The sequence below is a fragment of the Pongo pygmaeus genome, chromosome 21, assembly GCF_028885625.2.
Source record: "Pongo pygmaeus isolate AG05252 chromosome 21, NHGRI_mPonPyg2-v2.0_pri, whole genome shotgun sequence".
Taxonomy (NCBI): Eukaryota; Metazoa; Chordata; class Mammalia; order Primates; family Hominidae; genus Pongo; species Pongo pygmaeus.
This window is the reverse complement of record NC_072394.2, coordinates 33,848,444-33,918,951: the sequence shown is the minus strand read 5'-3', so window position 1 is coordinate 33,918,951 and position 70,508 is coordinate 33,848,444. Positions and strand designations below refer to the sequence as shown.

The 70,508-nt window shown below is 45.5% G+C and overlaps 3 protein-coding genes across 5 annotated transcripts; 1 reads left to right on the top strand and 2 right to left on the bottom strand.

The window, feature by feature from the left end:
- Positions 1–23,284: 23,284 nt before the first annotated feature.
- Positions 23,285–32,853, bottom strand: REM1 (RRAD and GEM like GTPase 1). The gene is made up of 5 exons (XM_054466867.1): positions 32,756–32,853; positions 31,339–31,895; positions 30,206–30,288; positions 25,691–25,892; positions 23,285–24,019 (listed from the first exon to the last, which is right to left on the bottom strand). Exons 2-5 carry the CDS (start codon positions 31,676–31,678, stop codon positions 23,748–23,750), a joined length of 897 nt encoding a protein of 298 aa, XP_054322842.1. The 5' UTR covers positions 31,679–31,895; positions 32,756–32,853; the 3' UTR covers positions 23,285–23,747.
- DEFB124 (defensin beta 124) lies at positions 24,039–39,619 on the top strand. Of its 3 annotated transcripts, none has more exons than XM_054466870.2 (3): positions 24,039–24,077; positions 35,082–35,164; positions 39,427–39,591. In XM_054466870.2, exons 2-3 carry the CDS (start codon positions 35,107–35,109, stop codon positions 39,582–39,584), a joined length of 216 nt encoding a protein of 71 aa, XP_054322845.1. In that variant the 5' UTR covers positions 24,039–24,077; positions 35,082–35,106; the 3' UTR covers positions 39,585–39,591. The 3 variants fall into 3 exon arrangements, with proteins under 3 accessions (XP_054322845.1, XP_063515178.1, XP_054322846.1); XM_063659108.1 differs by lacking the exon at positions 24,039–24,077 and adding an exon at positions 32,379–32,439; XM_054466871.1 differs by lacking the exon at positions 24,039–24,077 and adding an exon at positions 32,995–33,494 and having other exon boundaries at positions 39,427–39,619.
- Positions 39,620–55,263: 15,644 nt separating this feature from the next.
- DEFB123 (defensin beta 123) lies at positions 55,264–65,351 on the bottom strand. The gene is made up of 2 exons (XM_054466872.2): positions 65,186–65,351; positions 55,264–56,223 (listed from the first exon to the last, which is right to left on the bottom strand). Exons 1-2 carry the CDS (start codon positions 65,241–65,243, stop codon positions 56,078–56,080), a joined length of 204 nt encoding a protein of 67 aa, XP_054322847.1. The 5' UTR covers positions 65,244–65,351; the 3' UTR covers positions 55,264–56,077.
- Positions 65,352–70,508: the final 5,157 nt, after the last annotated feature.

The following is a 70,508-nucleotide window of genomic DNA, read 5'->3' as shown; positions in this document are numbered from 1 at the left end:
AAATACAAAAATTAGCCATGCGTGGTGGCATGTGACTGTAGTCCCAACTACTCGGGAGGCTGAGACAGAATTGCTTGAACCCAGGAGTTGGAGGTTGCAGTGAGCCAAGATTGTGCCACTCTAGCCTGGGCGACAGAGCAAGACTCTGTCTAAAAAAAAATTCCAAGCTGCAGAGTGCAGGAGTATTCTTACAATGAAAGAGGAGGAGAATGGAAGTTAGAAGGCAACAGCAGTCTCTGCCATTGAAGGGCTCCCAGTGGAGTGGGCATTTGAACCAAATCTTGAAGGGTAAAGGAGATTTTATTTTCTATGTTTTACTTTTTTTAATAGCTAATGTATGGCCAGGTGCGGTGGCCTAGGCCTGTAATCCCAGCACTTTGGGAGGCCGAAGCGGGCAGATCACGAGGTCAGGAGTTTGAGAGCAGCCTGGCCAACAAGGTGAAACCCCATCTGTAATATAAAAATTAGCCAGGTGTGGTGGCGCATGCCTGTAATTCCAGCTACTCAGGAGGCTGAGGCACAAGAATCCGTTGAACCCGGGAGGCAGAGGTTGCAGGAGCTAAGATCGTGCCACTGCACTCCAGCCTGGATGACAGAGTAAGACTCTGTATCAAAAAAAAAAAAAACAACAAAAAAAACCAAAGGAATGAAAGAATGGTTACTCCATAGGCAGAACAGCAGCATGGGCTGCTTGACTGAGTATATTTATAGTTATTTCTGGATTATATATTAAACAAGGAGTGGATTATCCATGAGTGTTCTGGGAAAGGGGTGGGCAATTCTTGGAGCTGAGGGTTCCTCCCCATTTTAGACCATAAAGGGTAACTTCTGGACATTGCCACAGCATTTGTAAACTATCATGGCATGGGTGGGAGTGTCTTTTAGCATGTTAATGCATTATAATTAGCGTTTAATGAGCAGTGAGGACGACCAGAGGTCACTTTTGTTGCCATCTTGGTTTTGGTGGGTTTTGGCCGGCTTTTTTACTGCATCCTGTTTTATCAGCAAGGTTTTTGTGACCTGTATCTTGTGCTGACCTCCTATCTCATCCTGTGACTAAGAATGCCTAACTACCTGGGAATGCAGCCCAGTAAGTCTCAGCCTTACTTCACCCAGCCCCTATTCAAGATGGAGTTGCTCTGGTTCAAGCACCTCTGACAAAGATATATATCAGAAGGCTACATAGCAAATCTAACAAGGTCATTTACATATTAAAGAATGTACGTTAAGCACATTGGAATGGTTGACTACAGAGGGATGGGAATGAGAGTGGCAACTGGGATTAAAACAACAACAAAAAATAGGTACGGAAGTAAAATAAAGCAGGGCCTTTGTGGAAAATGGTGATGATAGGCTAGGAAGAAGGAATGAGTATAATGAACTTGTCACTCTGCTCCTTTCAAAATAGAAAACAAAAGGGAAAATTGAAGACTTTAAGATAAAATTGTCATTTCAGAGTTCCCTTTTTCTTTGTTGAGTTGGGGATGGAGGCTAGATTTGCAAAGGGAATAGAAAGTGTCAGAGAGAGAACCTCTGACAGAATCAGGGTTCTGTGATTTGCAAGGGCTGGAAGCACAGTTTGAAAGGCTTTAGGCAAAGGCTGGAATGCACTGGCCTCTTGAACTCCAAGGAAGAGATGAATAACCAAACCCCTGCAAAGACGGGCAGGGATGGAATTGGGCCTCACTAACCCCCGGAAGCCAGGATGTCCATGCTGCCAGGATCTTCTGTCTGCATCTCCTTTCTGTTTTTATCTGCTTTGTCTTCATTCTCTTTCACAGAAAACCAGGCTTGCTAAAAACAGCAGCCCTCAGGAACTGAGTTAACATGTTATGATTTGCTGCAGGAACCTAGAAGTTCCCAGATCTGTGAGCTTCCTTGGCTCAAGTTGGTCAGGGGAGTCTTGAAGGGTGTCTAGTTCTACTCTCAAAGGCCTCTGGGGTGGGTGGTGAGGCTTCTGTTACACAGGCTGAATCTGAGGTCAGTGAGGATTTCCATAATGTCAGACCAAGCCATAAGATGTTGAATGTCAGGCCGGGTGCAGTGGCTCACGCCTGTAATCCCAGCACTCTGGGAGGCCGAGGCAGATGGATCACCTGAGGTCAGGAGCTCGAGACCAGCCTGGCGAACCTGGTGAAACCCCATCTCTACTAAAAATGCAAAAAATTAGGCGGGTGTGGTGGCGCATGCCTGTAATCCCAGCTACTCGGGAGGCTGAGGCAAGAGAATCACTTGAACCCAGGAGGAGGAGGTTGCAGTGGGCCAAGATTGTGCCATTGCACTCCAGCCTGGGCAACAAGAGTGAAACTCTGTCTCAAAAAAAAAAAAAAAAAAAATCGACTGTCATGAGATGAACGTCAGAGTCATAGAATGAATGCTAGCCTCACAATATATCTGGGTGAAAATGCTATTGTCCTGATACTGGTATTTTTCCTAGGGAGGGGACTGTATATAATATGTACATTACAGGAAGATACCATGGCAACCTGCTTGAGGAAAATGTGAGCCCTAAGCACCCTGGCTGGCAGGGCTGAAATGGCAAACCTGCTTTGCGTTAGAGGTGAACAGGAATTTGTGTGAGGGAGAGAAGTAGCAGACAGAAATATAAGGGGGCGGCGGCTGGGTGCAGTTGCCCATACCTGTAATCTCAGCACTTTGGGAAGCTGATAAGGGAGGATCGCTTGAGGCCAGGACTTCAAGACCAGCCTGGGCAACACAGACTGTCTCTACCAAAAAAACAAAACCCAAAAAACCAAAAATTAACCAAGTGTGGTGGCACGTGTCTGTAGCTACTCAGGAGGCTGAGGTGGGAGGATCATTGAGCCCAGGAGGTTGAGGCTGCAGTAAGCTGTGATTGTATCACTGCACTCCCAGTCTGGACAGAGGGAGGCCTGGTCTCAAAAAAAAAAAAAAGAAGAAACGGAGCTGAGGATGTGGAAGGAGAGGAGCCAGTGAGATGGATGGCATGAGGCTGGGACACCAGTAGAGACAGGGGGAAACATTCTCAGTATCCCAGTAGGAGGGTGGCCAAGTGCCTTGTTTGTGGGGCTCTGATGTGAGCACCTCTGTTGTCTTGCATCTTCAGGACAGTTTTCTACATGGATAGGGTGCCCTGGTGGGTGGGGCTGTGTATTTCTCAAGGATTCCGCCATCTGGCTCAAACACTGAGGAGAAAGGATCTTGGAATCAGAGGACACCACAAGGACTCCGGCTGCTGAGTGGGAAACGGATTGGCCAGGACAACAGTAAAAGTGAGTAAATAGACTAAAGAAGTGATGTTTGTGGCTTTGACTGGGAGTGGGGGCAATGGAGACAAAGAGAGGTGGACAGGATTAAGATAGATCTAGGATATTTCCAATTTAGGATTGTGTTTAGGAAATAGGATGAAAAGGACTCCCTGATGGGACGTGAGGGAGGAGGAAGTGTGAAGACTGTGTCTTGGGTTTCTGAACTGACCTACTGCATGATGGACGTGCCAGGACCTGAGATGGGGAAGATGGGTGGGGTGGAGGCACCGTCACTGTCTCCACCTGGAGTTGTTTCTTTTTTTCTTTTTTTTTTTTGAGATAGTGTCTTGCTCTGTCACCCAGGCTGGAGTGCAGTGGTGCAATCTCGGCTCACTGCAACCTCCGCCTCCTGGGCTCAAGCGATTCTCCTGCCTCAGCCTCCGTAGCTGGGACTATAGGCACGCGCCACCACATCTGGCTAATTTTTTTTGTGTTTTTGGTAGAGACGAGGTTTCACCATATTGGCCAGGCTGGTCTCGAACTCCTGACCTCAAATGATCCACCCGCCTCAGCCTCCCAAAGTGCTGGGATTACAGATGTGAGCCACGGCGCAGTTGACCCACCGTGGTGGCTTTGGGAGGCTGCAGCTCCCCTTGCTCAGGTGCCCTCTCCTGCCAGCAGAGGGCAGCATAAGCCAGTTAACGGACAGCCCCTGCTACCTGGCTGGGTTCTGGCGGGGCCAGAACACTGGGATGGAGGGCCACCACCTGGACCTGGCTCATGGGGAGGCAGCAGGCCGCTCTGAGGCTCAAAAGCAGTCTTTGACTTTAAGGCCAATTCCAGCCACAGAAATTTGGGGCTGTTCATATCTAAGGCTGCTGGCCAATCCAAGCCAGCCCATCTCTCCTGGGCTCTTCAGCAGCTTCCTGTCTCCTGGAGTCCCCTGCACATCGCATCTCTTTGCTTGAAACCCTTCAATGACTCCCCTGTGCCCCTGCCCTCAAGATAACTTCACGCTCTTCAATATGGCCTAGTTGTCCAGCTCATTCATTCATTGCACATCTCCTTTTGCGATCCAAGCTCTTTTCTGCCTCAGACCCTTTGCATAGGTGTCCCCTGCCTGGTATAGGTGTCCCCTGCCTGGTCTTCTTTCTCCCTGCTTTTTAAAAAATTATTATTATTCTTTTTTAAAAAAATGATTTAAAAATTTAAATAATTTAATATAAATTTAAATAATTTAAATAATTTAAATTTAAATTAATATAAATTTAAATAATTTAAATAATTTAAATTTAAATCAATATAAATTTAAATAATTTAAATTTAAATTATTTAAATTTAAATAATTTAAATTTTAAATAATTTAAAATAATTTAAAAATTTTTCATTATTTTTTAATTTTTTAAATTTTTTTTAAAATTATTATTATTATATTATTATTTATTTAATTATTATTATTATTATTAAGGTATTATTATTATTAAGGTATTATTATTAGGGTATTATTAAGGTAGCTCCTTCTTATGGGTCCTAGCTTCAAACTCACCTTCCACCCAAGCTGGAGTGCAGTGGCACGATCTCGCTCATTGCAACCTCCGCCAGGTTGAACCTCCCAGGTTCAAGCGATTCTTCTGCTTCAGCCTTCCAAGTAGCTGGGACTACAGGCACCCACCCACCACACCCAGCTACTTTTTGTATTCTTAGTAGAGACAGGGTCTCACTATGTTGCCCAGGCTGGTCTCAAACTTCTGGGCTCAAGCGATCCTCCCGCCTCAGCCTCCCAACGTGCTGGGATTATAGGCATAAGCCACCGCACCCAGCCCCTGACAACTTTTCTATCTTTATCTGAGTTACTTAAAAGGCAAACAAACCCTCACAGCACATAGCATTTACGTAGCAGGGTGATTTGATGTATTATTAATACTTTGCATCTTTCTCTCTCTATTTGTCCCTCTCCTTTCTGTACCCTCTTGCCTAGGGGAGGTTTGGTTCTAGGGTCCAAAGCAAAAGCTGCTTCCAAGACTCTTCCCTTTCTGGACTCCACTTTCTATAAGCTTAAACATTGTAGAGCAGATATTGTAAATCGTCAGTTTTATAGGCCCAGTCCTGCTCACAGATGTGTTTTGTATGACTTTTGCCAAGGTTTAAAAACTGGCTTTGGTTGGGCATGGTGGTGTTTGCCTGTAGTTCCAGCTACTTAGGAGTCTGAGGTGAGAGGATTGCTTGAGCCCAGGAGTTTGAGATCAGCCTGGGCAACGTAGCAAGACCTCATTTCTCTAAAAAACATTAAAAAAAAATAGCCAGGCTTGGTGGCATGTACCTGTAGTCCCAGCTACTCAGGAGACTGAGGTGGGAGCATTGCTTGAGCCTGGGAGTTTGAGGCTGTGGTGAACTATGATTGTGCCACTAAATTCCAGCCTGTGCAACAGAATGAGATATTGTCTCTAAAAAACAAAACAAAACAAAACAAAAACAAAAATCTGGGTTTACTTAGTTACCAAGATTAAAAAATGGAGCAATTTCAGAATAAAAATTTGGATAGTTGCTTTCTTTTGAACATTTAGTAGGTCTGGCAGTCTTGGCCCTGTATTTTCCTGTGATGGGTGCTAATATTTACTGAGTAACTACTAAGGTCAGGCACTGTCCTAAGTGCTTTCTCATGTGAAACTGCTGTACCTACCGGTACAAGTTTGTTTTTTTTTTTTTTTTTTTTTTTTTGGGATGGAGTCTCACTCTGTCACCCAGGCTGGAGTGCAGTGGCATGATCTCGGCTCACTGGAACCTCTGCCTCCTGGGTTCAAGCGATTCTCCTGCCTCAGCCTCTGGGGTAGCTGGGATTACAGGCATGTGCCACCACGCCCGGCTAATTTTTTTTTTTTGAGATGGAGTCTTACCCTGTCATCCAGGTTGGAGTGCAGTGGCGCGATCTCAGCTCACTGCAAGCTCCGCCTCCTGGGTTCATGCCATTCTCCTGCCTCAGCCTCCCCAGCAGCTGGGACTGCAGGTGCACGCCGCCACACCTGGCTAATTTTTTTGTATTTTTAGTAGAGACGGGGTTTCACCATGTTAGCCAGGATGGTCTCGATCTCCTGACCTCGTGATCCACCTGCCTTGGCCTCCCAAAGTGCTAGGATTACAGGCGTGAGCCACCGCACCCAGCCTAATTTTGTATTTTTAGTAGAGACAGGGTTTCATTATGTTGGCCAGGCTGGTCTCAAACCCCTGACCTCAGGTGATCCGCCTGCCTCAGCCTTCCAAAGTGCTGGGATTACAGGCGTGAACCATTGCACCCGGCCGCAAGTATTATTCTTTTTCATAGTTTAGGAAACAGATACAGAGAGGTTAAGTGACTTGCCTAAGGACTCACAGACAGCAAAGAGTGGCACCAGAATTTGAACCTGGGCAGCATAGCTCTAGAATGCAGCCCCCTAACCACTAGGCTACATTACCTGATAAGTTTGGTAAGCTAAGTTGTGCTGACCTCTTTTTATTGGAAAAAAAAAAACTTTTTTGCGGGTAGAGATAATGTCTAACTATGTTGCCCAGGCTGGTCTTGAACTCCTGGCCTCAAGACATCTTTCGGCTCCAAAGCCCTGTGATTATAGATGTGAGCTATTGCACCTGGCCTATGCTGACCTTTTTAGGCAAGGCATGGGCTCTCAGGTCACCAAGTCTCATACTTTTTTTTGTTGCTATCTGTTTGGCCCCTGGAGACTTGGAGTTTGCAAATGCTTGGTGCTCATTGCTTTTGAGGGCAGGAACAGAAGGACAGAAAGGAGGTGTCAGAGGCCATGAAGGTTGGTGGAGTCCAGGATCAGGGAGATCTCCTACCCTAAGAGGTGGCTACATTGTGGGGATGGCCAGGTGGTGTGCTTGGGGAGGCTGGATTCAGGCCTGGTGATTCCAGCCTCCAGCAAGACTCCCAGGCCCCTCACTTGGCTTGGCTCGCAGGGGCTGCTGGACTTCAGGGGCTATTGAGGGCTTGGGCACTGTGGTCAGAGGCCTCACGTGGTCCAGTGCCAGGGGGAGTCCCTGTCTTCCCTTCTTGTTTCTTGTCATGGAGTGGCTTCAGTAAGGATGGAGACTGAATTTCCATGCAGCCCAGAAGGATGGGAGTAGAGGATAGGAGTAGAATTTGCTTTTTGAGAAAATTAAAAAATGAGTATTTCTTGCACACTTGAGTTTGGAGGTTAAGATTTAGATCTGATGCAATAATTTGTAATTCTTTTTATTATTATTATTGTTTTGAGACGGAGTCTTGCTCTGTTGCTCAGGCTGGAATGTAGTGGTGCGATCTTGGCTTACTACAACCTTTGTCTCCCAGGTTCAAGCGATTCTCCTGCCTCAGCTCCCTGAGTTGCTGGGATTACAGGTGTGCGCCACCATGCTCAGCTAATTTTTATATTTTTAGTAGAGATGGGGTTTCACCATGTTGGCCAGGCTGGTCTCGAACTCCTGACTTCAGGTGATCTGCTCGCCTCGGCCTCCCAAAGTGCTGGGATTACAGGTGTGAGCCACTGCGCCTGGCCTCTTTTTATTATTTTAATAAAGTTGTCTTTTTTGGTTTGTCTCTCCTATTAGACTGTGAACTCCTTGAGGGCAGAAATTATGCATGCTGTGTTCACACTGAACTTCACCCAGTACTTCTACTGTCTAGAGAGTGCCCAGTACATAGTAAATGTTCAGTAATCATTATAATTATAACACACATGCATGGGGTACTGATTTGCTTCCCATGCACTGCCCTAAACATTTTCAAACTCACTTGATCCTCACACCATCGTACGGGGCAGGCATCTCCGCTATCCTCATTATACACATGAGGACTCTGAGGTACAGACAGGCTGAATAACTTGCCCGAGGTCACACAGCTTGGGTTGCATTTAATAAATATTCATCAAATGAATGGATGAGTGGATGATTTCCTGCAGTGCTCCTTGCTCTCTTTTGCCCTTCAACCTATGCAGCTCCATCCCCTCCATCCCACAGTATCAGAATTGCACAGGTTAGACCCAGGCAGGGGAGTGCCTCAGCACCTTTGGTGAGTCCCTGAGGCCCTGAGACTTGGAGTTTGCAAATGCTTGGTGCTCATTGCTTTTGAGGGCAGGAACGGAAGGACAGAAAGGAGGCATCAGAAGCAACATCCTTAGCCCTGGGACTGATGACTGATCCCTTTTAATCTCCTCTGGCTTGTCCTGCTAGGCTACTTTCTCTGTGTTTATTTATTTATTTATTTATATTCTTTTAGATATGGGGTCTTACTATATTGCCCAGGCTGGTCTCGAACTCTTGAGCTCAATTGATCCTCCTGCCTTGGCCTCCCAAAGTGCTGGGATTATAGGCCCTACTTTCTCTTTATCCTTACACTTCAACACACTAAGTACTCACAGGTTCCCAAGATTCTTTTCAGCCTCCCTGCTTTTGCTCAAGATCTTCCCTGTGCCTGGGACATCCTTCCAATCCCGAGATTCCATTTTTCTAAAAGAAGATAGAAGGAAGGTAGGCCAGTTATTTAAACCATGGCCATTCCTTGTTTGGTTATACTGAAACACTAGATTGCGTCTGGTCTCCGGCAGTCTTCTGATGCCAGTGGTGGTGGTGGTGACTGTAGAACAGTATCCTCATCCCCTTGTCTTCGGTGGGGATACTGAGTCCCAGAGAGGAAAAGGGACTTGATAAAAACAAAACGGGGGATCAGACTTGGAGTGATTCTAGACTCAGAGCAGGGCAGCAACTTCTGCCTTACACAGTGGATGGGCCCGACCACCCAAAAAGAGCTACTCAGTTCTGAGCATAGAGCCTGAAATTCCACCATTGGAGATTATTTCCTTTGGAGGGCAAAGGATGTTGAAGGCTCTTTGGTCTTCAGGGAACCTCAGCCAATGTTGCAAACCCCTGCGATGAGTCCTACACAAAGCTCATGTCAGCCTGTTCCCAGGAGGATGGGCTGGCTGACAGGCAGCCAAGGGTGAGATGCCGTGGGAAGGAGATCCTGACTGAGGTCTGGAGGAATGTGGGAAGCACCAAAGCAGGCAGAAAAATGGGGATGGGTGGGGGAGGGGGCGGTGTCAGCCATAGAGAGGGTGGGGACGCTGTGAGAGCCTTGGGTGGGGGACTCAGGAAGCTTGGCTTCACTCCCAGCTTGCTGTGTGATGTTGGGCAAGTTTCTTTCCTACTCAGAGCTCTGATCTGGGTTAGTGCTATGGAACAGACTTGCTTCTGGTTTATCTTAAGGCTCTTGGGTGTCAGAAAGTTGGTGCCCTGGGGGGCAGTGGTTGCCATAGCAACTATCTCTAAGGAGATAGTGACCAAGGAGACTGTTGCCATGACTATGGTGACCAGGTAGAGCCAAATGATTGGCTCTCGGTTCTTGCTTGAGACAGGTTCCTCCCCATCACTTCCTTCCATTACCTGCTCAAGTTCAGTGTGTGGGGGGCCAGATAAACTGACACCTAAAGGAAGTGTCTGGAATCAGGGACCTGCGTTCTAATGCCTTGTTTTACGCTGCCAGGCAGTGTGACCTTGGGCAAGTCTCTGCTTCTCCCTGGGCGTTAGTTTCCTCATCTGAAAGATGAAGAGATTGCACAGGGCCTCTTCACCTCTAAATTTCTACCATTTGCCTTTAAACAGGAGACAAAGCTGTGATCCAAAGGGTTGTTTCCAGGAGTGATATGAAAAGTATTAATAATGGTTGTGACCATCACTTACTGATGATCCACACAGCCCTGGGTGGCCCTGCCGTGGCAGGGGTACTACCCCTTTAATGCCTGTTAAGGGGAGGGGCCCTGGAGGGTTCCAGAGGAAGGTCTGGAGGGTCTGTTATGCCTGGTACTTGGAGGACACTCAGGGCAGGGGTTATTACCAACTAGTAGGAATGCATTTATAAATTTTAACGATTAGTATGACCATACCTTTGCATACTGAACAAGAGCCTTGGTTGTATCCATAGTGGTGGAATTATGGGCATTGTGAGTAGCAAGAGGAGATTTACCAGGCAGAGGCACCACACTGATGTCATAGAGATCAGGATGCATTTGATGTCCTGATGGGTCTCAGATCTTAACCAGCCCTGGCGAAGATCTCTGAGAATAGGATCAATCCTTCTTCCTGGCCACCGCACCCTCCCTGAGTCAGCTGTGCACATCCCCAGAGAGTTGAGTTTGCCAGCATCTCCATTCCAGGAGTGGCTGATGCCCAGATACATGGGCAGGGCACAGCAGGAGTTGGCAGAGCCAGGGAGCCCAAGGAGGAAGCAGGGAGCTTGGGGAATGCCTGCCCCTCCTCTCCCAGGAGACCTGGCCCTGGACATATGCCAGATCCTCATCCTCCCAGATCTGCCCCTCCCGCTCCTTCACCCATCGTGGTCCCAGCAGTTCCCTCCCCCTGGCCTCTCCCGGCAGGACATCGCAGACAGTTTCTCCGGATGGATGCGGCTGCGCCTCCTCCCTGCACACTTTCCATTCCCAGCCCTGAGCCTCGGCCAGGGTTCCTCAGGAAAATTGGCTGAAAGAGACATTTTCCATGCTCTTGCCTCCTCTGCTGGGTGGCTGTCCCTGCCTCCACTCTCTCCAGTCTCTTCTCCAGCTGGTCACCCAGACCCAGAAGGAAGGGGGATATTTCTTCAAATGGCTGCTGCTCACTCACCACTTCATTCCATATGTCGTTTCATCTCCCTGCGCCTCAGTTTCCTGAGCTATCAAATAAGCCAGCTACCCTGGGAAGCAGGCTGAGTTAGAAGTTGGACATTTCTGATTTAATCCTTAGCTCTGTTCTTTACTAACTGTGTGACTTTGGACAAGCTACTTAACATCTTAGAGTCTTAGTTATCTTTTATCTGTAGAATAGTGTTATCTCTTACTGTTGTGAGGATTAATGAAATAACCTGGGAAAAGGGCTTAACTCAGTGCTCTGCATGTGTCAAATGCCCAATGAATGGCTATTAAAAAATTTAATTGTTATTAATGCCTGCTAGGTGCTAGGTGCTGTGAGAGGGGCTTTACACACGCAGTTTCTAATCTAAATAACACCTGTGCAAAGTGCTTGTCATCCTCCTTTGTAAAACTGACTGTCCAAAGGTTCAGAGAGGCCAAGTTACTTGCCCAAGATCACAGAGCTGGCAAATGACTGAGCCAGAGGGATTCAAATTCAGACCTGACTGATGCAAGATTTCCTGTTCTGGAATCAGGACTCTAGGCTGATACCAAGAGTATCAGGAACTGGATACCAAGGCTCTGGTAACTGGAATAAAGCACACTTCTCTACCCCAGGCAGAGAATAAAGAATGAAATAGTCTAGGCTCAGAATTTAATGCAGCCCTTAAAAGCTGTAATTTCAAAGCTTCACTGTGGTTTTGGGCAGCTAAAGGGCACAGTCATTGAGCAGAATACAGCTCAACTTTGTTATAATTAGGGAAATGCAAAATAAGCAGAGACACCTTCCTTCCTACTTTCTCTCATCTTGTCCCCAATAAAAGGTCAAATGAGAAGAGACTGGTAGTATCTAATGTGGGTCACAAAGTAGGGAATTTGGCACAATTCATCTGAATATAAACAAAACAGCCCCTTTGGAGGGCAATTTGGCAGGATCTGTCAAAAGGTAAAATGTATGTGCCCTTTGACTAGCAAATTTGAATTTGGTAATCTCTTCTATACATGTAAAAATATTCAGTGTCACACTGTTGTGAAGGGCAAAACATTTGCACTAACCTAAATGCCCTTCAATGGGTAAAATATGTTATGATACATCCATACTGTAGAAAAGTATTACAGCCACGAAAAAGAAAAAGGTAAAGGAAAAATTGACAGACTGGAAGGAGAAACAGACACATACAACACTCCTTTCTCAGTAATTGATAAAACAATTAGGCATAAAATCACTAAGTATAGAGAAGACTTGAACAGCATTATCAACCTCTTTGACCTAACTGGCATTTAGAACATTATGCCCAACAATGGCAGAATACATAGTATTTTCAGGTGCACATGAAACATGCATCGAGATGGACCATATGTTGAATTATTAAACAAGTCTCAAATTTGCAATGGAAATAAACAAATAGAAAACCTCCAAATATTTTGAAATTAACATACTTCGGAATAACCTACGGGAATAAGAACAAATCAAAGGAGAGATTAGAAAATATTTTGAATGGAATGATAATGAAAAGCACAATATACCAAAATTTGTGGGATGCATCTAGAACAGTGTTGGAAGGCAATTTATAGCTTTCAATGCTAAATTGGAAAAGAAGAAAGGCCTCAAATAAATGATTGAGGTTTCTATCTGAAGAAGATAGAAAAATAAGAACAATATAACCCCCCAAATAACAAAGGAAATGTAGAAGAATAAAGCATGGATAGAAAGCCAGTATACATTGAGTGAAAAAAGCATATTAACCAATATGTATGGCATTGTAGCAGAGATTACTGGTTGTCCCTTGATTGCTGGTTATCTCTCAATGTCTTCCTTTTTTTTTTTTTCTGCCTTGTCCCCCAATATCTATTTCCTCCTTCCATAAACACAGAATCCCTGATTTTGAGCTGGTATGTGGCTATTTAGAATACAATACGTTTCCTGGCTGGGCGTAGTCGCTCACGCCTATAATCCCAGCACTTTGGGAGGCTGAGGCGGGTAGATCATTGAGGCCACAAGTTTGAGACCAGCCTGGCCAACATGGTGAAACCCCGTCTCTACTAAAAATGCAAAAATTAGCCGAGTGTGGTAGTGCCTGCCTGTAGTCCCAGCTACTTGGGAGGCTGAGGCAGGAGAATCACTTGAACCTGGGAGGTGGGAGGCAGAGGTCACAGTGAGCAGATGTCGTGCCACTACACTCCAGCCTGGGTGACAGAGTGAAACTCCATCTCAAAAAAAAAAAAAACAAAACCAGCCAACCAACCAAACAAACAAACACAAAAACAAAAAAATCACAAAATCATTTCCTAAACTCCCATGTAATTAAGTGAGGCCATGTGACTATGCTCTGGCCAATGTGATGTGAGCAGAGGTGTGCGTCTTCTGAAAGGCTGTGCCTTTTTTGACTCCTTACCGCTTCCTGCTGGCTGGAATGTGAATATGATGGCTGCTGCTTGAGCAGCATATTGTAATGAAGACGAGGGAACCAGAAGATAGAAGCAGGCACAGTTCCTGCCTTGTGGAATGCCATGCCACCCTTGGACAGCCTGCTTGCGGACTTCATTTATATGAGAGAGAAGTGCCCTTCTATCTGTTTCTATCACGGCTATTTTGGATTTGCTGTGGAATTCAGTCTTAATGCATATGGCTATAATCCCACTTAAGTGAAAAAAGGAAACAAACCTATACATCCATATCAGATGGATAATTTAGACTTTGGTACAGAAATCCCCAAGGTATTTTTTTTTTTTTCGAGACAGAGTCTCACTCTGTTGCCCAGCTTGGAGTACAGTGGTGTGATCTTGGCTCACTGCAACCTCTGCCTCCTGGGTTCAAGCAGTTCTCCTGTCTTAGCCTCCCAAGTAGCTGGGACTACAGGTGTGCAGCACCATGCCTGGCTAATTTTTGTATTTTTAATTGAGACAGGATTTCGCCATGTTGGTCAGGCTGGCCTCGAACTCCTGACCTCAGGTGATCCACCCACCTCGGCCTCCCAAAGTGCTGGGATTACAGGCGTGAGCCACTGTGCCCGGCCCAGAAATCCTCCAAGAAAATTTGCATAACAGTAAGTCTAGAAATGGGGAAGCACCAAGGTTGGTGTTCAGAGGCTTGACTTCATCAGCAAGGGTTCAGGTAATCCCCATCTTTCTGCCTTGCCATCCTCTGACTAGATCCCATCATAATTGCAAGATGGTGTCTACAGTTCCAGGTATTACATTCATACACTCCAGGGACCTGTCAAAGAAAAGGGACTGGTCTCTTCCTGCTGCAGCTCTTTTATTTATTTATTTATTCAGCTCTTTTCTAAGAGCAAAGAAGCTTTTCCTAGAAACCTCCAGTTAACTTTTTATCACACTTCATTGGCCATAGGTGGACTGTAGGTCCCCCTTTAGTCTCTGGCTTAAAGCAATCAAGATTTATTCTTGATTCCATAGATAAGAGGAGAACAATAGAGCAAAATTGCAATTCTGATAGTGTGGAAGAAAGAAAAGTGGCCAATTATCTTCTACAATGTATATGTAAGTGGAATGAAAAATATCCAGGATGTATCCCAAACTGTTAATGGTGAGTACGTCCAGGGAGCACAGTGGGACTGGGAGGAGGATGGAAGGAGTTCTGTGGCAAATACAGAAGTTGCCTGTCTGACATCCTTCACCCACTTCTCCCTCGTTCATAGACGCCGTCTTGTTTGGGGTAGCAAGAGGCAAAGGGATATTTCTGGTAGAATAATTTCCTCCTTGATAAAAATAAAACCTATTCTGAACTTTTCCCTTTTATTTTATTTTTTTTGGAGACGGGGTCTTCCTCTGTCGCCCAGGCTTGGAGTGCAGTAGTGTGATCACGGCTCACTGCAGCCTTGACCTCAAGGGCTCAGGGAATCCTCCCGCCTCAGCCTCCCAAGTAGCTGGGACTACAGATGTGGCCCACACCTGGCTAATTCTTGTAATTTTTGTAGAGATGGGGTTTTACCATGCTGCCCAGGCTGGTCTTGAATTCCTGGGCTCAAGAAATCCACTGGTGTTGGCCTCTCAAAGTGAAGGGATCACAGACAAGAGCCACTGTACCTGGCCCAAGCTGTTTTTTTTTTTTTTTTTTTTTTTGACGAGGTCTCACTCTGTTGCCTAGGCTGGAGTGCAGTGACACAATCTCGGCTCACTGCAACCTCCGCTTCCCGAGTTCAAGCAATTCTCCTGCCTCAGCTTCCTGAGTAGCTGGGATTACAGGCGCCTGCCACCATGCCCGGCTAATTTTTTGTATTTTTAGTAGAGACCGAGTTTCACCATGCTGGCCGGGCTGGTCTTGAACTCCTGACCTCGTGATCCGCCTGCCTCAGCCTCCCAAAGTGCTGGGATTATAGGTGTGAGCCACCGTGCCCAGCCCAAGCTATTCTTTATAATTATGTACTAACTGCATGGAGCGAGGGGTGACCTTGTGGACTGGGGGATGGCTAAGAGTACATTTCTTTATCACTATTTGGATTTAGACCAGAGGTTATAAACTGCTAGCCTCTGGTCAGAATTTGGTTGGTAGACATGTTTTCCTTGTCCTGCCAGGGTTTTATTTATTTATTTATGAGACGGAGTCTTGCTCTGTTGCACAGGCTGGAGTGCAGTGGCATGATCTCGGCTCAGTGCAGCCTCTGCCTTCTGGGTTCAAGTGATTCTCCTGCCTCAGTCTCCTGAGTAGCTGGGACCACAGGTGCACACCACCATGTCTGGTTAATTTTTGTATTTTTAGTAGAGATGGGGTTTCATCATGTTGGCCAGGCTGGTCTCGAACTCCTGACCTCAAGTGATCCACCCACGTCGGCCTCCCAAAGTGCTGGGATTACAGGTGTGAACCACCGTGCCCAGGCACCAGGGTTTAAAAAAAATCACAATTAGGCCAGGCGCGGTGGCTCACGCCTGTAATCCCAGCACTTTGGGAGGCCGAGGCGGGTGGATCACGAGGTCAGGAATTCAAGACCAGCCTGGCCAAGACGGTGAAACGCCGTCTATGCTAAAAATACAAAAAAAAAAAAAAAAAAAAAAAAAAAAAAAAGGCCGGGCGCGGTGGCTTAGGCCTGTAATCCCAGCACTTTGGGAGGCTGAGGCGGGCGGATCACGAGGTCAGGAGATGGAGACCATCCTGGCTAACACGGTGAAACCCCATCTCTACTAAAAATACAAAAAAAAGAAAAAAAAAAAATTAGCCGGGTGTGGTGGCGGGCACCTGTAGTCCCGGTTGCTTGGGAGGCTGAGACAGGAGAATGGGGTGAACCCGGGAGGAGGAGCTTGCAGTGAGTCAAGATCGCACCACTGCACTACAGCCTGGGCAAGAGTGAGACTCCGTCTCAAAAAAAAAAAAAAAAAATTGCCGGGCTCGGTGGCAGGCGTCTGTAATTCCAGCTACTCGGGAGGCTGAGGCAGGAGAATCGTTTGAATCCCGGGGGCAGAGGTTGCAGTGAGCCAAGATCGTGCCACCGTACTCCAGCCTGGGCGACAGAGTGAGACTCCATCTCAAAAAACAAACAAACAAACAAACAAACAAAACACAAAATGACAATTAGCAATAATTATTTAAGAATTAGGGCTGGGTGGCCAGGTGTGGTGGCTCATGCCTGTAATCCCAGCACTTTGGGAGGCCGAGGTGAGCAGATCACCTGAGGTCGGGAGTTTGAGACCATCCTGACCAACATGGAAAAATCCCATCTCTAATAAAAATACAAAAAATTAGCCAGGTGTGGTGGTGCATGCTTGTAGTTCCAGCTACTCGGGAGGCTGAGGTAGGAAAATCACTTGAACCTGGGAGGTGGAGGTTGCGGTGAGCTGAGATCGTGCCATTGCACTCCAGCCTGGGCAACAAGAGCGAATCTCCATCTCAAAAAAAAAAAAAAAAAAAAAGAATGAGGGCTGGGTGAAGTGGCTCACACTCGTAATCCCAGCACTTTGGGAAGCCAAGACAGGAGGATCATTTGAGTCCAGGAGTTTGAAGCCAGCCTGATCAACATAGAGAGATCCTGACTGTACAAAAAAAAAAAAAAAATTTGTTGGTCCTGGTGGTGCATGCCTGTGGCCCAGCTACTTGGGAGGCTGAGGCAGGAGGATCCCCTGAGCCTGGGAGGTTGAGGCTGCAGTGAGCTGTGATCACACCACTGCACTCTAGCCTGGGGCAACAGAGTGAGACCCTGTCTCAAAACAAAAGGATTGGGATACTTCACATAAAGATCTGGCTTTCTGCCTTTCTTAGAAAAACTGACATGTGTTATCTGGCAACATTGGGTTCATATTCCAACAGTAGTCACAGGCAGCTTAGTTCATATCCTCCTTTTAGGCAAGGCAGCTGATTCCAGTTTGCTACAGACTTGCTCCCTAATGTTCTCTACCCAGTTGACTTCACTGACTTATATTATTGGTCTGACTCTGTGAGCATTTGAGTTAGTGAATCCTGGTTTCAGTTTTGGAATTAATGTGTGTGCATGTGTGTGTGTGTATGTAAGACTCAAAAATTGCTTTCCAGACAATCTTTTTTTTTTTTGGAAACATTGTCTTGTTCTGTTGCTCAGGCTGGAGTACAGTGGTGCAATCTTGGCTCATTGCAACCTCCGCCTCCTTGGTTCAAGGGATTCTCCTGCCTCAGCCTCCCAAGTAGCTAGAATTACAGGCCCGCACCACCATGTCTGGCTATTTTTTTTTTTTTTTGTATTTTTAGTAGAGACAGGGTTTCACCATGTTGGCCAGGCTGGTCTTGAACTCCTGACCTCAGGTGATCCACCCACTTTGGTCTCCCAAAGTTTCATTCCAGACAATTCTGTGAAAAGGCATCTATCCTCATTCACAGAGTTGGGCAGACCCTAAAGTGGACTGGATTTGGAATGGTCACACTCATTCTGGACTGTTTTGTAAGACTGGAAAAGCTAAGAGCATGCATCCTTGACTGCCTGACTAGACACTTGGGGTGTTAACCCAGCTCTAGCTTTTCTTCTTGGTGTGGCCATGTCATATTTATGCAAACCCTGATTAACCCAAGCCACTGATTAGTTTGAAGGTGGCCATGTAACCAGATTCTGGCCAGTGAGAAATGAAGCACATTTGCTAGGGGGCTCTGGAAGAATTTCCTTGCTGATGAAAGGGACATGCTGAGGAAGAAACAACCTTTTTGCTTTGTCTGGACCTTGTCATGTCCACGTTTGATGCCTGAAACTGGGGTGGCCATATTGGGACCCTAAGGGTATCTATCCTAGGGCAAGCTGAGACCCAGAAGATGGCAGAGTGGAAATATGGAAAGAGGAACTCTCATATATGTGCTCAAAGAGGCACATGCAATGTTCATAGTGCATTATTTATAGCAGAAAAAAAGCCCATCAACAGGAAGAAAAGATAAATACATCTTATATGTTCATACAGTGGAATACTGTGCAGGGATGAAAAAGAATAGTTACAGTTACAGATTTCAACACAAGGAATCTCATAAATATAATATTGAATGTGAAAAATAATAAAGCTGGAGGATACATATAGTATGATATTTAAAAGCATCCAATACTTTGCCTTAGCAAAATATATATGTGGGAAAAAGTATAAAGTAATGCATGGAAATGCATTACAATTTATTGAGTGCTTACTGAGTGCAAAGCATCATGCTAACAAATAGCCAACCTGATTGAATTCTCACATCGATCCTTAGTGAGAAATACTATATATTTTTTTTGAGACAGAGTCATGGTCTGTCGCCCAGGCCGGAGTGCAGGGGCATGATCTCAGCTCACTGCAACCTCTGCCTCCAGGATTCAAGTGATTCTCCTGCCTCAGCCTCCTGAGCAGCTGGGAACACAGGCACGTGCCACCATGCTCAGCTAATTTTTTTTGTATTTTTAATGGAGATGGAATTTCAACATGTTGGCCAGGCTTGTCTTGAACTCCTGACCTCAGGTGATCCGCCCACCTCGGGCTCCCAAAGTGCTGGGATTACAGGCATGAGCCACTGTGTCTGGCCAAGAAATGCTATTAATATCCCCACTTTCCAGATGAGAAAACTGAGGCCTAGAGAGGGGAAGTAAATTACCAATGGCATATAGTGGTTCTTTCTTAAGTACTAAAAACCTCATTTAATCCTATGGGATAAGAATTATCACCTCTCATTTCAAAACGAAGGAAAGGAGAACCCAGCTCACACAGAGATCAAGTGCTTGAGGTGGGATTAAACACAGGTTTCTTCTAGTTCCAAAGCTTGTGCTTTTCCACCAGTAAATTGTCACATCCACAATGCATGGGAATATAAGCCACAACACACACACACACATACACACACACCCTAGCCTTGAACTTGAACCATATGGAACTGGGTAAAACCACACACATTGCTGCACCCAGAGCTCCCATCCCATCATTCGTATTATTTTTAACTGAACCCTGAACTGAACAGAAGGGAACAGTGCTCAAATTGAAACTGAACTTGTATATTTTTTCAAGCTGTTGAACTACAATATTTAAATATTCTGGAGACAGAGACAATTACATAGAGAATTCTATGCTAACCCCTTCACTCCGTATATTTTGATTTGCCTAAGGTCATATGGTCATGACAGACCGGAGGGATTCTTAATCATTACAAAGCAGTTGTAGGTGAATTTTTCACTACTTCTACCCCTCTTTTACCCTCCCCTTCCCTTCGTGGCCAGGGCAGGGACTTGGAAGTTCCTGTACCCACCAGCTGTGATCCTCTCTATATTCTCTACCTTCCTTCAGAGCCCACATCCTTGTCCATGTTTGCTGAATGAAGAAACGAGGGAGCGGGCCCTCTGAGATGTGTATTTCCCATCTCCAAGGACAGGGAGCTCCAGCCTGAACCTGATTTCTCGGGGGTCCCTGAGCAGAAGCTTCATGCCTGGGGTGAGAAATTGGAACTTTCCACCAAGGCCAGTGATCCTCAGTATTCGAGCAGCCTGGCTGGGTGTCTTGGGATCCAGGTGGCCTTTGTCTCATCTGGACCAGGCCAGCACAGTTTGTGTCCCTCCCCCACAGCAAGAGGAGGGACTCTGAGGAGGCTTGGGGGCCCCTGGGGAGACATCCATCTTCCCAGAGCTTTATCATTTTTTCCATAACAGTATCCTCCCTTTAAGGTGGAAAGTCCCAGCTGGCAGCTGAGGATGCTGTCAATGTGCTTTTGTTCTCTGTCTTGCCCCTAGCTCAGGCAGCAGGGCTGGAGACAAAGACACCTTCCTTTTTATACCAGCCTGTTCCAGGCTTGCTGTACAAATGGTGTAACACAGACCACCCCTTAATGCTGTGAGCTAGATCTCTCTGGTTTGAATTCTGGTTCTGCTACTTGCTAACTGTACAATCTTGGTGGGGTACTGCACTTCTCTGTGCTACAAGTTTCTCCATCTGAAAACTGGGGTGGTGATAATATGATCAGTTTTTCAGGATTTAATGATTAATGTATGAAAAACGCTTAGGACAGCACCTGGTACATAGTAAGAGTGATGTAACTGCTTGCTGTTTATTACTTGACTTTGGGCTTGGACAACTCATCTCCTCTCTCTGAGTCTCAGTTTCTCTAACTGTACAACTAAGATGGGCAGTTCCTGCCTGCCTCTTGACCACTGATCTGGCCCTTTCTTGCTGTGTAGCCTTGGAGAGATTCTTGGGTTCTCTTAGCCTCTGTGTCCTCATCTATTAAACAGTACCTATTAAGTAGAAGGTGGTGGTGGTGAGGACATGAGAAAATGTGTACCCAGCATGTAGCATGGGGCAAAACACTAACACAGAGAAAGAGTTAAAACAAAGTTAGCTATTTTTTTTCATTTTGTTTTTATGGATGAGAAAGTACTTTTTAAACTATAATAGGCTGAGGGAGAGTGTGGTTTTCTCACATGCTTTCCCAGCCATTCCTTATTCACAGACACCTAGAATCAGAGAGGACAGTATTGGAAGGGCCACTTTACAGGTAATGGATAATGAATTAATGGATATCTGTTAATGGATAATGAATTAATCCATTCAACAAATATTTACTGAGCACCTATTATGAGCCAGGCACTGTTGTAGGTGCTGGGGTCAGAGCAGCACCGAGGGCCCTTCCCTCAAGGAGCTTTCATTCCTGTGGGGCAGACAGACAAAAACATGTGAATACATATGCCAGGCAAAGACTCATAAGCAGGTTTTCACAGTCTCAGAATATCTAACTCTTAACAAATCCTGGTTTCTGCAAGGCTTTAAGGTGTGATAGCAAGGTGGGACCCAGTGGCTCATGCCTGAAATCTCAGCACCTTGGGATGTTGAGGTAGGAGCATCTCTTGAGCTCAGGAGTTTGAGACCATCATGGGCAACACAGCAAAACTTTGTCTCCTCTAAAAATTAAAAAAAAAAAAATTAGCTGGGCATAATGGCATGTGCCTGTAGTCCCAGCTACTTGGGGGGCTGAGGTGGGAGGATGGCTTGAGCCTGGGAGGTGGAGGCTGCAGCAAGCTGTGATCGCACCACTGCATTCCAGCCTGGGCAACAGAGTGAGACCCTGTTTTTTTTTTTTTTTTAAAAAAAAGAAGATATGCTAGCGGGAGCCCACATTTATTGAATCTTCTTAGACACGAGAAGTGTCTTAAGCATTTTACACAACTTGAATCATTTAATCTTCACATCGACCCTAAAGGAAAGAATTGTCAGGAATCCTGTTTTATAGATGGAGAAACTAAGGCATGGAGAGATAGAGGGGAGCAGGGTTTGAACACACACCCCCTGGTTCGGGGCAGTGCCCTCAATCACCCTGCAATCTTGCTGTGCTGGCTGCATAACTCTCCTTCCCTCAACACCTCCCACCTCCCCATCTTAGTCTGCACCAGTTCTTTCTTCCCTCCCCCTTTCCTCCCCTATCCCATTCTCAAGTATTTCTTCCACATTCTGAGTAGCCTGGGGTAAGCTCTTTCTTTCTCTCTCTCTCTCTCTCTCTGGCCCTCAGTTTTCCCATTGAGGATGGGGGATTGGACTGGATTATCTTCAGATCCTTCCCTGACCACTCTAATTTTCAGCTCCTTATCAGTTTGTGATTCTTTTATTTGCTGATTTGTTTTCTAGTCTGCCAGCCCACCCTACTGTGAGCTACCGAGCAGTGAGCTCACTCTTTCTGTTCACCACGTCTCCCCAGAGCCTGGCACTGTGCCTGGCACTTAGTAGGCCCTCAATAAATATTTGTAGATGAAGAAAGGAGGGGATGAGGGCGATTGTACTCAGTTTTCTAAAGCCAGCTCCTGCACTCTCTCCCTGGCCCCTCTTATTTTCTCAGTTCTTCCTTCTCCCCACTTCCCTCCCGCCCTCTCACCTCCCAGGGCCCACTCCGGCCCTCCATCCGGCCTGCATTTTTCCGGGTTTGATATCATTTTTTCCACTCTCCCGGCTGCTGCCGGCCGCCTCTGCCAACTTTCCACAACTAGAGCCCCTCCCCCTGACCGCAGGCCGGAGACAGCTTGGGGTGGGGGAAGACCTTCCTTCTTTTCCCTTCCCCAGGCTGGGGTTGGGGTGTGGGAGTGAGTGCCATCCGTCCCCGTTGGAAGGCTGGGGTACGGGGATTCGCGGCTGGAGGACGCTGCTGGCTGGCTGGCGGGTGCTGTGGTCTTTCTCTGCACCGTGTCCCCCGGGGCTGGGGCGTCTGGGCTAGTTGGGGGAAGGGATGTCCGGCGTCAGGGACACGATGGTCCAAACGGTTTGCGTCTTGTTTTCTTCTCAAAGCAGTGACATCCCTTCCTTTCGGGCTGGAAACTCCTGACCTGATCCCCAACACCCAGCCCTGACCCCAGCCAGGCTGGACGCCTCACCACCTCCTTCCTCCTGCACAGCCAAAGGGAGACCCAGGAGGAGGCTGGGCCCTGGGGTGTAGTCCTCCCTGGCTGGGTGACTCTGGCATGCTCACCTCCCCTCTCTAGGCTTGTTTCTGTCTTCGTGAAATGAGTGAGTTGGATTAAACTAGGGTCCATCCCTGGGATTAATGGATTGAGTTTCATAGAGCTCCTGCCCCAACCTCCTTTAAATTGGATGTGAAATTATGTTTTTAAATTCGTTTTGCCAAGATTCTATAGGGTTCTGTATCATCTTTAAAGTGGTCAATGGATATGTTGGTCACTAGAGTCTGACAAGCCTGGGCTGGAATCCCGGCAACTTCGCGTATAGCAGCTGTATGATCTTGGGTGAGCCTTCGGTGTCCTCTGCCTCAGTTTACTAATGAGCAAAATGGGGTTAATCGTAAACCCTTCTCCCAGGTGTTGGGAGGATTAATTGTTGTGACAGCTTAGTACACAGCTCCCAACAAACGCCAGCAATTCTATTGCCAGGATGAGTACTGAGGTCCTTCCAGACATGTGAATCTAGAACGTAAAAAATGGGTTAATGAGAAAGTAGCTGGTCACGGAACTGTGGTTGTGATCCACTGTCGAGAGAAGGGCCTGCGCACAAAATTGGTCCAAGTACTTTATTGATGGGCCCTGACGCCCAGGCCAGCAGGCCAAACCACTCTACAGTCAAGTGTAGATGGGAGGGCAGTAGGTGGAGATGCCTGGAAGCGCCGAGACGGAGAGGTCTGGGCATTCAGATGGGACATCCTTCTGGTCTGGTTTATTGTGAGGGTTTCTGAGGGTTGGCCAGAGCCCAGGGACAAGGAAGATTTTTTTACAAAAAGACACCCACCACGTAAAAAACTACTTTGTGCCCAGCTTGGGGCTTCGGCCCCATCGTCTGCCTGTCCATCGCTTTCCCGGGGTCCCCCAGGCTTGGATCTGGGGGATGCTCAGGCCATCAGGGCAGCAGGCAAGCAAGACCCATGATTCAGACACCAGGTAAGGGCGCCTTTGCCCCGCAGTGGCGTCCCTGGAGCCCAGAATGCACCTCAGTGACCCGCCAACTCTCAGAAGGGCGGGCGGCTTCAGAGCACGGCCAGATTGTGGCAGGACTTGGAGCGGGCCTTGAGTGCCCGGCGGCGTGTGCTGCGGGCTGTCAGGCGTGCCAGGAAGCGACGAGCGCGCTGGGCTAGGCTGGCCGGCCGTCGGGGTGCTGGGGGTTCCTTGGCCGCACTGTCCCGGCGGCGCAAGCGCAGTTGGCGCACCACGCCCTCGAAGAGCTCGGCCACGTTGTGCTGCAGCGTGGCGGATGTCTCGATGAATTTACAGTCGAACACCACAGCGCAGGCGCGGCCCTCTGAGGGGGCGGGGCCCGGCGAGGAGTGGTGGAGCCATAACGGAAGGCGGAGAAAAAGGTAGGAAGAGATGTGTTCAGTCTCGATTGGAAGCAATTTTTCCTGTGCCCATACCTGGTGCTGCTGTCTGGGGACTCAGATAAATCAAACTGGTCTTTGAGGGAAGACAGAGAGGCTGGGGTCAGGGAGGGGTCAGATTGAATGCCAGGTAAAGGGTCTAATTTGCTGTGGATTGGAATTACCTGGAGGAGCTTGTTTAAATGCAGATTCCTGGACCCACCCTCAGAGTTTCTGATTCTGTAGGTTTGGGTTGAGGTCTGGAAATCTGTGCTTTAACAAAATCTCCTGGGGCTTATGTTGCAGTTTTTTTTTTTTTTTTTTTTTTTGGATGTCTGTTCACAAAGCATACGGTCTTCCACCTCCAGGATGCCACTGGGCCCGAGTGTTAGTCCTCAGGGGCTGGTGACTGTGAAACTGGCTTTTTCCTCTCTGGGTCTTAGTTTACACATTTTTTAGATTTTACTCTGTGAGTAAGACCATTTAAAAATTGTTATGGGCCCTATCTGATATGTCAAACTTATTAAAATAGTCCCCATCCCATTGTAAATACAAGCCATATATGACATTTAAAGTTTTGGTTTGTAGTTGCTGGTTGATAAAATATGTTTTGCAGACAAAGCTTTGCGAAATTTGAATTTCTAATTTTTTTTCACTGTATTTTGGAGCCAATAATGGTTCTTTTCAGTTCTCAAATGTAAGCCCTTGAAAAGCCTGTAGGCACTGGGCCTATCATCCTGGTGGATAAAGTGTCTCTGATTAAGGGGCTAGGGGAGCTCATAGAGGAAATTATTATTATTATTTTTTTTGAGACAGAGTCTCATTCTGTGGCCCAGGCTGGAGTGCAGTGGCGTGGTCTTGGCTGACTGCAGCCTCTGCCTCCTAGGTTTAAGTGATTCTCATGCATCAGCTGCCCAAGTAGCTGGTATTACTGGTGTGCACCACCATGCCTGGCTAATTTTTGTATTTTTAGTAGAGATGGGGTTTCACCATGTTGGCCAGGTTGGTCTTGAACTCCTGACCTCAAGTGACCCATTTGCCTCAGTCTTCCAAAGTGCTGGGATTACAGGCGTGAGCCACTGGGCCTGGCCAGAATTTTTTTAAAAAAAGAGTTAAAATTATTATTTCTTTTTTGTAGAGAGAGGGTCTTGCTGTGTTGCCAAAGCTGGTCTCAAACTCCTGGGCTCAAGCAAGTCTTCCCGCCTTGGCCGCCCAAAGTGCTAGGATTATAGTTGTGAGCCACCATGCCCCACCACATACAGGAATTTTTGAGAAGTGCAAATTCAGCTCTGGTCTTGGAAAATTCTGGCAGGTGGCAAGGAGGAATAATTGAGAAGCAGGAGGACTGGAGAAGGTGGAGATGCCAGGATAGCACAGAGACTGTAGGCAGAGAGGGAAGGGAATGTGGGATTAATGGAGGTGGCCTGACAGGACTTGGGGACTGGTTTGGGGGTGGTGAGTGGGAGGCAAGAATAGTTCCTAGCTTGCAGGCTTAGGCAAGTGGCTGCAGGGTAGGGGCAGCTTGGCAGGGACAGTCAGTGAGATGAAGAGCGCTGGAGGAGCAGCCATGACAGTGGGGCCCAGGCGAAGAGGAGGGGGTGGGATGGAGGGCTCACCTTCCACAGAGACTTCTCGGCAGCGGGCCAAGTCCGCCTTGTTGCCCACGAGGATGATGGGCACATGGTCTGCCTGATGGGTGCGCCGCAGCTGGATGCGGAGCTCAGAGGCACTCTCAAAGCTGCCTCGGTCTGCGATGGAGTATACGATGACATAGGCACTGCCCCCCTGCAGGCATGACTCCTGGCTCCAGCTTTTATCCTGCGGGAGAGGGACCCAAGGCCCATCCTCAGAGGGTATCTAGGCCCTGGCTGAGGAAGGTGGAGCTGGGATGGTCTAATGGGTGGGATGGGGCTTGAGGTTTATAGTTTGGACAGGTGTGGGGGACAACTTCTGCTATAATTCCCTGTGTCACCCTGGGAAAATTGGTGATCCTTTCTGAGCCTCAGTTTCTCTGCTTAAAAATTTAGGCTAATAACACTACCTCACAGAATTCTCTCACTCACTGATACTTTTGCAGGCTGGGTAGTGGAGGCAAAATTTACTTGGTTCCTGTTCCTGCTAAAGAGGGTTCTGCCTTGACCTGTTTAGCTCTTTTGTCTTGTTTCTGAGGAGGGTTTAGCCTTGCCAGATGGTTCTTTATGCCTGGTGAAATCCAGAATGAAGAGAAAAAAGACAGAGAAGTGAGGACAGGAGGCTGACTTTAGGGGGAAGGCATTTTTTGGGACAGTTTTGAAGACGGAGGTGAAGGAGCAACTGTAAAGTGTAAGTTCACAAGGGGATGAGAGAGGCAAGGGGCACTTTAAGAAGTGGAGTCCTTTCAAGTTGTTTGACCAAGAAAAAGAAAGAACTGCAGTGCTTTTGATATTTCGGATGGTGATCTTTTGTTAGGGACAGCCCTCCAAGACTGGACTACCTGGGTAGTAACTTTATAAGTGTTGAATAAGACATGGTTTTTGCCCTCCAAAAGCTCATGGTCTGGAAGAGAGCTTATGGAAATGGGAGTTATAGTGTAGTGTGAAAGTACCAGTAAGAGGCATGTGTAAGTGACTAGAGGAGTGGGGTGGGGAGGCCAGAACAGCCGCACCTGGCAGAGTATTCGAGGGCTTCACAGGGGACTGGTGAATGGGGTTAGAAAGGAGGGGGAGGCCAAGCAGAAGAGAAGAGATTCCAGACAAAGGGGAACAGTCAGAGCTAAGGCCTGAAGTGAGAAAGACTGAGTGTGGTTGTGAGGTAGTGAAGAAGCCAGAAATTTTCTTTCATTTTTCTTTTTTTTGAGATGGAGTCCTACTCTGTCTCCCAGGCTGGAGTGCAGTGGCATGATCTTGGCTTACTGCAACCTCCGCCTCCCAGGTTCAAGTGATTCTCCTGCCTCGGCTTCCTGAGTAGCTGGGATGACAGGCGCCTGCCACAATGCCCGGCTAATTTTTGTGTTTTTAGTAGAGACGGGGTTTCACGATGTTGGCCAGGCTGGTCTCAAACTCCTGACCTCAGGTGATCCACCCACCTCGGCCTCCCAAAGTGCTGGGATTACAGGCGTGAGCCACCGTGCTCGGTCAGAAGCCAGAAATTTTCTGATAACCAAATGGGAATTTGGTGATGAATAGGAAAGCATCAGATTCGTGGTCAATGTCATTGTCAAAGGGGGGTAAGTTCTCAACAGCCATAGTGATCATTTCCCAGGCCAAATAACCTTAGGGTGAGATAGACAGATGTGGGTTCTCAACCTTGAATATGGACAGGTTTCTTCCTTTGGGTCTTAGTTTTCCCCATCTCTAGAATGAGAAAGTGAGTCTTGACCATTCATTCATTCATTGCACAAATATTTTTGGAGGATTTGCTGTATGTCAAGATCACAAAAGCCAGTTGGTGCATGGATTTGTTGGTATGAACTCATTGGGAGTGTGATTAAAAATATAGATTCTCAGCTGGGCGTGGTGGCTTATGCTTGTAATCCCAGCACTTTGGGAGGCTGAGGTGGGCAGATCACGTGAGGTCAGGAGTTTGAGACCAGCCTGGCTAACGTGGTGAAACCCTGTCTCTACTAAAAATACAAAAATAGCTGGGCGTGGTGGTGGGTGCCTGTAGTCACAGCTACTCGGGAGGCTGAAGCAGAAGAATAGCTTGAACCTGGGAGGCAGAGGTTGCAGTGAGCTGAGATCACGACACTGCACTCCAGCCTAGGTGACAGGGCGAGACTCCATCTCAAAAAAAAAAAAAAAAAAAAGAAAAGAAAAAAAAGAATAAGAAGCTCTAAAAGTGGGGCTCTAGTATCTATCTATCTATCTATCGATCGATCGATCTTTATTGAGATGGAGTCTCGCTCTGTTGCCCAGGCTGAGGGCGAGGGCCAGGGTGAGGCCTGATAATTTGATTTTTATTACTTATTTATTTATTTTTTTTGAGACAGAGTTTCCCTCTTGTTGTCTAGGCTAGAGTGCAATGGCATGATCTCTGCTCACCGCAAACTCCGCTTCCCAGGTTCAAGTGATTCTCCTGCCTTAGCCTCCTGAGTAGCTGGGATTACAGGCATGCACCACCACACCTGGCTAATTTTGTGTTTTTAGTAGAGATGGGGTTTCTCCATGTTGGTCAGGCTGGTCTCAAACTCCCTACCTCAGGTGATCCGCCCACCTCGGCCTCCCAAAGTGCTGGGATTACAGACATGAGCCAAGGCGCCCAGCTGATAATTTGATTTTTAATACACTCCAAGTGGCCCTGATGGTCAGCCAACTTGGTACACTAAGGTCCTAAGGCCCACCCAATTCTGTCAGATTCAGCCTCTCTGATATCAGAGTACCATGTTGCTCACAGATGGAATGGATGGATACTTATTTCAATAATGCTGCTACAGCTTGGACCCTCTTTGAGACCTCTCTTCATAGTCACCGATCAGGGAAACCGGTTCAGTTTCCTAATTTTGCTGATTGGAAAATAAAAGGCCAGAAAAGGGGAGAAAATGTTCTCAAGGCGAAAGCAAGCTGGGTGTGGAGTTCTAGTTCCCGCCTTCTAGTCTAGTATCCTTTCTCCGCTGTCTCCTGAGTGAGACTCCCAGTCTGATCACCCATCTTAACTTGCTGGACACTGCCCCATAGCATTCTCAGCTGCATATGAAAAGTAGACCCTCTCACCAGCCTGTGAGGTCCACGAGGCCAGAGGGCCTGTCTGCCTTATTCATCTCTGTGTCTCCAAGTTCCTGGTCCATGATAGACACCCAGCAAGTATTTCTGAATGAATGAATGAGCAAATGACTGAAACCTCAGCTGAAGGTTCAGAAGGTGATGCTCTTGAGGGGGAGGACAGTCATAAGACGAGGACTCTTATGCAGTCCTAATGCATAAGAATACAGCCTCAGCCGGGCATGGTGGCTCATGCCTGTAATCCCAGCACTTTGGGAGGCCGAGGCGGGTGGATCATCTGAAGTTAGTAGTTCGAGACTATCCTGACCAACATGATGAAACCCTGTCTCTACTAAAAATACAAAAATTAGCTGGGCGTGGTGACAGGTGCTTGTAATCCCAGCTACTTGGGAGGCTGAGGCAGGAGAATCGCTTGAACCTGGGAGGCGGAGGTTGCAGTGAGCTGAGATGGCGCCACTGCACTCCAGCCTGGGCAACAAGAGTGAAACTCTGTCTAAAAAAAAAAAAAAAAAGAATAAGATCTACAAAGATTTTGTAGATCTGGGTTTGAATCTCACTTGCTATTTGAGAGCTTTGGACACATTATTATTATTATTTAACCGCTCTGGTCTTTGGTTTCCTCATCAGTAGGATGGGAATCAGAAGACTCACCATTTAGTTTTTGAGCAGCCTATCCCTTAGAGAGATGGGATCCCAGGTGATTTTAGATCCTTCTCTTTGCTTAGGTGTTTTTCCTCAGAGTTCTACAATGAGCATGTATTACCCATGTAGCAAAAGAAAAGAAAACATAAACAAGATAAAATCATAACAGGGACATGTTCCTGCCTACTGCTCTCTTCCTGCTCTGATTTCCTTTTTCTCTAGCTACTGAGTCATAATTACTAAGAGTTATCGTTTACAATTCTTCACCCCATTCAGCAGTTTTTCATGCTTTAAACTGGGCTTACCTCTGAAATTGCATAAGAACTTTAAAAAACTAGCTGATGAGGAAGGCAGGAATGGTTAACCCATTTATCAGTTGAGAAAACTGAAGCTCGGGGTGGTTAAGTCAATTGCACAAAACTACACAACTAGTAAGAAAAAGAAAGGGGATTCAGCCTTAGGTACTTTGGGGCCAAATCCAGCATTCCTTCTGCACAATGTGGGTGGGAGGGGTGGGACGAGGGTGGAAATAATGATGGGGAGATCTGCAGGGGGAGAAGTACATTCTGAGATGGCTGCTAGGAGGGGATTGTGGAGTGAGAAAAGGGGTCAGGGTCATAAGGGTCTTCTGTTTGGGATTGGAAAGACTGCTTAGGAGCTGTGGGTTTTGGGGGAGGGTGCTGAGGATGGCTCTTGCTTACACCTGATCTGTAGTGTCCCAGGAGGGGACAGGAAGGAGTCTAGTATTAGGCTCAGCACCCCTCTTCCCAAATTCTGCTTGCAGTGCCATACCAGTTTCTCGGCCTCCCAGGTGTCCACGACCACCAGTGTGGTGTCTTCTCCATCCACTGTGAGGGTCCTCTCATATACATCTTCTGCAACCGAGGGAAGAGCTGGATCTCAGGGAGGAGGGGCAAGCCTGAGAGAGTGTGGTGTTCCCTATCCCCCATTTCTGGTCACATCGCCCCCTCCACTTGTCCTCGGAAGCGCTTATCACACTTGTTTGATGCCTGTCTCTCCTGGTAGGAACCCATGTCTCCCCAGCTGCCATAGTACCTGGCGCATAGTAGGTGCCAGAAAGATTTGATTGATTGAATGAAGGTGGGGTGGTGGGTTAAAGTTGGGCTAGGAATTCTCCCAGGCCTGCTCTGTCTCTGACTTAGTGCATGCTTCAGGCAGGTCACGTTATCCTCTCTTGACCTCAGTCTCCCTATCTGTAACACATATGGGTTCTCACTCTTGAGGCTGGGGGAGAGAAGTCAAGACTAGAGAGGAGTCTGGCTAGATGTCCCTACCTTTTCTCTGCATTTAATCAACCCCCTCCCCCCACTCACCCTATGTCCTTTTGGCCAGTCCTTCAGGGGCCTACCTTCATCTCTTCTATCTTCCCTGTACCCCATCATCCTGGGGCCCCCGACACTCTCAGCTCACAGCAGTTCTTGGGAATAAAGCAACCCAGGGCCCAGAACTTGCGGTCTGGGAGTCACCCTTCTGCAAAGGATCTTAGTTTTGCTGTAGATCATGGTGACCATGGATGGGTGTCTATGGGACTGAGAGAATCTAAGAGTTAGAGGAGTCGGGGAGGGGAGTTTCTGACCTTGGTGGAAGTCCACCATTTCTTGACATGGAATTCAGAATTGCCACCCGCATGACATGGAAATGAATCATATACTTCTCATTCATGGGAAGTTGGCAAAATTCTTGTTCTATTCAAGAATTTCCCTCCCCTTGACCATTGTGCAGGCTGTGCCCTGTACAACTTTGGAGGGCGGGGGGGCATCGTGCATGTCATAGTCTAAGTGAATGATGCCCCTTAGAGTTGAACAGTGCATGACTTGTACAACTGTTCTTGGCAGCCCTGTGTCCCTGGTGACAGGGCTTTCACTCCTTTGGCCACATCCCAGCCCAGCCCATATGGCCCCTACCTCCCAGCTGTTCATGGAGGTCCCTCTCTTGCTTCCCTGCAAAGAGGCTGGCCAGGCTGGTCTTCCCCACTCCAGGATCTCCAAGTAGCACCACACGGTAGAGAGCCTCCCAGGAGCCTTCAGAGTCGCTGGATTCAGAAGACCAATCATCTGGGGCAGGTGAAGGTTTCTGGGTGGGAGGGTTGAGGGAGGCTGATTGGCCCAGCCGGGGATGCTGGGATTGAGTGGAAGGTACTGTGCTCAGGAGGCCAGGCTGGCGGCCCCGTCGGGACAGGGGCAGTGGGGTGCTCGCTCGCCGGTGCAGAGGGGTCTTTGCTTCCTGCCCGGTGTTGAGTGTCATCTTTGGTAGGGGGGGTTTGCTTCTTCCTTCTTTCCTTCTGAAAGAAGGGGGAATTGGCTGTCAGCCAATTGCTTTGAGCTGCTTCTTTCTATAGCTCCCTGATGAGCTGCTTGAGATGGCTTCTTCCAGATCCCCCTCTTCAGATGGCAGTAGGAGGTGCCTCAGCTTCTTGGGGCAGAAAGTCCCTAGGTTTTCTGGCCTCAGGCTCTGCGTAAACCTGGAACCGGATGGAAGGAGTGAGTGTGCAGGCTGTGAGCACACAGACATGCACACCCAGAGGCCATTCCCTTGTCTTAAGGATGATCTACTCCTGATGACAGACAGGCAGGTGGAGGGGCAGTAGTGAGGTGGGATGTCTTCACATGCACACTCCCCATTCCGTGTACACGGACCTGCCCTTCTCACAGAACATGAGGCCCTGGCTCTGAAAGGCATCTGAATTGTCCCCTTCCTCCCCTTCCCCACCGGTCTCTTTCACAGCTTCTGGGTTGGGAGTGCAGTTTCAGGTCTCCCCCAAGGGTAGGGGCTACTTAACTTTCGATGCCCAATTTCACGGGGTCTGAGGAGGAAGAGGCAGGAGGGCGGGTTGGCACTCCAGAAGCGCGAGCGGGGTATGGGGGTAACCCGACTGTAACCCGAGTGCCCTAGTGCCATGGGAACCGCGTGTCTGACCCGCCCCCTGTGTGAAAAATTCAGGAGCGGCTGGCGCTACGGCTTTCAACTGCTTTTGGGGACGGGAGCTGCCGCCGGTCAGGCCCCAGGTTAGGTGACAGGACAGGGTCCTGGCAGGGGACGGGGAGGGCAGACCACAGGGCCTGGGAACGCTGTGCCATTCCTGGAGTCTGGGTCCGAGCTTTCTCAGCCGGCATCCCGGGTGTGAATCCCCCATCCTGGGGTTGGAGGGGTCTTTGTCCAGGGCTATCCAGCTCTCCGGGTCCCAGGTCTGAAGACCCTCACCCTCGGGACGCGGTTTCGAAGCCCCCCTATTCCTGCCAACGCTGCCGAATCCCCCTTCAATCGCCTGGCGAACTCTGCTCCAACTTGAGCAAGTTGGCGGCGCGTAGCGCAGGGCTTTACCTCGGCGTGGGAGGGGTCCAGGGTCCCTCGCAGCTCCAGCGGCTGGATGCTCCAGGCTGTACCACCCGCCTCCGCGCGCAGCCCCTCAGGCCAGTTCCCCTCCCCTCGCCGCCTCGGCCCGGGGAGGAGCCGCGACCCCGCCCCATCCAGCCCCGCCCCATTAGGGCAGCCCCGGGGTCCCCGCCCCAAGGCCCTGGCCGCTCTGTGACTTTTCTGAAAGTGCAGAGCTCAGCTGACCCGCTTCTGCCAGCCCTACGCACCGGGTGAGGGTGGCAGACGAGAAAGGAAGGATGGGGGCTCTGGATTCCTGGGTCTGGAGCTCCATCTGCGTCCACATCTGTCCACTCCATCAAGGGGATGCACCAACACATTAGCCTCCAGAAAAACCACTTGGGGAACTTGCTAAATTTTCAGGTCCCACCTTCCAAGTGAGGCGGATTCCACAGTGCTGGGAGAGGGGTTCGGGAATCTGCGTTTTAAACAAGTGCCCCAAGTGATCCTGATGCAGACGGTTCACTGACCTCACTTTAAGAAACTCTGCTCTGGATGAAGAATTAATTTTGGGAGGTGGCTTGGAGGAAGAGAGAGCTCAGGAAGTCTGCACTGAAGAATTCTGAAAATCTTATTTTGGCATCATTCATTCATTCACCAACTGAGGCTTAGCTGGGCCTGGGCCTGAGGTCTCTGCCATTCTGTCTACTGTTTCTATCACTCATGGCTTAAAAAAAAGTGCTCCTAGGTATGGAGGAGGAGGAAAGAGATCGTTGGTGACGTCGGCCATCCAAGGGGCCAGGATCCAGACTCTTTGACTGGGGTGCCTCCCTTTAGGTCTTGAGAAATTGGGGTGTGTACATGTGTGGAGCCCACGGAGACCAGGCTGCACCTGTGGGTGGGGCTCATTGTCATGGCTGAGGGGATTCAGGTGTTCAGCTTGGAATAACTCCCACAGCAGCTGAACAGACTGGCTCAGCCCCCACAAGTCTTGGAGCTGATGCAGAACCCCCTCGTGCCTGGCTTCCTTCCGTGGCTTGGCCCTCTAAGCTTACCTTTCTAATTTGCATGATGGGCCATGAGTGGTGCAGCACCCTTCATTGTCTGGGAGTGAGGTGACTTGGCTCTTCCATCTCTGCAGCACAATTGCTGTGTGACCTTAGGCAAGTCAACTTCCCTCTTTGGGTTTCAGTTTCTTTATTTAAAACTATAATCTGAACAGCTTACACTCTTGCTAAAAAACTTTTGGTTGTCTATAATACAAAAGTCTGAACTTGGCATTCAAGCCCCATCATATTCTCTGCAGAATCATTTCAACCTCTCCTCCCAGGAAAACCCTTGCTTGGCTCATGCACCACTCTTTTAGGCACATTCTGTTCTTTCTGCCCAGGATACCTTTTCCCCTACTCATCTTTCATGATGCAACTTAGATTCCTGTGTACCAGACACTGTTCTAAGCTCTGCACGAATATTATCTCAGGGGTTCTCAAACTTTGGCAGTGTGTTAGAATCACTTGGAGGGCTTGTTAAGCCACATTTTGCTTAACAAACCCATACTCTCATCTATGACTAGTGATCTAACAAATGACCAGAGAGCTAACTTGTGACCAGTGTTAGTGAATCTGTGGTCTAACTTGTGACCAGTGGTCTAACCTGTGACCCATGGGCTGCTCTGTGACCTGTGGTCTTCCTCTGCTTAGGAAGAGGTGAATTCAGTAGGTTTGGGGTAGGGCTAAAGAACTGGCATTTCTAACACGTCCCAGGTGTTGCTGCTGCTTGCTGGGGGAACCACACTATAGGAGGCAGTGTATTACTTCATTTAGTCCCCTAAATGAGATGGGTAGCTATTACTCTCTATGACATGGGTACTATTACTTTTCCCATTTTAGAGTAGGCCTACATACATGCTGGTCACTTGGCCTTGTAAGAGATGCTTGTCGTCATTTCACAGACAACAGCCTGAGGCTCAGAGAGGTTAAGTGACTTGCCTGATGTCTCACAGCAGTTAGGGGGAGATGCGGGGATTGAATGAGGTCTCTCTTAAGTCCAGACTTTTTCCACTCTCTTAGGTGGGGAAGATGTCTAATTTCTGACCCTAGACACTGCCTCAGAAAATTCTACCCCCAGCTTCCGAGCTCAACAGGCTCTGGAGGGTGTGGCTGACCAGTTCCCACGTAGTTGGCTAAGATCCCAAGCAGCCTGGGGACCACATGGCCTTATACTCCCACTTAGGCCTGCTGCCCACAGCACTGCCTTCATCTGCAGCTCAATAAAGGCTGGGCTGGAAGCAGCGAGGCTCAGCATGCTCGGGTCTCTCCTCTTGTGTTCTCTCCAGCAGCCTCCCCAGGAGCCCTGTGGCCATGACACAGCTGCTTCTGTTCCTTGTGGCTCTCCTGGTTCTGGGTCATGTGCCACCAGGTAACAACATCGTGTGCATGTGTGTGTGTGTGTATGCACGTGCGTGCTTGTAAAAATGAGGACTAGACTCTCAGGTCCTGGAGGACAGAGGGGCCTCTATCAGCATTTAAGTTCTGGCCCCACCACTGACTTGGTGGGCAACTTAGAGCAAGTTGCTAAATCAGCCTGCACCTCAGTTTCCTAATCTATAAAATGGGATTCTCTCAATAAATATTCATTTATGATTGTTGTGAAATTGTAACAGTGAAAGACTTGTAACAGTGAAAGACATGTAGCAGTGAAAGAAAAGAAGTTCCTTGCTTTCATGCAGCTGACATTTTAGTTGGTGGAGATAGAAAATAAGCGGATAAACATATGTTGGGTGGTGGTAAGTGCTGAGAAGAGGAAAGGCAAGGGAAGGGGTTAGAGTGGTGTGTGCATGGAGGGGGTGGGGATGGGAAGGCTGATGAGGATGGACAGAGAAGGTCTCTAATAAGATTTGTTTCTTTTTCTACTTTTTGAGACGGAATTTCATTCTTGCTGCTCAGGCTGTGGTGCAATGGCATGATCTCAGCTCACTGCAACCTCTGCCTCCCAGGTTCAAGCGATTCTCCTGCCTCAGCCTCCCGAGTAGCTGGGATTACAGGCACGTGCCACCATGCCTGGCTAATTTTTATATTTTTAGTAGGGATGGGGTTTCACCATGTTGGTCAGGCTGGTCTAGATCTCCTGACCTCAGGTGATCGACCCGCCTCGGCCTCCCAAATTGCTAGGATTATAGACATGAGCCACCACGCCCGGCCTAGAGTTTTTTCTTTTTAAAAACTTTCTATTTTGGAAAATTTCACATATACATGAAAGTAGAGATAATAACATAAATAAACAAGGTGAGTTTTAAACATTTTTATTATGGGAAAATTTAAACTTATGCAGAAATAGAGAATACTGTAACAGCATGAGTTTTTAAAAGATACTTCTTTGATTTTTAAATTTTTGTAGAGACGGGGCCTCACTATGTTGCTCAGGCTGGTCTCAAACTCTTGGCCTCAAGCAATTCTCCAGCTTTGGCCTCCCAAAGTGCTGGGATTACAGGCATGAGCCCAGCCAGAAACTTTGGTATTTAGGAAAATTTCAACCAGAAATAAGAAATAAATAGTATAAAGAACCCCGGCTGGGCGCGGTGGCTCACGCCTGTAATCCCAGCACTTTGGGAGGGTGAGGCGGGTGGATCATGAGGTCAAGAGATGGAGACCATCCTGGCCAACATGGTGAAACCCCGTCTCTACTAAAAATACAAAAAATTAGTTGGGCATGGTGGTGGGCGCCTGTAGTCCCAGCTACTCGGGAGGCTGAGGCAGGAGAATCACTTGAACCCGGGAGGCGGAGGTTGCAGTGAGCCGAGATTGTGCCACTGCTCTCCAGCCTGGCAACAGAGTGAGACTCCGTCTTAAAAAAAAAAGAAAAAGAAAAAGAAAAAAAAGAGCCCCTATTACCCATCACCCAACCTCAACAATTACCAATTTGAACCAATCCTGTTTTGTTATTCACTTCCCTCTCCTCTCCCGTGAATTATTTTGAAGTAAATTCCAGTGATCTTATTTTATATAAAGTGGGTTTGAATAGAGGTCTGAATAAGGTGAAAATATGAGGGAAGATCGTTCCAGGCAGAGGGAGCAGCAAGGGCCAAGGCCCTAAGGCAGGGTGATGGATGTGTTTGAACAGCAGCAAGGAGGTTGGTGTGGCTGGGGGAGGGAGCACAAAGGAAATTGGTGGGAGACAGAGTCAAAGATATGAGGAAGAGAGTGCAGATCATGCAGGAGAAAGGAACTGCTCCTGGATATTGGAGTGATTGGGAAGTTCAAATGCGATCGTGTGCTAAGAGTATTTCTTGGCTGGGTGTGGTGGTTCATACCTGTAAATCCTAGCACTTTGGGAGGCCAAGGCGGGAGGATCACTTGAGCCCAGGACTTCGAGACCAGCATGGGCAACATAGGGAGACCCCATCTCTACAAAAAACGAAAAGATTAGTTGGGTATAGTGGTGTGCACCTGTAGTCCTAGCTATTTAGGAGGCTGAGGTGGAAGGATTGCTTGAGCCTAGGAAGTAGAGGCTACAGTGAGCCGAGATTGCACTACTTCACTCCAGCCTGGGCAACAGAGTGAGATCCTGTCTCAAAAAAAAAAAAAAAAATTATAGAAAGTGTCCTCACCTGGGAGCTAGGGTCTTGGGTTCCGGTTCCAGACCCACCACTTAGTGGCTATGGGAGCTTGGGCAAGTTCATTCCTCCTTTTACTGGTAAGTGAGAGGATTTACCTAGAATGGGTCCTGGTTATTCCAGCAATCTAAGCTGTCATGCTGATAATCTTGCCTCCTATTTATTGAGCATTTACTACGTGCCAGGCACTGTGCTAAAGTGATCCTTTAATTGTGCTCTGAAGGAGAGTTGTACAGGTGAGGAACCGAGGCCAAGGTCACTCAATGGGAAATGACTGAGCTGGGATTTGGACCCAGGAGGTCTGAGCTGGGTTCACACCACACTGTTAGCGATTATACTACACACCGTCTTCAGAGGGTGGATTCTTTGCCTCTTGGAGATTTTGAGGCCAGCACTGTATCATTCTAAGGTTCCCTACCTTAGTAAGATGGAAGTGTGGACTGCTCGGCAGGGTTGAATAAAACCTGTGGATATGCCTAAGGCATCATTTGAGGATTACATGGGATGTGTTTTAATCCAGAGAGATGCAGGGAAGTCTTTCCCCTCCACCTCCCACTCAGTGCTATTTCTTCTGGCCTGCTTGTTCTCTGCTAGTCTGAGGTTGTATGTCCAGAAATGCCATTTAACAGTCAAGCTTGTCTACGTGGTCCTAGTCTCCCCTCACTTCCCACATGCGTTCTAACTGGCCATCACAGTACCCCCATCATTTCCAGTGTGGCAGTTACCACAGAATCTATTTCTTGTATTTATATGCTTGTTTTTTAACTGTCTTCCTTGATGCTGGAAGCTCCTTGAGAGCAGGGACCATGGCCATATTGTTCGTTGTAGTACTTCTAGTGCTCCGCGTTTATTGAGTGAATAAATGAAGGACAGGCTCCATCCCATGTTGTGACCAAAGACCCTTGGAGGGAGCAAAGGACCTGTTCCCCCAAAGCCTTACCTTTTCCGTGGCCTATGGTTGGAAATTCCTTCACTAAAACCTAACATTAAACAAGTCCCTATGTGCCAGGGGCAGTTTGTGTAATGGGTGTGGACTCTGAAGCCGAATTGCTTGGGTTTGGGTCCTAGTTCTGCTCCTCAATGGTGGTATGACTTTGGATAAGGTTATTTTATATATATATATATTCTTTTTGAGATGGAGTCTTAGTTTGTTGCCAAGGCTGCAGTGCAGTGGCACGATCTTGCCTCACTGCAGCCTCCGCCTTCCGGGTTCAAGCGATTCTCCTGTCTCAGCCCCCCGAGTGGCTGAGATTACAGGTGCCTGCCACCAGGCCCGGCTAATTTTTATATTTCTAGTAGAGATGGGGTTTTGCCATGTTGGCCAGGCTGGTCTCGAACTCCTGACCCCAGGTGATCCGCCTGCCTCAGCCTCCCAAAGTGCTGGGATTATAGGCATGAGCCACTGTGCCCAGCTGGATAAGGTTATTAACCTCACTGAGCCTCAGTTTCCTTACCTGTATAGCAGGGATTGTAATAAGACTAACTATAATCGTATAGTGTTGTTATGAAAAGTGCTTACGTGTACCTGGTGTGTGGCTTTACCTGGACAAGAAATTAGTTTCTGTTTATTTATTTGAGATGGAGTCTCCCTCTGTTGCCCAGTCTGGAGTGCAGTGGTACAATCTCAGCTCACTGCAATCTCCTCCTCCTGGGTTCGAGTGATTCTCCTGCCTCAGTCTCCCGTGTAGCTGGGACTAAAGGCACCTGCCACCACACCCAGCTAATTTTTGTATTTTTGGTAGAGAAGGGGTTTTGTCATGTTGGCCAGGCTGGTCTCAAACTCCTGACCTCAGATGATCTGCCTGCCTCAGCCTCCCAAAGTGCTGGGATTATAGGCGTGAGCCACCGCTCCTGGCCTTAGTCTCTAATTTGTAACTAATGGTCTAACCTATGACATGTGGTCTAACCTAACTTGTAATCAGTACTTTCATCTATGACTAGTGATCTAACAGATGACCAGAGAGCTAACTTGTGACCAGTGTTAGTGAATCTGTGGCCTAACTTGTGACCAGTGGTCTAACGTGTGACCCATGGGCTGCTCTGTGACCTGTGGTCTTCCTCTGCTTAGGGAGAAGTGAATTCAAACGGTGCTGGAAGGGTCAAGGGGCCTGCCGAACTTACTGCACAAGGCAAGAAACTTACATGCACCTGTGCCCGGATGCGTCCCTGTGCTGTCTCTCCTATGCGTTGAAACCTCCACCGGTCCCCAAGCATGAATATGAGTAGCTGGTTCTTGCTGTCTAATAAAACACAGGCTGCCAGTTGTCTCTTCTTTCTGCTTGCTCGCCTGTGCTCCTCTCCCCCCAGGGGTGGGGGATAGGTCTAGGATGTGGGAGAAATGGTCTGTGGAGGGAGGTGAGGGACCTGTGGAGAGTGGGCGCTAATGACCATTGTAAATGGTTCCGGTCCTGGCCATGTCACTTTCTCTCTGTCCAACTCCGGAAAAATTACTGAACCTCTGAAAGTCTCCTCAACCATAAAATGGGACTAATTATAATATCAGGAGATTAGCACTTTATAGAAGAAATGCAAGAAGAAAGGTGGAGTTAATAATAACAAGAGTTAATAATATAGTTGATAATAACAGTGAATAATTATAGTAGAGTCAATAATAAGCTTCTGGAATTCAGAATGAGACGGCACATTTGGCTTGAGAGGCAGGCCCCACTGAGCGTGAAAGGGTTTTCCTATGTTCCTTTATAGGGTATCCTAATGACTTCGGGCTGAAGCCAAGACCAACAGACTAGATACTTTTCTGAAAATTAAATTGCCATTTTCACATATGAACTGCCATTTTCCTCCCAGTGTTCAAACAGACCCTCATCTAAGCATACATCCAGCTTCCTAAGTCATTAGGATACACCCAACAAGCCGAAGAGACCAGCCGATTCTAGGGTGGAAGAGTCCCCAAAATACCTCACAGATGAGGCCCTCAAGCCCAGAGAGGGAAAGTGACTTGTTGAAGGCCATATAGTTCCCGAGTGACATGTCAAGGAATGGAGCCACATGCTGGTAGGACAGGACAGTGTGATGGGGAAATTTTGGGAGGAAGGGAGTCCCCTGACACTGGAGATGTGCAAGGTGAGCCTGGTGGCTCTGGGATGCTAGAGAAGGAAGTTACCTGGATAGGTGCTCAGAAGTGCTTTTTTGGAGGACAGGTTCTACTCAAGCCAAACCAATCATTGAATGGTTGAGATGATGATATATAAGTATCCTTTAGAAAGTACCAATTGCTTTATTCATACCACCTCATTGAATTCCCACAGTTATATATTATTATCTCCTTCCTTCCTTCCTTCCTTCCTTCCTTCCTTCCTTCCTTCCTTCTTTCCTTCTTTCCTTCCTTCCTCCCTCCCTCCCTCCCTCTCTCTCTCTCTCCTCTCTCTCATTTCTTTTTTAACACAGGTCCTCACTCTGTTGCCCAGGCTGGAGCACAGTGGAGATCATATAGCTTACTGCAGCCTCACACTCCTGGGCTCAAGCAATCTGCCTCAGCCTCTGAGGAACTAGGACTATAAGTGTATGCCTCCATACCTGGCTAATATGTTTTTGGTTTGTTTGTTTGTTTGTTTTGTAGAGATGGTGTCTTGCTAAAAACAAAAACAAAAAACAAAAACCAAACAAACAAAAAAACATGGGGTCTTGCTATGTTTCCCAGGCTGAACTTCTGGGCTCAAGTGATCCTCCTGCCTTGGCCTCCCAAGTTGCTGGGATCACAGGTGTGAGCTGCCACAGCCGGCCTATCTTTGCCTTTTCTGTAAGGTAACTAAGACTCTATAAGGCAACTAAGAAAGTTGCCCAGGTCATAAACCTAGGAAGTGGTGGAGCTGGAACTCTGTCCTGATCCTCTGCCACCTGATTTTGTCTCCCAGAGTCAGTCTTTTTTTGGAGACAGTTTTGCTCTGTTGCCCAGGCTGGAATGCAGTGGTGCAATCATGGCTCACTGCAGCCCTGAACTCCCAGGCTCAAGCAGTCCTCCCACCTCAGCCTTCCCAGTAGCTGGGACTGTAGGCGTGCACCACCATGCCTGGCTAAATTTTGTATTTTTTGTAGACACAGAGTCTTGCTATGTTGCCCAGGCTGGTCTTGAACTCCTGGCCTCAAGCAATCCTCCTGCCTCGGCCTCCCAAAGTGTTGGGATTACAGGCATGAGCCACTGTGCCAGACTCCAGAGTCATTCTTATTTGTACTTTAAAAATAACATTTTTTATTCTAATTGTAAAAGTAACACATGTTCATTGGAAAACATGTAAACAGAGAAGCACAAATAAGAAAACTAAAATCATTAGTATTTTCACTATACAGAAATACCCAGAAATAGGCCGGCTGTGGTGGCTCACTTGTATAATCCCAGCACTTTGGGAGGCCGAGGCAAGAGGCTCACTTGAGGTCAGGAGTTCAAGACCAGCCTGGTCAACATGGCAAAATCCTGCCTCTACTAAAAATACAAAAATTAGCTAGCATGGTGGCGCACGCCTGTAATCCCAGCTACTTGGGAGGCTGAGGCGGGAGAATCACTTGAACCCGGGAGGTGGCGGTTGCAGTGAGCTGAGATCACACCACTGCACTCCAGCCTGGGCAACAGAACAAGACTCTGTCTCAAAAAAAAAAAAAAAAAAAAAAAAAAAAGAAATACCCAGAAATAAAGAAAAATGTAAAATGTGACAAAAATAAAATGGAATCAAGCTGTAGATATTTTGTGCTCTGGTTTTTTAACTGATCAATATATCATAAAAATTTATGTATGTGCTTAGTCTTCCAAAACAATATTTTTAACACTAAAATTCCTCCTGAAAAATTTTAAGTCACTTCTAGTTTTTATAACTTGAGTAGCGTGTTTAAAATACGTATGGAGGCCAGGCACGGTGGCTCATGCCTGTAATCCCAGCACTTTAGGAGGCTGAGGTGGATGGATTGCTTGAGGTCAGGAGTTCAAGACCAGCCTGGCCAACATGGTGAAACCATGTCTCTGCTAAAAATATGAAAAATAGCCGGGCATGGTGGTGCATGCTTGTAATCCCAGCTACTCGGGAGGCTGAGGCAGGAGAATCGCTTGAACCTGGGAGGTGGAGGTTTCAGTGAGCCGAGATTGTGCCACTGCACTCCAGCCTGGGTGACAGAGTGAGACTCCATGTCAAAAAAAAAAAAAATAATAATAATAATAATAAAACAAAATAAATAAAATAAGTGTCGAAAACTAAGAAAGTATAGTATAGATAAGCCTCAAAATATTCACCTGTCTTTCATAATTCCTGTTAGTATTTTGATATATATATATTCTTATATATATTTCTTTAAGGCATTTTCACACGCATCAGAGACTCTTCTATGAGAGGGGCTTCTCCTGCTGATCAGGTGGACACATTTGGGGTCACAGGGAAGGAAAAGAACAAGGAAGTTACAACAATGGATGGATACTGTAGGTAGTTCAGGGTAGAACTGGGTGTCTGACTTCTACCCCCACTCCCTTCTTTCAATGGCAGAGTGTTCAGTGGAATTGCTTATTATTATGCTAGGGCTAGGTTTAAGTCTGAGAGCCAGGTGACAATCGCACATGACTTAAATTATCCTTGAAAACTGCTCAGGAAGGCACCTTTTTGGAGACTGACAGACACAGCAAGTTTTCCTCCATTGATGGAACATATCACATTTCTCTGGCCGTGCATTAAAGGAAGCGGTTGGTTATGTTTAGGCACCTTTTTTTTTGGAGAAAAATAAATATCTTTCCACAGTGGAATCACACAATGCAATGTGATGTCTTCACTGCCAGAAGCTTTCCCTGCCCAGGAAATAATCCAATTCCCATCTCCCACTCATTCAGGCACTGGCTCAAGGAGGGATTTTTCTGGCTTATTTGGACTCTTATTGCACATATTTGCAAAACATATCTGACAAAAGACTCATATCCACAATATACAAATTACTGTTACAAATCAATAAGAAAAGAGAAAACTCAATAACAGAATGGGCAAATATTTAAATGACATTTTACAAATAAAAATACATAAGCGGCCAATAAGTCTGTGAAAAGATGTTCAATATCATTAGTAATCAGGAGAATTCAAATTAAGATCACAATGAGATACCATACACACTCACCAGAATAATTAAAGTAAAAAAGACTGACTATAGCAAGGCTGGAGAGGATATGGAGCACTGGAATGCTGATACATTGCTGGTGGGACTGTAACATGGACAACCACTCTGCAACTGGAAAAACAGGTGCAGAGTTACTTATAAAATTAAATCGACATGTTGGCTGTGCACTGTGGCTCATGCCTGTAATCCTAGCACTCTGGGGGCAGACATGGGCAGATCACCTGAAGTCAGGCGTTCGAGACCAGCCTGGCCAACATGGCAAAACCCTGTCTCTACTAAAACAATACAAAAATTAGCTGGGCGTGGTGGCGCATGCCTCTAATTCCAGCTACTTGGGAGCCCAAGGCTGGAGAATTTGCTTGAACCCAGGAGGTGGAGGTTGCAGTGAGTCGAGATGGCACCACTGCACTCCAGCCTGGGTGACAGAGTGAGACTCCGTCTCAAACAAACAAACAAACAAACAAAATTAAATAGACATATGTCTATACAAAGACGTCTCTATCCATGTTTGTAGCAACTTTATTTGTAATAACCCATAAATGGAAACAGCCCAAATGTTGAGCAGGTAAATGGACAAGTTGAGTTATATCCATGCAATATGATACTCAATAAATAGCAATAATTTACCAATACACACAACCATAAACTGATTTCAAAAACACTATGTTAAGTGAAAGAAGCCAGACACAAAGAAATACATGCTGAGTTAATTTCATTTATATGATTTTTCAGAAAGGCAAAACAAAGTTGACTTAAAAAGTAAGAAAAAAAGAAAAAAACCCACCCCAAGTCTTATTTTCTTTAAATTTCTTTTTTTCTGAGCACATGTAGTTGAATCTGGGTAAACTATCTGTGCTTATGATGCAGCTCCATTTGTGTCATAAAGAGCTGGATGATCCAGGAGACAAGCATGATGTTTTCAGGACTCTCTTAATGGCTAGATCAATGACTCTCAAGAGGAGATACTACCCTCTAGCGGTTATTTTTGGAATTTGCTGTTTTTTTTGTTTTGTTTTGTTTTGTTTTTTTGTCTCCCTCTGCTGCCCAGGCTGGAGTGCAGTGGCACAATCTCGGTTAACTGCAAGCTCCGCCTCCCGGGTTCAAGCCATTCTCCTACCTCAGCCTCCCGAGTGGCTGGGATTAAAGGCGTGAGCCACCACGCCCGGTTTTTTTTTTTTTTTTTTTTAGTAGAGACGGGGTTTCACCGTGTTGGTCATGCTGGTCTCGAACTCCTGGGGTCAAGTGATCCGCCCCCCTCGCCCTCCCAAAGTGCTGGGATTACAGGCCTGAGCCACCGCGCCCGGCCAAGACACAATTTTTAATGATATATCTCCAACATTTTGTACGTGTTCATTAATTTTGCTCCTTTCCTCCTAATTTGAACCCAGTAGACTGACTTAAGTCCAGTGAGCCCTTGGCTGAAACTAAGGTCTCCCTGATTTGGGCATGCTCAATGATTTCCATCATTGTTGCAACTGAAAATCAACTGTTGATGATTTTCACCTACGCGCCACTAGCATCAGCACTCTATTTTTCTGTTTTTCATTAATTCAATTTATATTTATTGAATACCTTTTATGTGCGGGGCATTATTCTAAGTATGGAGGACTCAGCAGTGGGCAAAACAGATAAATCCCTACCTGTATGGAGCTTACATTCTAGGAATAAACCCAATTTTGACTTTGGTCTCAGTATCCAGCCTTAGCTTCACCCTTTGGAAGGATAAATTGCCAGATACCTACTTCAGAGTCACTTGTGGCACCATGAACTTGTGTGTGTTCAATGATTTAATAATTGCATGGTAAACCAGCATGTCCAATAAGCATAATACCTTTGGAACATAGCATTTGGATTTATCGTTTACATATGAATATTCATTTTCACATATAGTAAACACTTTAGATGTAACTTGGAATGAAATTTCATGCACTTTACATGTTTAAATTCATTAGCCATTTGAGATAGAAGTATATATTTATTACTGTAGGAATAAAATGTTGCAACAGTTAAAGATGATTGTGAAAGCTATCAATGTTAGAAAAATAATGAAGAACTTTCAACAATTCAACTTAGGAGAAAATATGAGTTAATTTAAATATTGAGAGCTAAAATTTGTTAGCTTGATAACCTTCAGAATGTTATATCCAATCAATATTTTTAATATTTTGAATATTAACACTAGGCAAAATAATGGAGATTATATTATAGTTCAAATTTTTGTTAAAATACCATTCATCGCATTAAAAAAAACTATTAGAGGCCAGATGTGGTGGCTCACGCCTGTAATCCCAGCACTTTGGGAGGCTGAGGTGGGTGGATTGCCCAGCCTAGGCAACATGGTGAAACCCTGTCTCTACAAAAAATATGAAACTTAGTCAGGAGAGGTGGTGTGTGCCTGTAGCGCCAGCTACTTGGGAGGCTGAGGTGGGAAGATCGTTTGAACCTGGGAGGTTGAGGCTGCTGTGAACTGAGATGGTGCCACTGCACTCCAGCCTGCGTGACAAAGTGAGACCCTGTCTCAAAAAAAAAAAAAAAAGTACTTGACTTTAGTTGTTCTTTAGTTATTTAATTCCATTTAGGACATAAGCTTTTTAGGAAAAAATTATGGTTGAGAATTTCTCACACCTTGTAAGGATGAATAAAAAGCTAAATGCAATTTTGTCACCTCAAAATTTCACAGGTAGGAAAGACTCCAAAATCATGTACCATGACATCGATAAGTCACCTTCAATTTATACATACTGTTGGGTATAAAGACAATGAAGAACAGAGGAAAGTGTTAGGGAAAAGTGAGGTACCTTAGGCATATTTTATTCTCACTAATTTTCAAAATCACAGATTTTATGATGGCTAAAAAATTAAACAATAAAGTTTGCCAAATTTTTTGCTGTAAACTACCACCCGGTTTCAGTAGTTGAAGATAGAATATTTTTGACATTTTTTCAAGCTGCAAATTCTGAATTTGTTTCTAAATTCAAAAGTTCTTTTTAGGAAGTATGTTTCTGAAATTAATTTTCTTTTAAATTATTTTTATTTTTAAATTTTTCATTATTTATTTTCATCTTTTAATTTTGAATTTAATTAATTTATTCATTTTTAGAGATGGGATCTTGAGATGTTGCCCAGGCTGGACTTGAACTCCTGAGCTCAAGTGGTCTTCTTGCCTCAGCCTCCCAAGTAGCTTGAATTATAGGTGCATACCACCATGCCTGGCAATTTTAAAATTTTTATTAAAAATGAAAAAAAATAATATTTATACATATTTATGGGGTACATATGATATCTTGAGACATACATACAATGTGTAATGGTCAAATAAGGGTATTTAGCATATTCATCACCTTTATTATTTCTTTGTATTGGGAATATAAAATTCCTTTGTTGTTTCCTTTTTTTTTCTTTTTCTGAGACAGGGCCTCATTCTGTCGTCCAGGCAGCTGAAGTGCAGTGATGTGATCTCTGTTGACTGCAGCCTCAACCTCCTGGGCTCAAGCAGTCCTCCTACTTCAGCCTCCCAAGTAGCTGGGACCACAGGCACGTGCCACCATGCCTGGGTAATTTTTTAATTATTATTATTTTTTTGGTAGAGATGAGTTCTGCCTATGTTGCCCAGGCTGGTCTTGAACTCCTGGGCTCAGGAGACTCCTGCTTCAGCCTCCCAAAGTGCTGCAATTACAGGCATGAGCCACCACATGTGGCCAAATTCATTTTCTTGAGTTACATTATTCCATGACTGAAAAAGTTAGTAGATGTTGAAACTGAGCATCTATTTAGTACAGCAAATAGCATCTATTTAGTACAGCATCTATTTAGTACAGCAACTCCTTCGCTTCAAGACCAGCCTGGGCAACATAAAGAGACCTCATCTCTATTAAAAAAAAAAAAAAATTCGCCAGGCATGGTGGCACATGCCTGTGGTCCCAGCTACTTTGGAGGCTGAAGTAAGAGGACTGCTTGAGCCCAGGAGGTTGAGGCCACAGTGAACTGATATGAGCAGGACAGTGACTGCAGGGGTAATTGTTCCTGCATTCTAATATTAAACCTTTAAAATGTGACTTCTAGAATTTGTAATAATTAATACTGATGATTACTTTTTTGGGATGTTACTTCAGATTTATACTTACATCTCAGAAGTTAAATGGTGTGCCAGTGCGGCCTCAGGCGCAGCCTGAGATATATCTCCTCAGATATATATATATATTCTGCTCTGTGCTGCTGGAGCTGGGAGTTCGATATTACCATTTCCCAGACTCCTTCACCAGGTGGCTTCCTGCTAAGAGTTTGCTAATTGCAGACAATGGTGGGAGGCTAGAAAGTGGGAGGGGAGGGGAGAAGGCATTCACTCTCTGCTTTGGATTCCATCTGTATCCTCCCAGCAGCTTAGGTAGCTATGGGTTTATTGCCAGAACTGCGATGTCCTTCAGAGGCACCAGCTCCAATCATAAGGTACCCCCCTCCCCAAGCACTTAACTGGCACATAGGTGCTCAGTAAATCTGTAGTTGAATAAACAAATGAATACATACATATTCATATATATACATTCATCTAGGAAGGCAATATATATTTATTCAATATATATGAATAAATCATGTTCCATGTACTGTATCAGTCATGATCTAGCTAGAAAACAAAAGCCATACTAAGTATTTCAATGGAGGGAATTTTACATGAGGAACCCCAAATTTATTTGGGAAACTGGATCCCAAATTTATATATGTTGGATAAATATATGTTGAAATATATATTGCCTCCTCAGATATATATATAAATATATATTCACACATATACATATATATATTCATCTGGGAAGGCAATATAATATATACTTATTCATATACATTGAATAATATGTTTATTCATAGATATTTATTCATATATATCAATGCATCCAACATTAAATAAATTCACAGTGGATGGGGAAACAAGAAACACAATCAAGAAAAAAATAGTATATTAGATGCTGATAAATACTATGGAGAAATGCAAGCAAAAAAGGAAGTAAGGGAGAGTAGCTTTTTTTTTTTTTTTTTCTGAGACAGAGTCTTGCTCTGTTGCCCAGGCTGGAGTGCAGTGGCGTGATCTCGGCTCACTGCAAGCTCCGCCTCCCTGGTTCACGCCATTCTCCTGCCTCAGCCTCCCGAGTAGCTGGGACTACAGGTGCCCGCCACCATGCCCGGATAATTTTTTGTATTTTTAGTAGAGACGAGGTTTCACCGTGTTAGCCAGGATGGTCTCGATCTCCTGACCTCGTGATCCGCCCACCTTGGCCTCCTAAAGTGCTGGGATTACAGGCGTGAGCCACTGCGCCCGGCCGAGAGTAGCTTTTTTTTTTTTTTTTTTTTAAAGATTAAAAATAGCATATTCAGAGAAGTTTTCAGTGACATGGAGATATTTGAACAAACCCAAAGAATGTTAGAGAGTGAGTCTTGCATATTGGAGGATGAGAGTTCCAGGCAGAATGCATAGCAAGTGCAAACGCCCTGAGGTGGAACCATGCTTGGTGTGTTTGAGAAGTGGCTAGGAGGCCAGCATAGTTTAAGTGGAGTGAGCCAGGGCAAGAATAGTTGGAGATGAGGTTCAAGAATTAATGGGATCCAGGCCAGGCAGGTTGCTCATGCCTGTAATCCCAGCACTTTGGGAGGCTGAGATCGGTGGATCACCTGAGGTCAGGAGTTAAAGACCAGCCTGGCCAACATGGTGAAACCCCATCTCCACTAATAATACAAAAAAATTAGCCAGGCATGGTGGTGCATGCCTGTAATCCCAGCTATTCGAAGGCTGAGGCAGCAGAATTGCTTGAACCAGGGAGGCAGAGGTTGCAGTGAGCCGAGATTGCGCCATTGCACTCCAGCCTGGGTGACAAGAGCGAAACTCCGTCTCGAAAAAAAAAAAAAAAGAAAAGCGAAAAAGTAAAACATAAATGTACTGGATGATCCAACCATTCCACACCTAGGTATTTATCCAGGAGAAACATATGTCCACAAAAACATGTGTATGTGAATGTTTACAGCAGCTTTATTTGTAATAGCCAAAAACTGGAAACACCCAAATGTCCACCAACAGATGAATGGACTAACAAATGGAGTATTACAATGAAATATCAGTCAGAGATAAAAAGCAATGAACTATTGATAATCACAACAAGGATGACTCTCCAATTTTGCTGAGTGACAGAAGTCACACAAAAAAAGAGTACAGACAGTATGATTCCATTTGTTAAACATTCTAGAAAATGTAAACTAATCTATGGTAGAGTTCATCAATGCAGTGAGAGTTCATCAGTGCTCGGGACAGTATGTGGAGGGAAAACAGAAAGCAGTATTAAGAAAGGATTACAGGCCGGGTGTGGTGGCTCATGCCTGTAATCCCAGCACTTTGGGAGGTCGAGGCAGGCAGATCACCTGAGGTGAGTTCGAGACCAGCCTGACCAACATGGAGAAACACCATATCTACTAAAAATACAAAATTAGCCGGGTGTGGTGGCGCATACCTGTAATCCCAGCTACTCGGGAGGCTGAGGCAGGAGAATCGCTTGAACCCGGAAGGTGGAGGTTGCGGTGAGCCGAGATCATGACATTGCACTCCAGCCTGGGCAATAAGATCTCAAAAAAAAAAAAAAAAAAAAAAAAAAAAAAAGGATTACAAGAGGCAGAAGAAAATTTTTGAGGGGGACAGATATGTTTATTATCTTGATTTTGGTGATAATTTCATGGGTGCACACATGACAAAACTTAGAAACTTTTACACTTCAAATATGTGCAGTTTACTGAATGTTAATTATACCTTGAAAGACTGCATGGGGTGGCTCATGCCTGTGATCCCAACACTTTGGGAGATTGAAGCAGGTGGATCATCTGAAGCCAGGAATTCAAGACTAGCCTATGCAACATGGAGAAACCCTGTCTCTACAAAAAATACAAAAAAATTAGCTGGGTGTGGTGGTGCATGCCTGTAGTCCCAGGTACTTGGGAAGCTGAGGTGGGAGGATCGCTCGAGCCCAGGAGGCTGAGGCTGCAGTGAGTTATGATTGCAACACTGCACCCTAGTCTGGGCAACAGAGCAAGATCCCATCTCAAAAAAAATTATACCTCAATAAAGCTATTAAATAAATAAAAAACCCAGGATGTGAAAAATAAACTATGATTTTTTTTTTTTTTAGGGGGAAAAAAGCTAAAGGAAAACAGAAATTAAAGGAAAGAGATGGAGTAACTGAGTGGTATGTGATGAAATCAAAGAGGCCAGGCGCGGTGACTGATGCCTGTAATCCCAGCACTTTGGGAGGCTGAGGTGGGCGGATCACGAGGTCAGGAGATCCAGACCATCCTGGCTAACCCAGTGAAACCCCGTCTCTACTAAACATACACAAACAAAAACAAAAACAAAAAAAATTAGCCGGGCGTGGTGGCGGCGGGCGCCTGTAGTCCCAGCTACTCAGGAGGCTGAGGCAGGAGAATGACATGAACCCGGGAGGCGGAGCTTGCAGTCAGCCGAGATCGCGCTATTGCACTCCAGCGTGGGCGACAGAACAAGACTCTGTCTCAACAAAAAAAAAAAAAAAAAAAAAAAAAAAAAAAAAAAAAAAAGGCAACCAAAGAGATGGACAAGGGCTAGATCTCAGAGGAACTCCCAGATTAACAAATCCTTTTGCACGTGGAGATAGCAGATCCATCCCCAAGTCCTCAGTGTTTTCACAGGCCAATCTCCCATGCATCTTTTGCCCATTTTGTTATTGGGTACCATTAACTGGAAGACTCCAGGAATCACTGCTGACATCCTGGAAGGTTCATCCAGCCCTTCCCTCCCACATCCACATCCAGGATCCTAAATATTCAAACTGCAGCAATACTGCCTCCAGGTGGCTCAATAACACCAACTATCACAAAGACAAATTTGAACCTCACATCCAGAACACTTCACTGTCTACTGTGCAGATAAAAAAATCACCATTACCCCTTCCTATTGCTATATTCTTAGAGGTAATTGTTATCCTAAATTTGTATTTATTATCTCCTTAGCTTTTATTGAAAGTTTTATTATATATATATATTTTTAAATTTTATTATTATTACACTTTAAGTTTTAGGGTACATGTGCACAATGTGCAGGTTTGTTACATATGTATACATGTGTCATGTTGGTGTGCTGCACCCATTAACTCGTCATTTAACATTAGGTATATCTCCTAATGCTATCCCTCCCCCCTCCCCCACCCCACAACAGGCCCCAGAGTGTGATGTTCCCCTTCCTGTGTCCATGTGTTCTCATTGTTCAATTCCCACCTATGAGTGAGAACATGCGGTGTTTGGTTTTTTGTCCTTGCGATAGTTTGCTGAGAATGATGGTTTCCAGTTTCATCCATGTCCCTACAAAGGACATGGACTCATCCTTTTTTATGGCTGTATAGTATTCCATGGTGTATATGTGCCACATTTTCTTAATCCAGTCTATCGTTGTTGGACATTTGGGTTGGTTCCAAGTCTTTGCTAGTGTGAATAGTGCTGCAATAAACATACGTGTGCATGTGTCTTTATAGCAGCATGATTTATAATCCTTTGGGTATATACCCAGTAATGGGATGGCTGGGTCAAATGGTATTTCTAGTTCTAGATCCCTGAGGAATCGACACACTGACTTCCACAACGGTTGAACTACTTTACAATCCCACCTATTATATATGTTTATGTCCCTAACAAATTATTTGTTTACAGATACACAATTTTGAACAAGTTGTGAACAAATCTTATTGGAATTTTATAGAATCTAGGGAATAATTAGTATAGAATTGACATCTTTAAGATATTGAGACTTCTAATTCATAAGCATGATATGTTTCTCTATTAATTTAGGCTTTCTATATTGTATTTCAATAAGGTTTTCTAACTTTTTCCATAAATTCTTGAACACGTTTTGTATGAAATATTCATAGGTACTGAGAAGCAGTTTTTCTTTTTTTTTTTTGAGACGGAGTCTTGCTCTGTCGCCCAGGCTGGAGTGCAGTGGCAGGATCTCACCTCACAGCAACCTCCAGCCTCCCAGGTTCAAGCGATTCTCCTGCCGCAGCCTCCTTAGTAGCTGGGCTTACAGGCGCATGCCACCATGCCCAGCTAATTGTTGTATTATTAGTAGAGACGAGATTTCACCATGTTGGCCAGGCTGGTATCGAACTCCTAACCTCAGGTGATCTGCCTGCCTCGGCCTCCCAAAGTGCTGGGATTACAGGCTTGAGCCACCATGTCCGGCAGGTTTGGTTTTCTTTGTGTCTATGCTGCTTTGGAGTTCACTGAATTTCTTGTGGATTGATGTCTTTCAACAATTTTGGAAAATTTTCAGCTATTATCTTTTAAAAATATTTCTTCTTCCTCATTCCCCTCTTTAATTTTTTCTTAAAATAGAGATGGGTGGGGGTTGGGCATGGTGGCTCATTCCTGTAATCCCAGCATTTTAGGAGCCTGAGGCAGGCCAAATTGCTTGAGCCCAGGAGCTGAGGACAAACATGGTGAGAGCCCATCTCGAAAAAAAAAAAAAAAAAATAGAGAGGGAGTCTCATTATGATGTCCAGGCTGGTCTTGAACTCTTGGATTCATGTGATCCTCCTGCCTCAGCCTCCCAAAGTGCTGAGATTACATGTGTGAGCCACTGTGCCTGGTCTCCCATCTCTTCTTCTGGGACTTAATTATATATATGTTAGATTATTTGATATTGTCCCATAAGTCTCTCATGCTCTGTTATGCTTGTTTTGCATTTTTTCTCTCTGTGCTTTGGTTTGTATATCTTCTAATCTATCTCTGAGTTGACTGATTCATTCTTCTACAATGCCCTGTCTTCTGCTGTTAAACCCATCCAATAGATTCCTTTTTTTAAGAGGTGGGGTCTCGCTATGTTGCTCAGGCTGGAGTGCACATGTGGCTGTTCACAGGCATGATCATAGCATACTACAGACTTAAACTCCTGGGCGTAATTGATCCTCCTGCCTCAGCCTACCAACTAGCTGGGACTACAGGCATGTGCCACCACGCCTGGCTTACCGTCCAATAAATTCTTAATTTTAGTATGTCTCAGTTTAGAAGGCCCAATTTATTCTTAGAGTTTCCATCATGCAATGAATCATCCTCTTAGTATTCATGCCCTTATGTAGTCCTCTTTCACAGTGACTGGCATATAATTTACCAGTGGGACTTCAGCAAATGTAATACAAACAGAAATTTGAGAAATGCTGGATGTTGAGGTTTACCCATATATGTCAGAAATTGTATTTAAGAGAACTATAAGACTAAAATAGGTGTTATTTTTTTCCCTAAGGGAGAGCATGCCCTTTCTTCTGTTAGGCAGTTACGACTGTTGTTAATATACCTCTGCAAGGCCAGGAGTGGTGGCTCATTCCTGTATTCCTAGCACTTTGGGAGGCTCTTGGCCCCAGCCACCACGGAGGAAGCCAAGGTTAACTTCTTTGAGGTGGAGAGGCTACGTGAAGAGAGATGTAGTAACATGAATGACCTCGTGAGAATATCAGAAGAACCACTTAATCAATGAGCAGAATTGTGAAAAATAACAAATAGTTGTTATTTTAGTCTACTAAGTTCTGGAGTGGTTTTGTAATGCAGCAGTGGAAAACAATACACTATGTTTCTGTGTATTTAAATTCTTCATCCTTTCATTAATCTTGTCAATCTTCTAATTTCTTTAACATATTTATAATAGTTATTTTAAGGTTGTCTGTTAATTCCAACAACTGCTCCATCTGTATTAGTTCGTTCTCTTACTGCTATTAAAAAAAACCCTGAGACCAGGTAATTTATAAAGAAAAGAGGTTTAGGCCAGCCACGGTGGCTCACGCCTGTAATCCTAGCATTTTGGGAGGTCGAGGAGGGTGGATCACCTGAGGTCAGGAGTTCAAGACCAGCCTGGCCAACATGATGAAACCCTGTCTGTACTAAAAATATGAAAATTAGCCGGGTGTGGTGGTGCACACCTGTAATCCCAACTACACAGGAGGCTGAGGCAGGAGAATCACATGAACCCGGGAGGTGGAGGTTGCAGTGAGCCAAGATCATGCCACTGCACTCTAGCCTGGGCAACAGGAGCGAGACTTCATCTCAAAAAAAAAAAAGAGGTTTAATTGGCTCATGGTTCTGCAGTCTGTACAAGGGGCATGAAGGCTTCTGAGGAGGCCTCAGGAAACTTTTGAGCATGGCAGAAGGTGAAGGAGAAGCAGGCCTGTCTTACATGGTCAGAGCAGAGGGAAGTGAAGAGCGAGGTGGTGCCACATACTTTTAAACAACCAGATCTCATGAGAACTCTATCACAAGAACAGTACCAAAGGGATGCTGCTAAACCATTCATGAAGGATCTACCTCCATGATCCAATCACCTCCCATCAGGCCCCACCTCCAACACTGGGGATTACAATTCAACATGAGATTTGAGCGGGGACCGAGATCAAAACTGTATCACCATCTTTGGGTCTGCTTCTAATTGATTATTTTTATTCTTGATTATGAGTCATATTTTCCTGCTTCTGTGCATGTCTTATAATTTTAAAATTGTATATATGTCAGAAATTGTATTTAAGAGAACTATAGAGACTAGAATAGGTGTTATTTTTTCCTTAAGGGAGAGTGTGTCCTTTCTTCTGTTAGACAGCTAGGACTGTTGTTAATATACCTCTGCAAGGCCCCGTGGGAGTGGTGGCTCATTCCTGTATTCCTAGCACTTTGGAATGCTGAGGCAGGCCAGGAGTTCAAAACCAGGCTGGGTAACAAAGCGAGACCCCATCTCCATAAAAAATAAAAAATTAGAACAAAATACCTCTGCAAACCAAGACGATAAAGTGTTCTTATTTCTTGTGGTACAAAGTAAGTTGTGGGATTTCAAAGTAATGACTTATTAGATGATAATGAAGGTATAGAGATTAATTATTACAGTTAATAATATAACCAAAGATAGTTTGTAAGAGGACAGTAGAATTACTGAGAACAAATTGCATGAATCTCTGAAAATGAGCATACTTATACCTTAAGCTTTCTACCTTAAAAAATTCTACACAAGAGCACATAAGCACATCTTTTGTCAGCTGCCAGAACAATTATGTCATTATATGTCATGGAGATTCCAGAAAATTCCACTATACACCTGTGAAAGAGAGAGCTTAAAAAAGTGAAAAATGTTGGGAGGCCGAGGCAGGCAGATCACAAGGTCAGGAGATCAAGACCATCCTGGCTAACACAGTGAAACCCTGTCTCTACAAAAAAAAAAAAAAAAAAAATTAGCCGGGCATGGTGGCAGGCACCTGTAGTCCCAGCTACTTGGGAGGCTGAGGCAGGAGAATGGTGTGAACCCAGGAGGCGGAGCTTGCAGTGAGCTGAGATCGCACCACTGCACTCCAGCCTGGGTGACAGAGCAAGACTCTGTCTCAAAAAAAAAAAAAAAAAAAAGTAAAAAATGTCTTATTATTATTGTGAAAATGGTTTTGACATCCCAAATCACCCGAAAGGCACTCCTGGGAGCTGCTGGGGTTCACTAACAGGCAAATGCAGGGATCAGCCAGAGGTGTTTATTGATAGAGTGTGGGAATCCACTGGGAGCTTCATCGGCATTTTCACGGCTTCAGGCTTCAAAGCACTTAAAATCGCCACCACCTTTCTTTTGGCTGGTACTTGGGCTTCACGCAGCACATTTTATTATTTACGCAGTAAACATAGACTCTTTCCTTCTTGGAGCATCTGTGACGGCATTTGCCATAAAGATTCCAGCATCTTTGGGTGCCACCTGACACAAAGCAGAAAGAAGGGAGACACTGTCAGTCCTAACAAGTAGGCTCTGGATTTGAAAGGTCTGTAAAAGGATGGAAACAGATGAGATAGAAGGTCCCTTGTTTCCCTTGCCTTTGACTCTTTTCATCTATCACTGTTTTTCCTTTACTCTGTTTTTTTGCTCCCTACCTTTGACTGAGAGAGTGACCTTGGTACATCAGCTCAATAAAGGCTTTATCTGTGTGGGTTGTCTTTTTTTTTTTTTTTTTTGAGATGAGTCTTGCTCTGTCACCCAGGCTGGAGTACAGTGGAATGATTTTGGCTCACTGCAAACCTCCTCCTCCCGGTTCAAGGGACTCTCCCACCTGAGTTTCCCGGAGGAGCTAGACCACAGACATGTGCCACTAGGCCTGGCCCACCCTGTAGTCTTTAAGTGCCTTTCTATGCATGTGCAAGAGGAAACTACCAAAGGCCTGGGGTGGGGGGGAAAATACCAAACACCAAAAAGAAGTAAGCAGAACACTTCCCAGTGACTGCACAGGTCTGGGAATAGCTTGTGTTTCCACCTGCCTGAGTGGAAAGACCATGTAAAATCTGCAGCATTTGGTACTCGGAAGGCTCTTGCCTTAGTAGTGGGGGCTAAATTAACCCTAGACTAAAGAATACCCTGTACCCATCCTAACAAAGCTTAAACATCAGTCTTGAAAATATTCATCTGATTCCCACTAACTTAGCTGCATGCCAGAAAAATATCTAACACTCTTTAATGGAGTGTAACAAAATACAGAAACCGAAAGTGCAAAAATATTTTTCAGGCATATAAAAAAAAGAAAAGTAAGACAATATAACCCATAACCAGGAGAAAAACAAATCAACCCACACGGAAATGACAATAATGATGAAACTAGCAAGTCAAGGATGATAAAACAGCTATGATAAATATGCTCCAAGTAGTACAAAAGGTAGAGGAAGCCATGAGCATGATGAGAAGAAATAAAGATGTAAAAAATATTCATGGCCGGGCACGGTGGGTCAAGCCTGTGATCCCAGCACTTTGGGAGGCCAAGGTGGGTGGATCACCTGAGGTCAGGAGTTCGAGACCAGCCTGACCAGCACGGAGAAACCCCATCTCTACTAAAAATACAAAAAAAAAAAAAAAATTAACTGGGCGTGGTGGCACATGCCTGTAATCCCAGCTACTCAGGAGACTGAGGCAGGAGAATCGCTTGAACCTGGGAGGCGGAGGTTGCAGTGAGCCAAGAATGTGCCATTGCACTTCAGCCTAGACAACAAGAGTGAAACTCTGTCTCAAAGAAAAATAAAACAAAACAAAACAAAGAAACCACATATATGTATATATTCACATGGAATAGTTGAGATGAAACATTAAATATTAAATAAAAAACATACTTAGTGAGATTAATAGCAGGTTAGACTGAAGAAGAAAAGATAAATGAACTTGAAGACATAGCAACAGAAATCATCCAGAATGAAACATGGAGAGAAAAAAGATGAGGGGAAAAAAGAGCAGAGTGTCAGTAACCCATGGGACAATAACAAGTAGTCTAACATGCATATAATTGGAATACCAAAAGGAGAGGAGAGGGGAGGGGCAGAAAAATTATTTGAAGAAATAATGGCTGAAAAATTTCAAGTTTGATGAAAACTCTAAGCCCATAGAACCATGACCCTCGGTGAACTACAAGCTGAATAAAACCAAAAGAGAAGCATGCAAAGGCATATCATAACCAAATTGCAAAATCAAGTGAAAGAAAAAAATCTTTAAAAAGCCAGAAGAAAAGACACATTACGTACATAGGAGAAAAGGTAAAAATACTGGAAGAGGCTGGGTGTGGTGGCTCACACTTGAAATCCCAGCACTTTGGGAGGCTGAGGTGGGAGGATCGCTTGAGCCCAAGAGTTTGAGACCAGCCTAGGTGAGACCCTGTCTCTCCGAAAAAAATAAATAAAAAAATTAGCTGGGTGTGTTGGTGTGCACCTGTAGTCCCAGCTACTAGGGAGGCTGAGGTGGGAGGATCGCTTGAGCCTGGGAGGTCGAGGCTGCAGTGAGCTGTGGTCATGCCACTGCACTCCAGCCTAAGTGACAGAGTGAGACTCTCTCAAAGAAAAAAAAACAAACCCAGAAGACTTATTGTCAGAAACTGCATACTAGAAGATGGTAGAGAGAGATCTTTAAAGTAATAAAAGGAAAAAGCCCAAAATTCTTTAAAGAGGAAAAATATTCTAAAAGTGGAGAAATAAAGACTTTTTCAGGTACTTGGAAACGGAGAACATTGATCACTGAAAGCTTTCACTACAAGAAATGTTAAAGGAAGTTATTCAGGCAGAAGAAAATGGTACCAGAGGGAAATCTGGATGTTTACATAAAGCAGTAACGAGAATCAGAACTGATAACTATGTGGGTAAATATAAACAACTTTTGTTCTTAATTAAACATTTATTTATTTTTATTTTTATTATTATTGTTTTTTTGAGATGGAGTCTTGCTCTGTTGCCCAGGCTGGAGTGCAATGGCACAATCTCAGCTCACCACAACCTCTGCCGCCCGGGTTCAAGCGATTCCCCTGTCTCCGCCTCCTGAGTAGCTGGGATTACAGGCATGCACCACCACGCCTGGCTAATTTTGTATTTTTAGTAGAGACGGGGTTTCTCCATGTTGGTCAGGCTGGTCTCGAACTCCTGATCTCAGGTGATCCACCCACCTCGGCCTTTCAAAGTGCTGGGATTACAGGTGTGAGCCACTGCGCCAGGCCTATTTTTTTTTTTTTTTTTTTTTTTGAGATGTAGTCTCACTCTGTCGCCCAGGCTGGAGCACAGTGGCGTGATCTCGGCTCATTGCAGACTCTGCCTCCCGAGACATTTCTTTAAAAGATAATTGTTTAAAGTAAAATAACAGCATTGTACTGCGGAGTTCATAGCATATGTAGAAGTGAAATGTATGACAATAGCACAAAGGCTGGGAGAGGTGAAATGGAAGTACAGTATACTGTTTTAAGGTTCTTACACAATGTGCGAATTGGCATGTTTTTATTTGAGGTGAGACTGGGGTGAAGATGTCTGCTGTAAAACTTATAACTAATTCAAGACCTGGCGCAGGAACTGCACAACCAGCCTAGACTATCTCGTCACTCCAGATAGCCAATGTGAACCTGTGAAACTGCGTTTGTTAATTAACAAAAGAACAAAGTGCTGGGAAACCCTCTTTTCTCTAATCACAACCCTCGGAAACTTTGTATTTGAAATCGTATCAGCACGAAGGAAACGTTATATTCTTCCCCCAGGAACTGAGCCTTTCAGTACAGAAAAGCAGCCTTGATTTCAGAGCCAGGTGCTGGTGTCAGATAAGGGGTTTTGGAATACAAAATTCCACAGCTCTCCTCATTTTGTACTTTCCATGGAAACAGGATCCTGAATCCGTTTCTCAGCCTAGGCCTGATGTTAATTCCTTTACACTTTGCCCTGTGGCCCTGCCTTGCTTTGAAGTCTATCAGACCCTGCTTCATTTACATTATACTTGAATCTGCCCTTTCCCGTCATCCTACAGTAACCCTATTTGTTTCTTCGTTTGGTGACTCCTCCTGCGCCCCCAACCACCCACAGGCCGTTTGGTGTGCAGTTTCCTTTGCTGTGGTAGGTTAATAGATCTAACCGTCAGACTGCTAGTGTGTCCTTGTGGTCTTTATAAGATGGACTTGATCACAAGTAAGCTATCAAAGGTTACCAGGGATATGTAAAATAAGGCTCAAGGGTCATATTAAAGAGGCTCCCCCTAGCCACGGATGGGACAATTTCAGTTTCCGTAAGAATAAAGATCGTAATGAATGCAAATTCATTAAATATAGTTAAATCCATGCATTTTTAATGATATAAAAATTATTTTGTCGGCGGGATGCGGTGGCTCATGCCTGTAATCCCGGCACTTTGGGAGGCCGAGGGGGGTGGATCACCTGAGGTCAGGAGTTCAAGACCAACCTGACCAATACGGTGAAACCCCTGTCTTTACTAAAATTACAAAAATTAGCCAGGCGTGGTGGTGTGCGCCTGTAATCCCAGCTACTTGGGAGGCTGAGGCAGGAGAATTGCTTGAACCTGGGAGGCGGAGGTTGCAGTGAGTCAAGATTGTGCCACTGCACTCCAGACTGGGCGACAGAGTTAGACTCCATCTAAACAAAACAACAAAAAAAATTATTTGATCACAATTTGGGGAGATAGGACAATAGATCGTTATCTTGCAGATTCATAAATAAAGAAAAATCATCAAGCATGTATTTTGTCTTTCCTATATGAACTGTACTGCTAAGAAATCAAATAGTAGACAATGAGGAGTATCTTTTTCATATGACTGTTCCAGCTAAATAAAGAATATCACTTAATAGAATATTATCATTTTGAAATGGCCAAAAAATTAATGGATCTAGGCTTTGAGCATCATTGATTCCTATGGTCCTAAAAGACAGACAACCAGATATTATGTGCCTCCTAATGAAAGAACATATCACCACTGAAAGTTTTGCCAAAATGGGAGAACTTGAGCCTGATCAAACCTCTGGATACAGGTGCCAATTTGCAGGAAATGCAGAGGTCAGAGGAACACATTGAATTTTACCTTGAGTATGCAATCAGCAAAATTGTGGAAAGTTATAGATCAAATGACTTATGTTTTTTCAACAGATAACTTGTAAAGATAAGAAAGGGATGAAGATGGAACCAGTAAATTAAAAAATTCAAGGAATCTAAGGAGATATCAGATTTTAACAGTATAAATAGGGTGTCTAGGGATGCATCCCTAGCAATGAGACTGTAAAGGAATGCAAAGAACTGATTGCTATAAAAGTCAGGAGAGTGCTTAATTTGGGGGATGAAGACAATTGTGATGGATGGAATAGGTGGAGATGTTTTTGGGGTGACTGTCAATGCTCTGTCCATTGACCTGAATGGTGGTTACAAAGATGTGCACTTATAACCTCCATTAAGCTGCACACTTGTATTATGTGGTGTGCAGCGTCTGTGATTCTGTGTTTTAGTTTACAAAAAGATAAGGAAAAAGCCACCATTTAACAACAAAATCTCAATTTTTAATTTAAGAGTGTCAAGAGGAACTATTGGTGAGTGAGAGGAATGACAGTCATACACTTTTTTTAGCATCTGTGGAGCCTACTGAGCAATAACTTACACATTTTAAAACTATACACAGTCTTTACCTAGCAATTCCTTTCCAGATGTCTACACCAGGGAAATACTCACATGTATAGACTGAGAGGCCTATACACTGGAGATAAAACTGTAAATGAGTGAGACACCTACCCTCAGAGATCTTCCAGTCTAATGAGGGGAGAAAGAGCCATTAAAAAATAGATACCCAGATATTTGATTAACTAGAGTTTGATGAAAATTATAAAGAAAGAACTCAGGGTGCTGTGAGGATGTATAATGGAAGGGCAGGTGTCCCACCTAAATCTCATCTCTGCTGGGTTTCTGGGCTTTACATATGTCTCCTGAATTCCCACAATTAACCTAACGGTGAGTATGACAATATTTTGAAAATATTAAAGTGATGCATATTTCAATCCCCTTTAATCATAAAATCCATTGGTTGTCAAAAAGCAGAATTGGGCAGAGTTTCTGGGTTTTGGGGGAATGGTGAACAACAGAACAGCAAACTCATTGCTCAGCTTAAATGAGATAAGGGTTGTGCATGGAAAGACAATTTTAAGGACCAACATTTGTTAAGGAAGTTCAGGGATTTCCAAATTTCGAAGAGCTCCTTTATACATTATTAGGTGAACCTGGGGGGGGGGGGGGTTCAGACAATACCATTTCACCATAAGCTATAGGAGGCTAAGGCTGAGGGTCCGGCTAAAGTAGCTTCCATTTAACCTCTGTCACCACTACCATACCCAACAGGAAGTAGAGGGGAAATACTCTGCCCATAATTTCCAGGGAAACTGGAAGTTTAAATCCAGCTCCCGCAGCAGCAGCAGTGGGCCTGAGAGCCCTACTAGAACCCATGCCTCATTCTGCCAGCCTGATGGTGGACCTACCAACAAGCTAGGGACAAAGGCCTTTCGTGTGTCTCCCGCTAGCAGTCTACTGGTTGACCTGAACACTCAGGAAGTAGAGATAATTAATGTGAGAAAGATAGGGGTGAGAGAGCCTCTTGCTATGAAAGCCCAGATTGGTCGAAAGAAATTGCCAACGCAGAGGACACTTACTCTCTGCCTCTTAGAGCATAGCTCAGGGAAACTGGTAGCTCTTTAGAGAAATTCTTATCTTTAGCATGGATATAGCACCGCATGGTGCTACCTGAAGGGGGATTAGAAATGGCTGAGGGAAGTGGCTGAACATCGCTGTCAGCTCTCTGCTGAAAAAAATAGACCCAAAAGGTCCCCAGGTTCCCTTGTCTCTGGTTGAGATAGGAAAACCAGTGAGGGACCTGCCAAGACTACACCCCTAGTGCAGAAGGCAGTAAGGGAGGGTGTGAACAGCCTTAACTTGGGGACCAGATGGAAGATCTGGTTGAGATGAAGGGTCGAGTCAGTGGGGATCCCAAAAGGGCTGAGAGATTTCATCAGTCATGAAATCCAGTAGTAAGTGCTAGCAGGACACTTACTGACCACATCCAATGAGGGATGTGATCCCAGAAGTCAGAAAGGGTCCAGCACAGGACATGACCCCACCTCCTTATGTTCCTATCCCAGGGCCCTCACACTTGCTGTTTTCCCCAGCTTGAATTTCCTTCCCTACATATCCACATGGCTCACCCCGGTTGTTCCCTCAGGTCACAGTGAGACATTCCATGAGCACCCCCTTAAAAATGGCAACGACCGGGCATGGTGGCTCAAGCCTGTAATCCCAGCACTTTGGGAGGCTGAGGCAAGCAGATTGCTTGAGGTCAGGGGTTCAAGATCAGCCTGGGCAACATGGCCAAACCCTATCTCTACTAAAAATACAAAAATTTGCCAGGCGTGGTTGCATGCGCCTGTAATCCCAGTTACTTGGGAGGCTGAGGCATGAAAACTGCTTGAATCCGGGAGGTGGAGGTTGCAGTGAGCTAAGATCTTGCCACTACACTCCAGCCTGTGTGACAGAGAGAGACTCTGTCTCCAAAAAAAAAAAAAAAAAAAAAATCACCTTCCCCTTCCCCTGGTGTTCACTATTTCCTTTCTTGCCTATTCTGCTCACTGTACTTATCATCTGACATACCATATGTTTCATTTATTTTTCAAATTCTTTGGGTCCTCCAGTAGAAGGTAAGCTCCAAGAGGACAGAGATTTTGCTTATCCTGTTTTGTTTTGTTCACTGCTCTACCTCTAGCACCCATCACAGTGCTTGGAACAAGAAATCCATTCAACTGTATTTACTGAATGAAGCAATTAATTATTTGATGACATATCAAGTTACTTTTCTCTGTAACCAGATACTATCCCAGGAAAGAGAAGCGGTGATGGAAGAAAGAGACATGCTGAAAGACTCAACACTTATTGAAAAGAGATTGAATTAGCTTAGAAATCATTTTAAACCAGAAAAGACAAATATTGAACTGAGTTCAGGCCCAGCCCCTATGTGCCTTGTCACCCTGGGTTGTAAGTGCTATTTAACTGTCTCCCCTAGTTTGCTCCCCTGGTGCCATGTCATTTATCTCTGTAGTCCTGCTCCTCCCACCACTAACTCCCACAGTCAGGAGGGAAGTTCCTGGGAAAGTTTGGTGAGTTAGAGAAAATAGAGAAGCCATATTTCTTTTGCAGACCAAAATTTCAGTGTGTTCAATGTTGTTCCCTCAACCTGATATTATTACACACTTGATGTTACTGCAGTTTGAGGAATGAGGAAATTGATACTCTGAGCAGCTGAGCTTCTTATTGGGGGTCACAGAGTCAGAAAATGATGGGGCAGGTTTTAACCCGGGGTCTGGGCTTTCCTCTCTACTCCAGGTGAGTGATGTTTTAGGGCCTCAGGAAGACACAAGGACGGAGGTCAGCTTGTTTAGGAAATTCACACGTTTCTGACTCTGTAGAAAGGTTAGCTGATAGCCTCAGGGTGGGTGGAAACTTCTGCCAGATGAGCAGGAAGGGATAGGTGGCTCGTGCTGGAATTGGTGGGTGGTAGGTCTGACCAGGGTCTTTCTCTGTTTAAACCTTCCCATGGGTCCCTCACCTGGCATTTGAGGCCCACTGAGACCTGGAGCTTGAATCCTTCCTCAGCTTTACCCCCGCCTCTCTCCTAACCCACCCCTCCATGTTATGCAGGTCCCTGACGCTCCCATGCTCTGTCCCGCATCCAACCTTTGCGTAGGCTGACCTCTTTGCCTGGGACACCTTTCTGCTTTCCCCTCTCCTTCCTTTTCTATTTTAGACTCACTTTTTAGGGCTCAGGATATCTCTCCAGGAGGACTCTCTTTTTCCTCAGCCTGGGCTGGACCATAGCCCCCTGGTCTCCCACTGTCACAGCCGTGTCACCCTGGGTTATAAATGCTATTTAACTGTCTCCTCCAGTTAGTTCCCCTGGCACCATGTCATTTATCTCCGTGGTCCTAGCTTCCAGCGCAGAGTCTGGCACAGAGACAGCTACAGTACAAATGAGCTTTCTCTCCCATTAAGGTGGCTGTGATCTTCACAAAGCTTCGTTCATTCTGGGGACTATTTTGCAAAAGGGCCATACCTGCCTCTCCTCTTTCCTGCTTCTCTTGCTCACCCCTCCCACTCCTCCTCACACACTAGGCCACCCCCACATGCTCCCCGGAGCTGGGCAGGAAGAGGAGGGATGGAGCCACTGAGAGAGCAGCTCTGGTTATCGTAGTTGTCATCTATCAGCTGGCACCTGCTGCTGGTGAGGCGCCTCCTGCCTCCTATATGTGGTGCCAGATGCCAACCTGCAGCCCATCCTTCTAGCCCTTGGGATTCCCTGACCAGGCCTTAGTCTCTAAGCCCTGCCCTTTCCTTAAGGAGGTTCAGGTTACCTGGAGTCAGCTGGGATAAGAGCAGCAGCACAGTCAAAGTCAGCAAAAGGAGCTTCATGGCTACGGCAGCCCAAAGTGAAGCTGCAAGTCCGATGGCACGGCAGAGCTAATGGGAGAGGGAGAGTGCCTGGCCTGTGGCTCGCACTCCCTCAGCTGCCCACGGGTACAGCCCTCACACTCTGACTGGACACGCCTCCCTTTGTCATTTAGGTCAGCAGGGAGAGGTCAGCCAAGAAGGTCCAGGGCCCAAGACTTAATATACTACCCGTCCTTCCACCCAGCTCCAAACTGCCTGAACCCAGTGACCAGCAGGAGGCACCACAAACACCGGCTCCAGAAGGTCAGGGAAGACGGCAGAGTTTTGAAGAATAAATACAAAGCAACAGGTAGATGAGCTGAAATGGGGTTCCAGGTGGAGGAATGTCTATACAAAGGCTCATGTTGGTGTTGAAAATGAGAAATATGACATAACTGGAGCAAAAACTGAGAGGAAAACGGCAGAAAGAGACGAAGCTCTGAGCACCAGCCTGTCTGTCACAGCCCCCTGCTGGGTTCTAACATGCGGTGGACCTCCCCCTAGGGCCATCCTTCCCCTTCCTCAGAGATCTGAGAACCAACCACTCAGAATCCCTCTTCTGAACTCGGGTTTTGAAAACTCATTCTTGGCTGGGCACAGTGGCTTACGCCTGTAATCCCAGCAGTTTGGGAGGCCAAGGTGGGCAGATCACTTGAGGTCAGGAGTTCGAGACCAGCCTGGCCAACATGGTGAAACCCCATCTCTACTAAAAATACAAAAATTAGCCAGGCGTGGTGGTGCATGCCTATAATTCCAGCTACTTGGGAGGCTGAGGCAAGATAATCGCTTGAAACTGGGGAGGCTGTAGTGAGCCGAGATCGCGCCACTGCACTCCAGACTGGGCAACAGAGCGAGACTCTGTCTCAGAAAAGAAAAGAAAAGGCATTCTCTTTCCTTTAGTTCCCTCAGCCCTTGGGTGGTAGCTGCATCTTGTAGTTACTGTTTCTCTGACTGGGCCCTGCTTGAAACAGATGTCAAGGGTATAAAAGCATACAGAGGGATTACAAGGGAACAACAACAACAACAACAGTGAAAGCCATTTCTGTAGGGGCAGAAAATAGTCAATGGGGTTGAAAACTGAAAGGTAAGTGAAAGAGTGAGGTCAGCAAGTGTAAATAATTCTTTCTAAAACCCTTACAATGAAGAGAAGAAGAGACATTGGCTAGGAAGGGACTCAGTGGAAAGCCTAGAAGTCCACCTTTTCTGTGCTGTTCATTTTTGGTAAGGAGGCTCATTTCATTTCTTTTTTTTTCTTAATTTTAAAAACTATTTTTTATTTTTTTGTTTTTGTTGTTTTGGAGACAGGGTCTTGCTCTGTTGCCCAGGCCTGGAGAAATAATGTATCTGTTGGATTCTTTTCTCCCTAAAAGAAGAGATTCTCCTACTGCCTGAAATGCCAGGATATATGGAGGATTTTTGTATTGAGAGTGACAGAGGCAGAGTTGAAAATATTGGGTAACTAGTCCTGACACTGCTACTAGCTTTCTATGTGACCTTGGAAGAATTTTTTTTTTTTTTTTTTCTGGGTCTCAATCTCTTCAATTAAGGATTTGGGGCAGATGTGCAGTAGGGATCAATATATGCATCATATTATATGGTTCTCTATATAAAAAACACAGAAAGTAAAAGAATGCAGCAATCCAGGTTTTCAACACCAAAACAGGGCAGGGTAATTGGGTTTTCACATAAGGATTCTCTAGGCTGCCCTCATCAGCCCCCAAGTCTCTGAACCACTTATATCACAGGTCTTTTCTCTTGACCCCAACTCCCAAGTACACTGTGTGGGTCTTGCAAAATCATTGTCCATCTCTGGGCCTGCTCCTTGCATAGTCAGTGTAGCAGTTTTGCTCTTGTTTTGAAGCCTTTGTAATCCTCCTGAGGACTCTGGAGTAGATGTGTATCCACAGTGGGCAGGGGATAAGGGAGATGTCAAGGGAGCAGAGGGAGACTTATATGTGCACCTCCAGGCACACCTCAGACATCACAGCCTATTCATGGTGAGTCAGAAGGGCCTACTTCTCAACCTCACCAGGAATCAAGGAAAAACAAATTCAGATGACGGTGAGGTATCATTTCTCCAATCAAATTGGCAAGAAAAAAAAAATATATATATATATGTATTTTTGAGATGGAATCTTGCTCTGTTGCCCAGGCTAGAGTGCAGTGGTGCGATCCCGGTTCACTGCAATCTTTGCCTCCTGGATTCAAGCAATTCTTGTCCTTCAGCCTCCTGAGCAGCTGGGACTACAGGCACGCACGCCACCATGCCCGGCTAATTTTTGTAGTTTTAGGCCAGGTGTAGTGGCTCATGCCTGTAATCCCAGCACTTTGGGAGGCCGAGGTAGGCAGATCACTTGAGGTCAGGAGTTTCAGACCAGCCTGGCAGATACGGTGAAACCCCATCTTTACTAAAAATACAAAAATTAGCCAGGTGTGATGGCACGTGCCTATAATCCTAGCTACTCGGGAGGCCGAGGCAGGAGAATTGCTTGAACTCGGGAGGCGGAGGTTGCAGTGAGCCAAGATCGCACTGCTGCACTCCAGCCTGGGAGACAGAGAGAAACTCCGTCTCAAAAAAAAAAAGAATAAAAGTAATTTTCGTATTTTTAGTAGAGACGGGGTTTCACCACATTGGCCACGCTGGTCTTGAACTCCTGACATCAAGAGATCCGCCTGCCTAAGCCTCTCAAAGTGTTGGGATTACAGGTGTGAGCCACCACACTAGCCAAGAGTATCATTTTATTGATGATCCTAGACTTTTCTAGGATGCAGGGAAAGAACGATACCTTGATCATGGAAATCCAAATCCAAATTCAAATTTTTTGGAGGTTGTTTGTCAATATCAAAATCCTTAAAACATGCAGGCCCTGCAATCCAGAAACTTTACTTCTAAGGCTTTGCAATGGACCCTTGCATGCTCAGCAGTGATTTCCTTTTCTTCTAGTGACAGCCCCTTGATTTTCCTTTGGGAAGCCAAATCGCCTTCACTCTCAGCTCAAGATATTCAGGTAGGGTTCCCATCTTGCTTTTAGATTTTGCATTCTCTACTGAGCTACTAGACTTACCTTTTATTTTTTATTATTTATTTAATTATTATTATTATTTTTTGAGACAGAGTCTCGCTTTGTTGCCCAGGCTGGAGTGCAGTGGTGCGATCTTGGCTCACTGCAACCTCTGCCTCCCAGGTTCAAGCAGTTCTCGTGCCCCAGCCTCCTGAGTAGCTGGGGCTACACGCACACGCCACCATGCCAGCTAATTTTTTTTGTGTTTTTAGGAGAGATGAGGTTTTGCCATGTTGGCCAGGCTGGTCTCAAACCTTAGGCCTCAAGTGATCCTCCTGCCTTGGCCTCCCAAAGTGCTGGGAGCCCCCGCGTGAGCCACAGGCATGAGCCACCGCACCTTTTAAAAATATGAATTTTTAAAGACTCACCTTTTAAAAATATGAATTAGATGTTGATTTATCTGATGGCTATCCTTTGCACTAGGATACATTCTTACTCTTCCTTCTGGGCTACATGATCTGGTTGCTGCATACTTCTCTGACCTCATCTCATAGCAATTGCTCCTCTCCCACTACTCTTCAGCCGCACTGGCTCTCCTTCTTTCCTTTAAAAGCACGAATCGTGTTCCTACTTCAGGACATTTGTGCTTGCTATTTCCTTTAGGTGCAATATTCTTCCTGATTTTCTCGTGACTGGTTCCTTCCTCCCACTCATGTTTTAGCTCAAATAGGGACCTCCTGGGAGAGTTTTTCCTAACCACCAATTCTGATGTCACAAATTGTCACTCTATATTGACTTTATAGAGCCCCTGTTAGATGCTGGTTCTGAAGAATAAACTTTGAAGTCAAGACAGACTTGGGTTAAGTGCTTGATCTTCCATTTGTGAACTTTCTGACATTGTATAAATTGCTTAACCCCCGTGGACTTAAAGTTAGTAAAAAGAGATCTTAATGTTACCTATTTCACTGCATTGTCACCGGGAATAATGTATGTAAAAGGCTTAGGACAATACATGAATTGTTTATGATTAATACACTATAACATCATCATAATCATTTAATACATCTAACATGTAGAAATAGTACAGAAAGCATTATCTAATAACAATACCTGAGAGTTCACCTGAGAAGACTTGAATGTTTAGGGTGGTGGGATCTGGAAGCTTTTTCACTCATGTGTGGCACCTGAAGGCTGGGTTTATCTGGGGCTGTCAACCAAAGCACCCACATGATCCTTCCATGTGGCTTGGGCTTCAGGCAGAGTAGGAGGACTTCTTACATGGGATCTCAGGGTCCAAGAGTGAGAGTTACAGCAAACAAACAGGAGACTGTATGACCCTTTAGACCAAGCCTCGAAAGCATCACTTCTGCTGAACTCGATTGCTCAAAGCAGTCACAAGCATGCCTGGATTCAAGGAGAGGGAAATTTTTTCCCTTGATGGAGGCATATCAATTAATTTTCAATTACGGCTTTTTTTTTTTTTTTTTTTTTTTTAAATAGACTCTCCCTCTGTCTCTCAGGCTGGAGTACAGTGGCACAATCTCGGCTCACTGCAACCTCTGCCTCCCAGGTTCAAGCAATTCTCCTGCCTCAGCCTCCCCAGTAGCTGGGATTACAGGCATGCACCACCACACCCAGCAATTTTTGTATTTTCAGTAGAGACAGGGTTTCACCATGTTTGCCGGGCTGGTCTCAAACTCCTGACCTCAGGTGATCCTTCTGCCTCGGCCTCCCAAAGTGCTGGTATTACAGGCATGAGCCACCGCACCTGGCCATTTTCAGTTATGTTTTAAAACCACCTCAGACATGTTAGACATTCAAATGGAGGTATAATGTTAGATATGTTATGAGTCAGAAAAACTTGGAGAGGAGCTTCAGGCTATCAATGTAAATTTTGGAGTTTTCAGGGTACAGAGGTATTTAGAACCATATGGCTGGGTAAGATCCAGTAGGTGTGGCCATGCAAGTCAGCTCTAACAAGCGGGATGTGAACTGGAGTGAAGTGTATGGCTTCCTGATCATATTCTTACAAAAGGTACCTGCTTGCCCTACATTTCTTTTTCCTTTCCCATTGTTTTGGGGAATCAAGAAAACTGGAGTAGCCACTTATTAAAAAAAGGGATGAAAGTTACCTGTGGAGAATGATAAGCTGTCTCATTATCCCTGGGCTACTTACCTCTGAACCAGCATGCGAGAAGAAAATATACTTTCTTCTTATTTAAGTCATTGTATTTTGATTTGTAAA

What these genes read in the sequence shown, in the direction of transcription:
- DEFB124 (XM_054466871.1), top strand. Translation starts at nt 35,107, where the DNA reads ATGACACAGCTGCTTCTGTTCCTTGTGGCTCTCCTGGTTCTGGGTCAT. An exon ending in TCTGGGTCATGTGCCACCAG is followed by an intron (nt 35,165 to 39,426) that starts GTAACAACATCG and finishes TCCTCTGCTTAG; the next exon opens with GGAGAAGTGAATTCAAACGG.
- REM1 (XM_054466867.1), bottom strand. Translation starts at nt 31,678, where the DNA reads ATGACACTCAACACCGGGCAGGAAGCAAAGACCCCTCTGCACCGGCGA. An exon ending in CCTCCATGAACAGCTGGGAG is followed by an intron (nt 30,289 to 31,338) that starts GTAGGGGCCATA and finishes CCTCGGTTGCAG; the next exon opens with AAGATGTATATGAGAGGACC. An exon ending in CCGAGAAGTCTCTGTGGAAG is followed by an intron (nt 24,020 to 25,690) that starts GTGAGCCCTCCA and finishes CCGCCCCCTCAG; the next exon opens with AGGGCCGCGCCTGCGCTGTG.
- DEFB123 (XM_054466872.2), bottom strand. Translation starts at nt 65,243, where the DNA reads ATGAAGCTCCTTTTGCTGACTTTGACTGTGCTGCTGCTCTTATCCCAG. An exon ending in CTTATCCCAGCTGACTCCAG is followed by an intron (nt 56,224 to 65,185) that starts GTAACCTGAACC and finishes GCTTTGTGTCAG; the next exon opens with GTGGCACCCAAAGATGCTGG.